Source organism: Vanessa atalanta, chromosome 21 (genome assembly GCF_905147765.1).
Source record: "Vanessa atalanta chromosome 21, ilVanAtal1.2, whole genome shotgun sequence".
Lineage (NCBI taxonomy): Eukaryota > Metazoa > Arthropoda > Insecta > Lepidoptera > Nymphalidae > Vanessa > Vanessa atalanta.
The window spans coordinates 1393364-1465452 of NC_061891.1; the positions used below are offsets into that span (position 1 = coordinate 1393364).

A 72089-nucleotide genomic window follows, 5' to 3' on the forward strand; every position below is an offset into this window, starting at 1 on the left:
GGTTTGTGAATATTTATCCATCTAAACTAATATACGAGAAGACGTTTTATTGTAATGTTTAACAGAATAATGCAACGAGATGTGGAGGTTTCAGTACGTATCTATATAATATTATTAATAGTATACAATGTTCCGAACTGAGCCGAGATGGCCAAGTAGTTAGAACGCGTGCATCTAAACCGATGAGTTCGGGTTCAAAACCAGGCAGGCACTGAGTTTTCATGTGCTTAATTTATTGTGTTTATAATTTATCTCGTGCTCGGCGGTGAAGGAAAACATCGCGTGGAAACCTGCATGTGTCTAAATTCAATGAAATTCTGCCACATGTGTATTCCACCAACCCGCATTGGAGCAGCGTGGTGGAATATGCTCCAAAACCTTCTCCTCAAAGGGAGAGGAGGCTTTAGACTAGCGGTGGGAAATTTACAGGCTGCTAATGTATATGTTAAAAGTGTTGCGACAAGCGTGAATTTCATTCACTTGTTTATAATGTCAAATACAATTTTTCAATAATACAATCGTTGATCATTAAATATTTCTAACTCAATTTTGATCTCGGTCAGTCAACGGTCGCGAACCAGCCAGCTAACCAATAAAGTGCATAAGATTAACCACAAGATACTTCCCCTATAAAATTGTGTTAAATTTAATTCAGATATGAAAGATTTAAGTCTTAATTGTGCTTGACTGATATAAATTAAAATAATGAGCCTTCTTGATTAAATAATACTTTGATTTGATTTGATAACGTAGTGAAAATTTCAACTTTAAGGTGAAAACTTACCAGTGTAATTTTTATCTTTACTCATATCTCAGTCGGGACGGGCCTTTAGTAGTAATATTTTACTTCCTGATAGTTCTCAAACATGCAGATAGATAGTGCTTTTCAATGATGTTACTTAACTATAATAGGTGTGTTCGTAACCCTTACATTTATTGGCATGTAGGAGAGAAACTTAAAGGATTTCGCTGAACTCATAAATTGTATGTAATCAAGAAATTGCACCTGAAATTGCACTTTATTACATGGACTTATGGATGAAATTTCCTTGCGTCGGCGATTTTATTAAGTGAGAAAATTGTGACCTATACTAGGTCTTGTAATGGAACGAAGACATCGTAAAAATCGTTTTCATATTTCAAGAATATTTTGCTATCTTTTTTGTGAAGTTTCACGTGTGATGCGACTTTATGTAAAGGAACAAGATGGCTCCTAATGTTATATATTCAGAAATATTCCACGTTCACTAGCTAATAACATATTATGAATACATTTATTGAATGAGCTCTAACCGAGGTTGCGGGTTCATATATCAAGCAGTTTCATAAGTTCGATTTTTGCTCGTAATTGGCGATGGCCAAAACGCCGCTAGAAAACCTGTATGTGACGGGCGAAATTTGGTCATATTTGGTCGCAGGAAACTAGCTTAATTAGTATTTTAATTAACAGTCTGACAATTTTACTAAGTGCGTTTCAGTCTAAACGATATTTCTTCAATACATTGGCTCGTAAGAAATTTTAACTATTCCTTTCATCGCTAACGCTCTCTTGAGAACTGTTATGTATAGAAGACGTGATGTCCCTTTTGCCTGTAGTTACACTGGCTCACTTACCCTTTATACCAGAACACAACGATACTAAGTATTACTGTTTGGCGGTTGAATATATGCTGACTGTAGTGATATGCTCGTTGGTCTAATGGCTAGTTATAAGGCCGTATATGCTGATGTCCTGGATTTAAATCCTAAGGCGGGTCGATAAAATTAACTGGATTTTTCACAGCCTGTAGACTGTAAGCAAAATCAAAATACACTTTATTCAAGTGGGTTTTCCAAGAACTTTTGAATCGTCATTTAACAAACTATATTAAGAAAAGCTACCACCGGTTCGGAATGTAGATTCTACCGAGAACAACCGGCAAGAAACTCAGTAGTTACTCTTTTTCAACATCTGAAAATACAGTCATGTTAGTTAAATACAATTATATATGTATGTAATATATCCTGCCTGGAATTCAAAAAGCATTAACTCCACGCTTTTTTATTATCTTGTATCGAATATTATGCCTTCTTTAATAAGCTGAAAGTGTTACGCTCTCGTGCCTTAGAAATCGAGTAAAGCTGTTGCTCCTGCGCCTGAACGCTTGCCGGTCGTGTCGGATTTGATGGCCATCGGATTATGAGAGCGAGGGGAGTGGAGAATACACCTATGTTTTGCGCACACACTTGTGCACTATATTATTAAGATTTGCCGCCGTGTTCGAAATCGGCCTGGATGACATGATCATCATGCTTTAGACTCTCCTAATTAATTATCCGTGATGTTATATTCACCAATTATTCTCTGAATTTTTTTTTACATTTCAAAATTCGTCTCCTAAACGGGTTGAATTTGTGATGAAAGTTTGTACGGAACTTAGTCATTTTTGGAAATTGGTATAAAGGAAACAGATAACAAAAACTCTAATACTTAAGAAAATTCGATTCGAAATTTGGTTTTTGCGTAATGTTTCTGTTGAGATGGCATATCCCATTAGAAACTGGCGTTTCATAAATAGGTACAGTGCGTATGACAAAATTTGATTTGTTGAGCTGAAAACTATGTCACTTTTAAAAGCAATATGTGAAACTCTTTTTAAATCCTGCCTTTATAATCCTGTCAAAACTAGTGTTTTCTTAAATTTTTAAGCCTCTAGCAGTTTCTCAGAGTCTCAAAATAGTCAATAAGTCTATGACTAGTTTGACGAGACACGGTTTTTGTAAATGCCTGAATATAAAAGCGGTCTACAGAATAGACTACTCGAATTTAAGCTTGGTATAGTGCAATCCCACCTGGTTAGGTATAACCCACTCATCACAAATTCTTACCCTTTGTATAATTCTGTTTCATTTTGAATTAAGTGGTGTTATTACAGACAGATAAGTACAATTTAGTTCTCAAGGTCAATGACACTAAGACGATGTAATGAATGTTTTATATATCTTACAGTACCTATATATATATATACAGATACAGTTACATTTGTTACTTTAGTTTTTGCTTAACTCACCTGAATGTTAGGAGCAGACAATGGTTATATTCACCTCGTAATGTTATCTTGTTATCCACTTCGATGAAAAAATAAAAAATATCATTCCAAGCTCTCCAAAACAACCATTTATAGGACCAGCAATATATCGTGAAAACGATGGAGTAAACGAACCATCTATAAACAATGCTGATGACGTAAAATGTGTACAGTTTGATAATAATAATAATGACTTTTTTATACAACAGAAGGTCGGACGTAAAACCATTGTCGGCAAATATCAAAACGGAATTGGCATTATTCCAGCCGTAAATACGACTAAAGATTTAGATTCTACGGAACGAAAATAACTTATTTTCATAGCTCAGAGCTTAATACGATATCAACTGGAGAGTATTAAAAACTATAATATACTAGTAGTGTAAAGTAGAACTCGTACGATAAAAATTAACATAATTTAATACGATTTCGTGTCCATGTCTTTCCACACTGAAGCTGTAAAGCTTCTCATTGACGTGGGAGAAGTGATCGCTAAAAAGTAATTTGAGTACACTGTTAAAAATGTTATTACCTAAAAAAAAATTCAAGGTCTTTCTGACATTTCCCAATCGTACACTGCTGCGGTGTTTCGAGTTTGTTCTTATAGAATAGTATTTGTGAATACCATGTATACAATACTACAATTTGAGGCTTGTAAGTGATATGAATGACGGCGACTGCGATAGATCAGCGGCACGCCCGTTATCGGTATGAGCTTCTGGTACAGGGTTAATGGCGTAGGTTTCAGGCAATTAACCACGACGATACAATATGACAATTCTTGTACTTTATGTAGGTAATAAGCAATAACAAATTATAAAGTCGGTATATTATAACTATCAGAGTTGTGTGAACCAACGGTCCCGTTTGGAAGGCTCGTACTGTATCGCTCTCTATAATAATAATTAGCTTCCGACTCCCATAGAATTCAAAATGTGACAGTTGTCCCTTCAAATGATTCCGATCACGTGACTCATTATGTCACGGCGTTCACACCCCACAGATACAACAAAATCATCTAAGTTAATAATTCTTCATAATCGACATGTATATTTCATAGTCTAAATTAAACTAAAATACTGCATGATGAAATAGGACGACGATGATTACATACATTGGTTTATTATCCCAGTCACATTTATTTTTTCTTTTAAAAGTAATAAAAGCAGTGCCACAAATTAATTAAGGAATTACAAATATTCCTATTTACTCCTCCTCATAAGTTTATCACTTGTTTTAGGAGTAACTACGACAATAGCCCAAGGAGTCAGGATCGCTTCTGTGACTTTTTATAACGCTAGCCGGCCCGGAAGCCATTGAGCTATTGACGCTTCATCTCACAAAATATATATAAATTATCGAAGCTATTATAGACCAAAATATAATCCAAAAAGAAACCCAGAAAGTCGAAAAATGCATTTGCAAAGCAATGATATGAATTAATCAGTTGTGTCTGATAATTTATGGGATTTGTAGAGGGTACAAAAAACACATACGCTCAGCATTGTGGATCCCCTCAGTGATAACGGATTTATCTATATGTTTTAATATATATAATAGTATATATTTATAAACGAGTTACCCTTAATATTTAAACACGTTAGAGCCTACTTGTATGCTGATGATTTAAAAATAATAAAGACTATTAAAACTCACAATGACGTGACAATAGTACAGGAAGATATTAATCGCCTTGAAAACTGGTGCAAATTACATAAAATGAAATTAAACATCAAGAAGTGCTACCATATTCAGTTTACACGAAAAAGAAATACTATAGAAAGTGCGTACAATATATCTGGTATTACTATAAACAAGGTGCAAACTATTCGAGATTTAGTTATTTTTGGACTCGAAGCTTCAATTTAATATTTACGTCGAACACATTACAACATCCGCTTTCAAGTTTTTGGGATTCATTTTGAGAAATTCTAAGGAGCTACATAAGTCAAATACAATCATAACTCTTTATAACTCCTTGGTTAGAAGTAAACTGGAATACTGTTCTGTTGTCTGGAGCCCTCAATATAAAATTCATATTAATACAATCGAGAGAGTGCAATGGAAGTTTTTAAAATTTTTACATTATAGATTTAATAATTTGCGGGGCGAACTGTACCAGGACCAACTTAATAACTACCACTTACTGTCCTTGAATTGTCGAAGAAAACTTTTAGATCTAACGTTTCTTCACAAATTATTAAATAATAAAATTGATTGCCCACAAATCCTCTCTATGATTGGTTTTAACGTGCCTTTCAGAATACCGAGATACAAGTCACCGTTATTTGTAACAACTAAACAAAAAACCAACCTAGGAAAAAAATCACCAATAAACAGACTAGCTAGGACGTATAACGAGTTATCGACTGGTATCAATGAACTAGACATCTTGCATGATAGTATCTACTCCTTTAAAAATACAATTTTTATTTTTTACATAAATTTAGAAAAATCCTGTATTTTGTAAACATGGTTTTTTTTTTTTACGCAATTGAATATCTATTATTTTTATTAATGTAACTCTGTTAGTCGATGATTACCTATAACAAATTGCATGCTGTAATTACCTGTAAGTAAAAGAACAATTGAAATGTATTATTAAAAATTACTGCTGTACACGAATTATTGTATCTTTTGTTGGTAGTTCTAAATAAATAAATAAATAAATAAATAAATATTATGAGTTACAAAAAAATAATCTTTTATTATCATATTCGTAAAGATAACAATCACATAACTATCATCCCGTAAAACGGGTTTCATGAATTAAAATAATATATCTAATACCTGCAAGAATCACCCAGATCTGCTACAAAGCTCGGTGTTACGTTACAATGCAAATAATGGTTGAATTTTGCATATCATGTGTCACGCACAAGTGCAGAACTGACACTGTATCTGTAGGTATTGGATTGTTATCCGATGTTGGAAATCCAAGCTTGCTAAATTTAGGTAAGACTGAAATATTATGAAAATTTAAATATACCTTAACACCAAGAACATTAAATTCAATTTACTTTGCAATACGAATGTGGCTATCGTTGACTATTAACTGTTTATTTTAAGTCGATTAGCTTTTCCTATTAATTCGAACACCAATATTGGAAAATACGTATTAAAGGATATCTGACAAATCTCGAAATCTCAATGTGACCTAAAAAACAAAAATTCAAAACTTCATCGTATTTTCACAAATTTAATGTAAAATAATAATAATTGATCGAATTTAATTAATCTACTAAATAATACAATGATTTATGTTATTTCAATATTATTATTTCGTGAAATGGGACGGAAGTGTGTAACACGATGCTGGGGAAGCTCGCGCTATTTGATTTGACCAATGAGCGCGAGGGTGTTAGCTTAGCCGTCAGATGGGACTAACTCATTTTCTAAGAGGACATAATATTAATGTTGCATATGACCCCTAAGGTGATATAAGAATTTACACATCATATTACGTGAATACTGAAATGTACCTTTTTTTAATACTCATTCAAAATTTATAAAATTGACTGCAAGTTATATTGTATACAATGAAATATTTTAATATGAACTAATGAACACAAAATATTCCATTTGAACTGGTTAAAACCGGTTTCACTGTCCTTTGATGTTGATTCAAATTAAAATGTAAAGGAAACACAAGACATCTGTATCACTGTTTATGTCACTGCTCACGAAATAGGTTGCACTATAATTAGACTGGCGACGTATAATTAGATTAGAAGATTATAAAAGATCTTGAAACGCGAAGATGACGTCGTATTATTACCATCGATTTCTTCCTTGTGTTGAGTTTCAGTTAATTAAATTCGACTGATTATTCTTTATCGGCTTATATTAAAAATAAATATACTACTTCATAAAATCAAGAAAACATTACAAAAAAGGAAAATATTTTTTTTAAATATCGGTAGGCAGACGAGCAAATGGGTCACCTGATGGTAAGTGGTCACTACCGCCCATAGAGAATGGCGTTGTAAGAAATATTCATCATTCCTTACATCACCAATGCGCTACCAACCTTGGATACTTAGATGTTATGTCCCTTATGCCTGTAGTGACACTGGCTCAGGAAGGTCTTGAGCATAGATGTGGATGGATGTAGAGGTAGGGGACGACAAAGAAACGATGGATGTATTGTGTGAAAGACGATATGGTTAGAAAGAATGTTACTTGTGAGATGACGTCCGACAGAGAAGTATGGACGAAGAAAACATACTCCGCCGAACTCAAGTAAAATTGGGATAAGGGCAGGAGGATGATGATGATCTCGTTTTTAATTAGGAAAAAAAAGTAAAGTAACAGACAGTAAATGTCTCACTATTACGCTAAGGGCTCCTCTATCTTTGAAACCAATGTGGGTTTGGGGATACAGATGTGGCAGTATCCTCACGATGTTTTCCGTCATCCATTAAAAAGCCGCATGTATACGATTGGCAAAACATTTTGAATAGAGTTATTATTCTGGACATCGTGAAAATCTGCGGATCAGCATGTTTCGACGAATTACTTTCGCTTCCTGTTTCTGAATATATTTTCCTTTAAATATTCGGTGATCAAACGGTCCAAGTAATTAAAACTGCTAAGCTATGCCAGGACATTCCCGGAAAGGATAACCGGTTCCCGGACAGTAGATTCAGGCCTGAAATGTTTCCAAAAGATTGTGTTTGTCAGTCCATGCACACCAGATACGGTCGCGGGGTTTGTCTTGGGTTTAAGTTGTTGAGTTCCAAAAAGTTCTAATATCTTATGAATCGACCCGAATGATTTTTTGTTACCATGTCCAATTTTATTTGATGTTCAATAACAGATATTATCGTATATATATCCTGACACAGGCTTGTTGTATAAAACCCATATTTTATAACGAAAACGAGCCTCACTGTGAGCGCCACGGAAGTGCTTTTTCCATTTATTTAGCTCTTTTTCAGTGCCTACATAAGCTCCTTTAAACAATATTAAATTTATATTAAGATGTCACACCAGATGTCACCTGCGGCTTGAATCGCGATTTAGACACTAGTCGTCAGTTATTCGGCATACAAAAGTAGTTCATGTCTTTATTCTATTATTAGCTTTATTCATAACAAATTTGGTCAAATCGGCAATTAAATTAAATCAACATTAGCAGCCTGTAAATTTCCCACTGCTGGACCAAGGCCCCTTTTGGGAGAAGGTTAGGCTCCCTTTGAGGAGAAGGCTTGGAGCATATTCTACCACGCTGCTCTAATGCGGGTTGGTGGAATGCACATGTGCCAGAATTTCGTTGAAATTAGACACATGCCGGTTTCCACACGATGTTTTCCTTCACCGCCGAGCACGAGGTGAATTATAAACACAAATTAAGCACATGAAAATTCAGTGGTGCCTGCCTGGGTTTGAACCCGAAATCATCGATTAACATGCACGAGTTCTTACCACTGGGCTATCTCTGCTCTAACCTTATGTTATCAACGTAACGTGTTATTGGCGCTACGGACAATATTTGAAACCTTGAGGGGATGACAGAGGTTTTTTAATTATAATTGGTATGATATTGGTAGTTTTATAAATTTCGTGCGGGTTGTTTAGTTAGTTCACTTTATTTCATTATAACCCTATACTTATATAATTATAATTGAAGTTTAATATAAAAAAAATATCTTATAATCATCAAAAATATAAAAATATTATTATTATAAATAAATATAAATGCGAAAGTTAGCTTGTTTATTTATTTGTTTGTTACGCTTTTTCCACTTAACTTATCGACAGATTATCATGAGTCAAGAAAATGGTCTATAGGCCCCCACAGGTGTAACAAATGACCCCCTCCACACGTGAGCAAAACCACGGAATCTAGTATCCTTTTACTTATAAGAGTGGTTATTTTAGTCATCTCTCGTTGAATAAAATAAGTTTGAGTGTGAATAATATCTTAAGAGTTTAAATCATTGAATATTCATCAATTTTAATTTAGTTCAGACAAAACATTTCAATAGTTTTACAATCGAATGGAATAAATTTACAAGCTAATTTACGTTTTTGTTAAGAAATTTTCGTCGACTAAGAACAGCTTTAAAAAATAATGTATTTGAATGAGAATATTTGTATACAACTTTGTTGTAACTATTATTTGCCGCTGCATCTCTCATCATTATCACCGTTCAACTGAGAACTATGACAATAGTATAAATTTCAAGGTCGTCAACGACCTTGAAAGCAGTCTTGAAAAAAGTCCAGATTTGCAGCTGTACCGTGTCTATGGGTGGCGGTAGTCACTTTTCATCAAATGATATGCTATAAAAAAGCATATATGTATTTATTATAAAAAGGTTTATGTATTTCTAGAAATATCGAAGATATTAACGAAAGGCGGCATTTACTTTTAATAATGTAATGGATTATTTTCAAAAGATATAGAATAGTTTGGAATAAAAATAGATTAATGAATATAACTTATAATATATAATTGAAACAAAATTCAAATATCAGGCAAAAGAAAAAAAATTGCAGCCTAATGGCACCCTTTTTGCGTCTGTGGACGACGCAGACGTTTTTTTTTTTGGGTTACGGTATAAATTTTGTCAATAATTTTAATGCACATCTAATATAAAAAAAACATCCAGTGTAAAATAAAAATAAACCGAATGAAACAAAAAAAAAACGACATTTAATAATTATTTGTCAGTTGTGAAAAAATGATATATTAATAAATAGTGTTTTGTTTTTTTTTAAATGTATGTAAAATATAATTTTACAATACAGGGCTAGTCTGCCAGAATTTGCTAGTGATAATAAAATTTTGTTTGAAAGATTGGTTGACGTGTGAAGTGTGAGGGACGTCTAGACGTTGATAATGAAATCATCTTCAGACAGGCAATTACCAGATGTATTTTATCGATAATTTACTGACGTTTTACTTATTATTTTTTATTTATCGACAAACATGGATCATATATAGTTTTGGTGATAGGTGAAACCAATATTATGCCCCATGATTTGTATATGATATATATCTCATATTTCAAATTTAATTGTTATCGTATGAAGTTTTAAGTACTGGACAAAAGAAGATATGGCTAATTAGCCGTAAGTCAGCCCCTTGTACTAAAATCAATTACGCAGTGTCAGTAATAGTTTCTAGTGGTAATAAAGTATAAATAAATAAATAAAAATACGTATGCGTCGCAGGACACCCGACAGAAGTGATAACTCAAATTAACAATGGAAATCCAGACAGACTGACGCCGTAACGCGTTACGTAACGAAGCGGTTTACCCTTCCATATGAAGTTATCACTTCGACTAAAATATTGACGGAAGTAATAGTTCATACATTTCAAAGTAAAAATAAAATTGTTGTTTAAAGGAAAATTAAGAAAATTATTTTAAAAAGAAGGCCTTAAAGAAGTCGCATAAATGGCGTGTAACATCTCACATGTCACTTTAGTAATAAGCAATATAAATATAATAATATATTCTCGGGAAATTCGTCGGTATCATCTGACAACCGAATCTAGAACTGCGCGCGTTCATTGGTTAAATCAAATAGCACACGGTTCGCTGGCTCCCTGTTACACACTTCCGTCCCTTTTCAGAAATCATTTAAATATAGCAAGAAAGATGGAGGACAGATTTTATACATTAAATAAACCAATACTTCCCAATAGTCCAAACTGGTGATTTTACCAGAACACACCACAAAAATTTCTTGTGCTTAATTTACAAAAAATCTCCTCGTGCTTGTAGTTAAAATTTAATACATATGATACTTTGAGTATTACAAACTATAATACTTGATCAGCTCTATCACGGGGTCCTGTGTTCAAACCTCAAGTCGAGCCGATAATAAGTTAGTAGGTTTTTCGGTCGAAATTCTCAGTAGTAACATGGAATCTGGAAGTTGAAACTGTGCCACCACGCCGTGCCTTGGAAAGTACGTACTCATGCGCCTGAACACATTTCGATTGTGTCAAATTTGCCGTCCAATTGGATATTTACACACACCTGTGCACTATAATATCCTGTGTAGTTGCTCAGTCTTCCTTGAGATAGGCTACCGTGGATGAAATTGGTCAGGATGATATCTTTCCAAAAGGCTTATTAATACAGATCTATTTCATCACGAACTCTCGCCCCTTCACGTTAAATTGTCGGCATTCAGTATTGAGTTGCGCTTGTTCTTACTAAATGTCGTAGTGTGCGTGAGGCGATTAACATAAGAGTAAACACAGCAAAAAAAACTACAATTTCGATTAGACGATTACTTTTGTTTTTTAAGTTTCGCGTGTGGTTTAACGCGGGGCGCCTTATAAGGTGTTCAGTCAAACACTGCTGTATTCTTCTTTCCAAAGTCAAATCAATTATGAAAGAAAGAGATAAAACACAAGAGAGAAGTAAGGCTGTGAGTTGTAGAGAAAAGTTAAAATGATTCTCACGTCTTAATAATATTCTTTTCGCTAGTATTTTAATTAGCCTTTATTAATTCGTTATAACCGTACGCGTTCTCGGTTAATTTGTACTTTTGAATTTTAAGATAGAATTAATATAGGAAGAACTTTTTTTATTTAATTCAAAAATAGGTAGGAAGACTGACCTTTGGGCTATCTGATAGTATGTAACCGCCACCCAGGCATGAAACTAGTATTCCGGACTGTATACAATATTAACTACTTCTGACATAGCCAACCGCCACCAAACTTGGGAAGTAAGATACCTTGCTCCCCACCCTTCCAACCCGAACACATCTATAAGTTATCGTATTGTTTTATTCCTTAACACTTCGATTAAAATATCATATATCATTTCTTTAATTTGGATTTATTATTTATTGATTTCTAGATATATAAAAAATATTATAAATATTTAACCTGTTCATGAATTCATTTCCTTACATCGCCAATGCACCACCAACCTTGGGATGTTAGGTCCCTTATGTCTTTAGTTACACTGGCTTACTCACCCTTCAAACCAGAACACAATAATATTGAGCAGTGTTGTTTGGCGGTAGAATATCTGATGAGTGGGTGGTACCTACCCAGACGGGCTTGCACAAAGCTTTACCACCAATTCTCGTACGTACGTAACGTACAACTCGAAAGTGCCTGGAGGAAATTTCTGGGTGGTAGGGCTGTGAAAGTTTAGATAGTCCATTATATATTCCCGCTTAAAATATATTATCCAAAGGAGCTACTACAATATTATAGGTAATCTGATTTTAATGTATTCGTATTCAATGTTTCATTCGCATTTATATACAAGTTTAAATTAAAATATTATACCTTTTTTTAGATGAATTAATAAAACCAAATTAAAGATAAAAGCAGACCTTTTTATTAGAATATTTCAGCTTTATAATTTATAGTCATTTGTATATAAGCACATTTTATTTCTAATTATTATAGACACTAGTCATTGGGTGTTTAATTAAATACAAATTGCTATCGTCTTGGATTTGTTTATCGAAAGAAAATGACACCAATTTGTCTCAATAATCACCCCTAAGCAAAATTTACAGATAAAACTGTAATTGTTCCGAAAATTAAAATCAACGTCTTAAAAAGCGTAATACGTAGGACGTTTACGTTGTATGCAGTACATACATGCATTGCGCAATAGTGAAGAGAAATATTATGGGATAGCCATGGCGCCGGGATGCGGGGTGGGGGGAGCTATCCCGGCATCCATAAGCTTTGCAGCCGCCGCGACGCCCGAGCGTGTCTCGCGCTCCGGGATTCGTCTTCCTAGTGATGTTCTGTGTAGAGTGACGTATTGGACGAATGTGATGTGTTGTGACTTTTTATAGGAATCCCCGGTTCCGCACATGGTGAGTAGACTTTTATTAATTTTATAATTAGTAAATTTGGTCACTTAAAAAAATATATTTAAGAACAACCGTTTAAAAAATATGTCGTTTAAAAAACTAAAACAATTTGAAAATATGTTGATATATTTTTTAAATATTCGTTTTATTTTAAAACCACTTTTAAACTATAAAATTAATAAAAATTAAATTAAATAATAATAATTTATTAGTAATTAAATAAAACTTTTTCCTTTATTGTATTTAATTTTTTTAAAACAGTTTGTCTTATTTTATGAAGATACTATACATAAACTATACCATTTATTTACTTCTAAATTATAAAAAAAAAAAAAAACTTTATGTATTTTATATTATATACTTTAGGACGGAGAAGACTTTATTGTCTATTGGAAAAATATTTCAATCACAAGTTTTCATGTATATATACATTTGTATACATATATACATTTCAAAATTTACATATGAAAAGCAAATGTTTTCGAAGCTCACTAATGTATTAAACTTTTATCAGTATTGTATGTCTCCCAATAAACCTTATAATACCAGGAAGGATTAGTCTTTATAAATTTTAATAAATAATTGATTTCTTAACTATATACATACTATACAAAGAGTTTATCAGTAAGATTACAAATAATTAAAAAATATAGTTTATATAAAAATAATATAATTTTGTCTTAACATTAAATAATAAAAACCATTAAATATATAAGGATAATGACTGAATTATTTTATCTTTGTAGCTTAAGCATTATAAATCTCAAGTATATTTAAAAGAAACCGAAATAAAAATGTTTATTATCACATAAACACCGAACAACGCGACTTAGGTTAAAGATTAGCTTCACTTAGGTTTAAAGCTAGCATTAAAGTCTGTGAAACTTGGAGTAAGTTACAGTCTTAATATCTCCATTACGTAAGAAATATTTGGGTGTGAAAGAGATAGAAAAATCTCTTATTGTAAGGTTTTATTTAAATTCTTATTATTGACTAATAAAATTTTTAAACCATACTTTCTTAACAAATTCGAATTCCGAATTCAAACACTTTTATTATACCTTATTGGTTACATAGAATTTTATTGATCATGTTTTATATATTTTATTACATGAACTAATGAAAACGTATTTATATATTTTAGCCATTGTTAACTCTTGATCTATACTAAGAGTTTGCTGAAAAAACTCAGTGTAAAAACGTTAACTGTAATTGTATTTAATTTGTAGACCTATTTATGTTAACACCGGTAACAGAGCTGGTTGATTTTCGGCATCAGCATTAATATTCGAAAAGGGATGCCACTTACATTCTTGCTAACATTCCGTGCGGTCACGATTTGTACTGTGCTATTTTCAACATCGATTTTGATACTTATTTAAGTCATAAATATAAATTATCATTTTCAACTGATCTTTGTTTAATTTTTAATTTTACGCTTGTTAGGAAAATATTTTATAAGCAACGTAGTATTATAGTGCATCTTATCATTGAAGAAGTATGAGTCGATGTTGAACTCTGACAATTTATTTTATTGCCATATTGGGATATCTATCTGTAGGAAAAGATAGGACGCAGTTGTTAGAACATATGAACCTTAACTGCGAGTAAGTATCATTGAATTTTCATGTGCTTAATTTGTGTTTCGTACTCAACGGAGAAGGAAAGCATGTATCTTATGAAAACTCGAAATACATTTATCTAGGCCTAAATTTTCTCTTTTTTCGAGTCCTCAAGGAGATTCTTACCGAGAAGATGCTTTCTTCTCTCTTTAATACAATTCTGTAAAATGACGATCGGCACCTAACATCAATTATAGTATACATACATAATAATTATCAAAGTTAAGGCCTTAAGTGATATTGAAAAATACTCAAGTGCGTTCTTTTGATCGATTGATTCATATGCTCCTAATATTTATCTTATAAATTTCTTTATTTTATATATTAATATAATTACAGTAATCAGTGTCGCATATCACCTTTTGTGCTGTGAAATTAATATAATAATTGTACCTAAAATATAATGAGAAAAATTAGGAATTTTTGGCAAGATTTCTCCTTCTCTATAGAGTCGGTTCACTAGTTGTGAACAAACAGAACTTACGATGTGTATCATATTACATATAAATATTAGCAGATAAAAGCGTTTAGTTTAGCGTTTTTCCCTGGATTTGGCTTGGACGATTTCATGAGATTATTCGTTTTTATAATTCATCTAACGCTGGAAACGGACACTGGACTGAAACATCGTAAGGAATCATCAAATAAAAATCTGCGACACTTTTATCCAATGAACCATGTGAAACAAAACAAAACAAACCATGTCAAACCTATTTGGAGTGAACGATTGCCCAACAATGGGATATTTTCGAGTTTTTCTTGGAATATAAAAATCTACGTGACTTGTTTTTTTTAATTTCCAAACGCAACCAATGCACCGTGAAACAGGAAGAGCCATTTGATTAGCTGTTCAATATTATATAACGTGCCTTCCTCTTCAGACATATTTTTCGTTATATTAAATCTAATTAATATCATATCTTAAAAATTATAAACATATATTTGTGCTTAAATAATTTTGTCTCAAGCTAAGGATTAAGGAAAATTTACGAAAAAGCGTACATTTCCCGAATTTCACTGATTCTGACAATCTACATGTTTATCCAATCCGAATTGAAACTTTGTGTTATAATAAGCTCCAAAAGCCTTCTCTTCGAGGGGAGAGGAAGTTTCCGCCCAGCAGTGGATCATAAATAAGCAGTTTTTTTACTTTACTTGATATATGAAGATTTAAATTCTTAACAAAAAAATATATTACGAACAAATTTGGGATTCCAATCAGATGACGAGTTCAGTGCTGATTTTCAGTACCAGTCAAATGTCATGTCGTGAATAAAGCGAACAGCAGCGCAAGATTGCTGATTAATATTGAATGGACATAAAATCTATCTTTATTAATATCGGAAATATTCGAATTTTATGAATGGACCGAAAAAATATATATCGTTCAATGATTTGTTCGAATTCCGACTATATGCTATACAGGTTTGAATAGATAGTAAACGAAGTTTGAGCCAAACAAACTATGTACTATATTTAAAATTTTTGACATAATTAAGATTGATTACCATAATTAATAAAAGTCATAAACAAAAAAAATATATAAAGCATAATAACATATATTTTCAGCATAATAATGAATCAATTTTTCAACGTTAAATTGGTAGGTGGTTACCACAGGTAAGAAATATTACTCGAAGAGTGAATGGTACCCACCCAGTCGGGCTTGCACAAAACCACCAAGAAATTCAGCTAATTTAAATTTCGAAAACAATCGAAAGCTAATTCGGAAAATAAATAAATAACTTCAAAGATATCACGACAGCACACGACAAACGCTAAAGGCTGAATTTCATGAGTACAAAATATCCCGGTATTAAAACTTTGCGTAGGGTTAATACTAATTTATTTCACTGCTAAACATAAATGTTTTGAACTAAAATACAGCAAGTATTTCAGTTTGAAGTATGAATGATCTTGTCGAATTACTATAACAAAGGTAATAATATCTTAATTTCCATGAGAAAAGGCAAGAATCTCCAAATATTAAAATTAGATAGTCTCAAGAACAGGCTCTAAGCTGAATTAAATTAATATTGGTACATCTTCTTCACTGGGCTTTCAAAGATTTTTGGGGAAGTCAAATAAAGCGGTTTGGTATGTGTTAATAATGTTAATTGTGGAACCGTACCATCAGATAACATTTTAAATATGTTATTATCAATTTGATCTTTGTTATAATCTTATAAAACCGATTTAAAATTTTTTATTCATAATAATTTTCTTATGGCCTACGCTTGTAGTGCTTAGTTCATTTTTTTCTCAAAGGATCGGATCGGAATTTCGATTCAGCGGTAAAATCCTGCTAGCACCATTACCCGCGGTCTTTATTTGCACAGTAACTATTTTTATTTGTATATATTAAATCCTTGACGTATATTATGTAAATAAATCAAAGAACATTCCAAAAGCGATCTAAATATAAATATTTTATTCCATGAATTGCCTATTTATTGTCGTCAATTTATCACCAAAATTCGAATTACGAATAAAATAATCGATTAAAAAAAATATTCCATTTAACGAAAAAAAATAAACGCTTTACGTATTCACTCTAATAGAACGAAATACACTCTCGAAAAAACACGAGGCGTATTCCAATAAATGGTTCCAACATCCAATTAACTACTAGTCTTAAAAATACCACTTTAAATTACTTTAATCATTCAACGCTTGTATTGCGATAACCGCAAAACTATTGGCGCGGAAAAACTCGAATAGTCATTGCTTATCATTGGCTATACATTTCTGTCCAACGGATTTTTAGCCCAATCAGTTTGCCGTTAAGGGCTAAAAAAATCCACTAGATATGATAAATAAAATGATTTTATCCTACAGTTTTCGTTTCAAACATATCTCGCTTTGATTTAACGTTGAGTGGTTTCGTTATGCCGCTTTGCCGCGTCTAGGATTGATTTTTTTGTGTAAAATGCTTTTGGATTCATCGCCTTTATTCGTTTGTATACATTAAATGAATGTAGCATTTTATTTTAATGGTATATGTATGGTACGTTACTTATTTATATAAAGATACTAGTTGTCACCCGAGGCTTCGCTCGCGTTTTAGGGGTTAGTTGTCATGTGTTAGGCAAAAAATTACCCTATGTCCTTCCTTAGAGTTCAAGTTTGCTTCATACCAAATTTCGTTAAAATCGGTTCATTGGTTTGGCAGTGAAAGAGCGACAGACAGACATACAGAGTTACTTTCACATTTATAATATTAGTATAGAATAGTATAGAATTGATGATGTTCTCCTGACCGATTTTGGTGATGGGATCCATTATCAGCACAGGGATCTGCACAGGAGAACACTTTGGTTAACAATACTAAAAAAATTGCGTTTTTGATCGAGTACACAAGACAGGTGCTTTCTTCACCCCCTCTTATGACCCGATTGGATGATAATCTACTACGGCCAGAGAGGGTTCTTGCCGAAGTACGTGATTGCTATTACTAGACACTTTCAAACTTCGAGCTGTTAATGAGTAATTTTTAACAGAAACCTCAATATCTTTTTACTTGCCAGACTCGGGAATGGAACCTCATTCCTCGGCCCTACATTTTCTATGTGTATAAAATGCTTTTGGTACTGGTGAGGCTGCAGATACCTAGGTCCTGGAATATGTCAAGAAATTTAATAGCTTAGAAATTATTGCACTTGATTTTTCTTGGCTGTTACGTATAATATAGGTACCATTAAGAGAAGAATAACCAGTCTATAGAAAAGTTAGTTTATACCTCATAATTTCCATTTTTTATTACGCACATCAAAAGTGCAAGGTTAATTAAAACATATAACATTGTAAATTATTTTGCGTACAATGTTAAATCTGTAATTTAAATCATAAGGTTTCTGAAGCCATTTGTATGTATGGTTGACAGAGGCATTTAATCTGATAATCTATTATAATTTCTGAGAAATCTGTAATATTTTTTATTGACATTGGATCTGTTATCGTAACAAGAGAGGCAAAAATATCAATCTTATCGTAGAACAAATTTTATATTTGAGTTAAAAAAAACACAGTTGAAATTCTATGGTCATTGTAAAAATACAATATACAGATTTATACATAGCCATAATATATTAAGCTGTACTAAAAATGTTATTATCGGTAAACGTTTAAGCGGAGGGCTATATTTTATAGAAGCAGGCCACCTTTTTGCATACCTTGCTCCATTAGCAGCGAAGTTTTCAACCCGTCACACACACTAATGGCTAAAACATATTGCACGGTTTATATCGATTTAATAGTGACGCTATTTTTAGACAGCTCTCTGATACTGTTCGAATTTTAAACGTTTTAAAATGATAATAAATAGCAGGATTATCGCTTTATGAATGCCGCCTATGAATATATTCCAATGGGAGTAGGAGTATAGAAAACAAACCTTAGACTTACGTAAGCCGATTGGTTAATAGCTCTGCTGTATTATGCTTCACAGACCGTTCTTAATTACTATATCTTTATTTATATAACAATACTTTTTCACTCAGTTATAATATACTTAAATCAGTTTAGAAGATGTTTACTAATATGAGTATTTTTTTTATTTTTTTTAAGTGTGTGTAATTTTTATTAATGTAAAAATTATTTCTAGGTAATTTATAGGTCAAAGTGGGTTATTTATTTTTTTATTAATTTAAATAGTAAAATTTATTATTATCATTACTCCTTATGCCATTGGAATGAGCCATATAATACGTACGTACGTATGTTTTGGTTAATGAGAAACTTATGTCACTTTGGTTACTTGATGCGTAATAAGATTTAATTTACACGCTAATCGTAACATTATGATCGAAATGGTGTTTAAACAAAATATTCTCTAAGCCTGAGTCTATCTATTCTATTATTCAATTGTTTTATTTATTAAATTGAAATTATTAAATTTATTTAATTTTTAAATAATCGATTAAAAAAATTACCAAATTATTTTTAAATTTACACCGTGTAATATTAACCTCATAATCGTAATCGTACGTTACAATATCGGCAAATCATATGACGATTATTTCAATAGGTCCTTTGTTATATATGTCAGCAAACAATCAGACTTACTTCCGTATTTATAATGTATATATTAGTAAATAAAGAATAATCTCTTCAAGTTTATTTTATGCATGTATCTTAGACAATACATAATGTTCATGTCATGATTGTTTTTTCTCTTTATTATACACATAGAACACAACTTAAAAAAGGTAATATAATCCGCAACAATGAACCAATTCCGATCAACATTATACTCTTTGAAATTAGAAATATAATAGCAGATCGAGAGGTTATACAAAATACCAGATCTCTAATTATTCTGCTCTAATTTAAATATGAATCCTTACCAAAACACCGTTTGTTTCTTAATGTATTAAGTAATTATATTTTAACCGAATTAATAATGTGTTGTGAAAATCGAATTAGTTGCGCGAACTTTGTTTTGAAGTAAATGACGTCATTAAACTGTAGTTGTATGCGTGTAAAGTCAACAGAAGATTATAGAGCGGGGGTCCGTAAACAGGCGTGTTATATATATCATAAACACTAACACACATACTGACATGCCTATGTGGCCTTTATAAATAATATGTATGTATATTATATAATTTAGCTAGAGAACTCTGATATCTTATACTATCTGCAAAACTACGGGTTTAAATAACGTCACAGTAATACATTAACCCAACTGCTAGTGATACACTTTCCAAGTATCTACCTGGTTGAGGTAGTGGCTAACTTATAAGGCTTCGAGAACATTTTTTTACTCGTCATAAAATAGGGACTTAGTGCTGAGTGCGCTGGAATACCTCTAAAAACCAGCCGTATCCACTCTGTTTCTTGATGGACGTCACAAGATCGCTGTAATTTGAGGATCTGGTTGAATGGGGTAGGGTCAACAAAAAAAATAACGAATCAATAATTCTCAGTACCAGCTCTTAATATTGAAAGTTGACAGTATTAATACTTCCGTACTTCAGTAATCACGTAAAGTTGTTCAATTCAGTGTTCCCACGCATGAAATCTTTCGTAGGATTGCCCAACCACGACAATGAGAGTACAATTGTCTTTGCTGAAACACTTCAACAATGTAATGCCTTCTACGCTTTTTTCAAGACTCTCAAGAAGAGCACGAAATGAAATATAAACATTTTAATATTACCACGTTTTATATATTCTAGCATCATTTCATTACGTCATCACAACCGAATTTCTAATTTAAAAATGGAACAGGTTCCATAAAACAACGTTAAATGTATGGATATTAAAATCACGAACGTCCTCGAAAGTTTCCTTTTAAAAGTATACTCGGAGGATAATCAATTAAGTTGGGCGTTATAATTTGCGGTAATAAAACACATGTTCTGAGGGATTCCGTGATTAATTACGAAAGTTTGTTTGTGCTGACGTTACTGTCGTCGACATCGCCGTAATTATCACTTGTACCATTTGCACACAAAGGGGTTTATTTTCTAATATATTATTTATTAATGGATATTTATGTTGCTATTCTACCTCTTTGGTCTAGTTAGTTGACTCTCGAGATATTACTTAGTAGTAAGTATCTATCACGAGTCACGGTAGCATCCGAAAGCGGTCCCGTGGCGGCCGCCGAAGAGACGGAGAGGGTACCGCTGGTTTTTAGTGGGTATTCTGGTGCAGCGGGGTGCACTCGGCGAGTCCTACATACCCCTCCACTTCCACGCAGGGTAAACAAAAATAAAAGGTATCATCTGTGACATATTCCGCCGAACAGTAATACTTTGTATCGTTGTGATCCGATTTGTAAAATGAGCCATTATGCCTTAGATAATGCCTTAGATCCCAAGGATGGTTCATTAACGCTTTAAAGAAAATTAATATTCCATACAGAACCAATGTCTGTGTGGTAGAGACCACTTACCATCAGATTTCCACTTCCACCAATTATGATGATAATGATAAATTGAGAAGATAATTATTTATATTTTTTGTAAAAAAAAAAAAAATACCTAAAATTGCGCAAAATAAATTTACAATGATCCAGTATCAATATCGTAAAACTAAAACGTATTTATGGGTTGGACGTTAGGTATTAAGCATTTAAAAAAAATATTCAGTGGCGTGGTCGTATAAGATCAAGAGACAGACAGAGTTACTTCCGCATTAATAATATAGCTTTATTAGCTATTAAATAATTTTTGTCCTATATGTAGCTATATTTAGCGTCATATAGCTCATTATTTACTGGATGTATAGGCTTATTACTTGTGTGTAAGTTTTCCTTGTCATATTATTATGAGTGATGTGTTTATTTCGGATTTTGTTATCACGTGATCAACTTTATTACGACAATAAAACGTGAAATAGTTGAGGTATAAGCGTTTTTAACAAAATAAGTGGTTATTGCGCGTTAAAGATTACATTTTTAGATGATAACCTAGTTGACAGCTGTTAAAGACAGAAGTTAAAGATTTTTTTTTATTTAACAGTAGATTTATCAAATGGTTTTCGGATGGTAAGTCATCTTCGTCCAATGACACTGATATGGTAAGAAACATAAATCACTTATAACTCAGTCTATGAAGCCCCCCATCCCCTCTAATAATGTGATCTAAAATGTTAATATGACCTTTGAGCCTATAACTATATGATACTACTGACAAATGTATGGTGTTTATTCGGACAAGCTCAAAACTCTGTCAATGAAATTATTCACAACTTTTTAAAATATCGTTGTGTTCCGGATTGAAAAGTTAATGAGCTAGTGTAACTACAAACCAAAGGCATCTTATTTCCCAAGGATGGTTGCCATTGCTGATGGTAAAAAAGTGGTTATTATTTCAAACAGCGCCAATGTTTATGTGGTACATTTCGTCCGTCTTCAAAAATCCAAAAAATAACAAAACTGCAAAAATGAAAATGAAATAAATAATAATAATAATAATAAATAATAAACAAAACAACAATACAATATTTCTAAACTTTTAAAAGATATGTTATAATTTACGTGACAAAACATCGCACGAAATTTCACGTATGTATCCGTTTTTTCGTCAAGCCTTTATTAAATTCCAACGTGACGATACGAAGAAAGAATTTAAACAATAAAGGAATTTTAATATTGACGTCCAACTTGGGACAAACTGAGGGTTATATTCGTGTATGCATTAAGATCTAGTCGGATACATTTTGATGAAAATTTTCTACATAGATGAATAGAACGGCGTGCAGTAGAAAAGTGTTACTCTATACTTATATGAAAAACCTGAAAGTCTGCTCGATTCGATGGTTTATTTCACACTGGATGAGCTATTAAAAATCACGGGACCGGAGGGAGTAAACCGGTTATTTCGGTATTTGGAGTAATTCAGTGAAAAAGGAAACTCCTAATAAGTTTTATTGCTGTTTTTCATTAAATGTACACTACGAACTGTTTAACTGGTCCAACAAGATGTGTTATATATATGAACACTTTATAAATACCTTTATATACATATTATCACCACGATAGTTAACAATTGTATGAAATATTCACCATCCCTTACGATATAGGCAACAAACAACAATGTGACCATATACTGAAAAGTAACTAATCATATGCTCATAAGAATATTTAATTATGATTCTGCTTTCGATTTGTATAAAAAAAATTAAAGATAATTTACATTCGTTCATTAATTCAGATGATTTTTAACTCAACAAGACTATATTATAAGCACGAAAGTAACTCTGTCTGTCTGTCTCTATCGCTGCTAAACCACTTAAACGAATTTAATGAAATGAACTTCATTGAAGGACATAATCTACTTTTATGTATAAAACTTGACAAACCTAAAACAAAAGCGAAACCAATAGCAACAGGTAGTCTTTTAAATATATTTTTTATTTAATATATATATGCCACCTGTTTCTTTGTTTGTTTATGTCACAATATTTCCTTCCAGCGCTTAGGTTGTCTGGAAGAAATTGTGTTGTAAGCAATTAGCCCGCCCATTTGTACAGCTGTTAGACTGCATATTTTTCAGTAATTATAATTTCTGTATATAATTCCCTTCATTGTGAGTAATAGTCCTGTGAATCACTGTCGATATTGTACCCAAGCCAAATCCGGCTCGAAGGACCATAGCGTATAACGTCTATTAAAACCGCTTCTTCAGTTTCGCTTGACACTTTTTTACGCGGTCATTGAATTAAAACAAAAACATTTGTAAATTGCAGTGAACGAAAGGTCAGCGTGATTCAGAACGTTGTTTTTTGATGTTGTAAGAAAATATCAAGTTACCGTTGCTTATACATATCAATCAAGAATATTTCAAACAAAACATATGGCATATCCGACCTAGTTTCGTTACTAAATCCTTTGTTAGCATAACGTATCCATAATATTATACGTCATATGTTTATACGTCCGTCTGTTACTCATATCCCGTGCACAATAAATCTCTTTTAATAGCCGCAGTAAATTATTTCATGTGTAATTATTTCTCTGGTGTTTTAATCATTGGATCTGACGTTTTATTTCTCTTATCAAATAAATAACTCAATCGTGCAAGGTTAGATGATTCATTTCTTGAAATATTATTTGTAATATTTAGGTTAAAACAATTACATAAATTTAACTTGTACTATTCGTAAATTTAAATATCATGTCAAAACAACACTGATAAATAAAGATGATGAAAAAGCGTGGAGTTATATTTCTTTACTTTTCATCAATGCAGGTTTCGTAATAAAATTAATAACATTTGTTTAACTTACCTATGCTATTAAAAGATTACTGGTAATACGGAATTTCTTACTTTGGTCTTAGTTCTGCCCTGTATTCTGGATATATATCATTCTAAGCTGGTGTAAACTTTACATTAATTTTGAAAAGTTTTTTTAGATAAGTTAAGTATTTTTTTTTAGATAAGTGGACAAGAAAATGTATAGTGGTACCCACAGTGTACCACTTACCATCAGGTGGCTATGTATTTCTAAAAGCGCCAATGTCTATGCGTACTACACATAGAAAATATGACGATTCCTAAGCAATCCAATGCCTTACCAACCTTGGAGTTTAACCTTCTAACCGGAAGACAACAATACAAAGGGTTCCTACCAAGAGGTATTTGCACAAAGCCCTAAGTACACGTAACAATGTTTAAAGTTCTTTGAACGAATAAAGAATATTTCGATTTTTGGTTTTACAGATATATGACGTAATAAATGATATTAAACTTTTTGAAAACAATTCAGTGTCCACTTCGTTTGAATTTCCTTTTTGGAAACAGAAATGCAGTGAATGAAACTGAACGTTTCGTTATTTTGATTAATCTTCATTTTAATTACATTTAATCCTACAGTTTGTTGAAGCAATTTCTTTTGTCGTTAAAGATAAAAAACGCTATTCGCCCTGTTGCAATGTATATTTAATACACCTCGTCGGTTTAGTATCCAGCTGATAACGCTGCAGGTTTTGAGGTTCTGGATTCAAACTCCTGGTGAATCCAGTAATAAGATATTGAGCTTTTTTTATCAAAGAATTCTTGATAGCAGTCCGCTGTTTACAACTTAAGTGTGTACATGTCCGAGCCTCGTAAAACACTTTCATCCGCGGGAACTGCATATGAACTGTTAATGTAAATGGTGATAATATACTATATTGTACACCACAAACATAAAATACAGAATATTTAGGACTTTTATACAATATATTTTATTGTATAAAAGTCAATATATTTTATTGTAAAAATAAAAAAATAACATCAAATATTTTATGTGTTGTACAACGGGCGGACTTATGGCTAATTAGCCATCTCTTCCAGACAACTTTTCAATATATCGATCTATTCGAACAAGAACAGACCGTGAGAGTAAAATGATAGAGAGTGCTCAATATATACACTATTAAATCTCCTGTGCAGCTAGCAAGTGATGTAGTTTGGCCACCATTCCGGAAATTCACTCAAGTGGATTATTTTTAAGGGTTTCGATTTGTTGCTAAATTGTTTCAGATATATTAATGAAATGCTTCTCGATTTTGTACTGGTTAAATTTATAAATTTTGAGTAGCATTGGTTGAATTTTATCCTCCCATTTCCCCCTTTATCAACATTATTGGGGATATGGGTGGGTTTTTCTAAAAAACGTTCATAGCGTATGCTTACGTTATAGAATAATATGTTCCAATTTACAGCTGTCTAGACTCAGTATTATCTAATAGTTAACCTCGACAAATTATTTTTATAAGTATAGATGTTTATTAATGTGGAATCATTTATAAATATTCCGGGAATAACTTTTTACCACAGATTAAAACCGAACCATAATGCGTTTAAAATAACTCGCGAAGTAGGTCACGGCTGCTTACGACGTTAAAACTTTCTGAAATATTCTTAAGACAGGTGTTTTGTTCGGGATCACGTAATTAAAAAGCTATACGGGTCTGTAATATCATTAAGGCCAATGAAACTTTAGTCACGGACTTTATTTTAACGTTTAAATTTTTTGAACGTGTTTAGGACATGGAGTAATTAACGATTTTAAATTAATTATTCGCATTATTGATGAAAAATTTGTGTGATAAAAATTGTAATCTCTATTTGATTTATTTTTTTATGAAGTAGGTAGGAGCACAAATAAATAGGCCGCCTGATGGTATGTGGTCACCACCGGAAATATTAACCATTACCTAACCTATAGAACTAAGATGTTATGTCTATTGTATATGTAATTGTACTGGCTTACACCCTTCAAACAGGAAGAAAAGGATACCAAGTATTGATACTTGGCGTTAAAATATTTGATAAACGTGCTGTTCCTACCCAGACGGGCTTACACAAGGTCCAACAACTAAATAAACTCTAGTAGAATAAAGATGACATGACCTATTATAGTATTAATAATTTATATAAATGTTACTTTTATACATAAAAAAATCTATTATCTATGTAGATAAAAAAAACCGCAAAACCGCTTTTTACGAGAAATAAAGAGTTCCAGCGAAAAATGTTTAAGTAAAAACAAGTTATTTACGGAACATGATAACTACAAAGAGCTGATGAAACACATACTTTAACTTTTTTTTTCTGAACGTTTTTTTAATGAAAGCGTAGTAGCGCTTGAATATTTAAAAAAAAATAGCTAATATTTAAACCAATTCATGAAGCTTTTGTATTAACAGATTACCACGCAGTGATTAGCCGAATTATACAGAAGTAATAATATAGATTAAATTATAATGTCCTAATAAACAAAACAAAAGAGGATTTATGTTTTTTTTATTTTTTATTTTGTTACCTTTGTAACTTATGACAAGCTTATGTTTACTCTTTGAATGTGTTCATTAACTACGCAAAGTTTAAAGCATAAAATAAAGTTACTGTAATACTTATTAGATATACTTTATTCAATTAGACTTTTTGAGCATTTTTGTATCGTAATTTTAAAGAACAAGAATTTTGGAATGTAGATTCTACCGAGAAGAACCGGTAAAAAATAAGTAGTTAATCTTTTCCATCATTATAACGTGTTAAGGACTATAAACGATTGTGGAAAAATTGTAAAGAGTTCAATCAGGGAACGAGATAAAAAATGCCTATAAACCGTTACATCCCCTCCAATATCAGATTCTACCCTAATTGAGTGGAACGTGGGTGAAGCGAACGTAACAGGCCAACCGCAGGGGTTGGTTCAAGTGATAAATGCTGACAGAGCCTTGAAAAATTTCGCCGTTACAATTATTTGGGTATTGTCGTTTTTTATCGCAATTCGATTCATTATATTTTTTCTAGAACTTTCTTGAATGTTATTCGAATTATATTTTCACATTGCTTTATAAGTCATTGCTTAGATTACTGTTTAGTTCTGTAGTTTTTTCTGATAATATGTTATTTATAAACGAATACCTTTGATTATTTATATCTTAGACAGACCGTCAAAGCTGTGTCGAGAAAATTAGTGGCCAAGAGTTGGATACTAAGAACGCGCACATTAGTAAAGTAGTATGGCGTTTGGCGAGTGTAAAGCTCTTACGCAAACCAAGATAAAAAATTGGCTTGTTTGTTTTAGTTATATTGTAGTGCGACATTATCTAGATATATTATTATATACAATATACATTTTAGATATGTGATTCACAATCTTAGAGGGGGGATTCATATATTTTTTTATGGCATTGGTTGGACGAGCATATGGGCCACCCTATGGTAAGTGGTCACCACCGCCCAAAGACAAAGGCGCTGTGAGAAATATTAACCATTCCTTACAGCACCTATGCGTCACCAACCTTGGGAACTAAGATATTATGTCCCTTGTGTCTGTAGTTACACTGGCTCACTCACCCTTCTAACCGGAACACAAAAATACAGAGTACTGTTATTTGGCGGTAGAATATCTGATGAGTGGGTGGTACCTACTCAGACGGGCTTACACAAAGCCCTACCATCAAGTAAATATGTATATATCTAAGGAAAGCACCGAGTTCTCTTGTGATTTATGTCTTAAATTTCATCTTGAACTCGGTTTTGATTCGTGATTTCCTCACGAATGAACGTTGCGGACGAAATTCTGCCGTATGACTACCAACTGCATTGGAGCATCATGATGGAATAAACTTTGAAATGAGACCTTTACTGTAGCATTTTTAATTTCCTGTACTTTTTATCACGTTAAAGGAACGTAGATAAGACGAATGAGTAAAGATTAAAGCGATGAGTCTGTAACTTGAAACGCAGCGTCAGTAGCTCAATCTAAAATAATTAAGTAAATAACGGAAATTTTATATACATATATATATATATTTTAAGAGCAATTTCGAAACCAATTTGTTAAATTAAAATTTACACGCGTGTAATTCGAACTGAAGTGTAGAGAATTTGTTTAACGTCTCCATTTTATTTATCAAATAAAAGAACAGGTTCGGAAAATCGCTTTTTTTCTGGAGTATAGATGAAGGAGGTTAAATTTACCATAAAACAGTGTGACAAAGATCCCAGGACGAACAGGAATCGGGGCTTGTATAAATGGCTTACGATTTATTTATTTTAATTATATCTGCAAAGACCTTTTTGTCCGTAGCATTTGTTTTCTTATTTTGTTTAGATCTGTAAATATAAATTTTCTAATATAGTATAAGGTGTAATAATATTTTTACATCGTTAATCCCGTAACACACACATCATCAAGTTCCTTATCCCTCTGTTTTAGTCGGCTTCTCTAAAACCATAATGTCTGTTTTTTAATTTAGTTGATTTGCGAAAATTACTTCAACAATACTAAATGACAGTTCTTAATAATTTTTATCGAAGTACAACTAACTAACTAATTTTATCGTAATCCGAATCAGACCAAATTATTGGTCAATGCCACCGATGACGTTATCAATAGCCAATGAACGTTGCGCATTGAATAAGATTAGTAAATGTGAAACTGATCAACATTTCAAAAACAGAAGTATCATTTAAAATAATGTCTTTCAAAAACTTACTAATTTATTAAGTAGAATTATATTTTAATATCAAATTTATTCCTAATTCTCTTATATATTTATTCGGTGATCTTAAAATTACAGAGCTTATTAAATTAACGCCGAGTAAGATTTATAATTCGAATTTAATATCTTAATTATCAAAAGATCCATCTTTACGATTAAATGTTTTCAAATTTTATATTATCTTACTATAAACTTCATAGTTATATAATGACTGTAAAATAAAAAAAAAGCGTAAATGCCCCACGTCTAGATAAAGGCCTCTTCTTTGCTTGAAAAGAAGGCTTTTGAGCTTATTCCAACCTGATGTTTTCCTCTACCAGCGAATATATATATATAAAATCATAAATTAAGGACATAAAAACTCTTTGATGCTTGCTCGGATTTGCCAGTTACATTATGTGACAATATTTATAGCGTTGACTAATCCTAGTTTATCAAATACTTATTATTTATACATTAGTATGTACGTTAGACGTTGACGGAATGGTCGTCTTTATTTCTATTATATTATATAGAACGTTATCATTATTTTATATACCTTTAAAACAAACTGTTACATTCCTTTCTTGAAATGTTTGATGATCATTTTCAAGCGAGAGTTTAAAAGTCTAGAAAAAGTACAAAGATAAGCATTATTAAAAAAAAAAAGTATAGAAATTTTTCAGAGCGATTACACCCTCTCAGAGGTTAAAATATTGTAAACTCTTGCTTTATTATCTACGCCATAATTTAATGTAGCCTCTATTCTAAATTTAGGCACAGGTGTTGTGACTGCCTCTAATACGTCATTTAGAAAAGAGTTTTTCAACGATGTCGGTTCTGGGCTTAAATCCTTTATTGTTCCCCATTCAAAAGTAAATCAATTAAGGTTTATCTGTTTTTTATAAGAATTTTTCACTGTGTACTATTGCTGCTCCTGTGTCTGAAATTTCTCAAATCGACCGTGTTTGCTGAGCGATGGTATTATAAAAATGGTTAGACTTTGAATGAGAAAGAAAAAAGCAAAAGGCTTTTTTCTTACCGTTTAAGGAAAAGGAATTCGATACATATAAGAAATAAAAAGAGCGATCTATTTATTATAAACATGAAAATTCAATTCTGCTTATCCGGACATGATTCGACTCGAAGTCAAAGTCAAAGTCAAAGTCAAAAATCTTTATTCAATATAGAAGTGTTTACACTTGCTTATTGATTGTCAAAAATCTACCACCGGTTCGGAATTTAGCACCTCGGACCTGAGAAGAACCGGCGAAAGAAACTCAGCGGGATATATTTTTTTTATTTTTTTTAACCATTTTCCATGTAGGTACAATGATAAGTATATTTTAGTTGTTTGAAACAGCCTGGAGGCGATCATTTCATTCCCAAGGTGTGCAGTCAACTAAAAAGTCATTAGTGTTGTAATATCCTTTAGCACACAAACGCTCTTTAACGACTCTTTTGAATTTTATAATTGAAACAATCGAAACAATCTATATCACTATAAGGAATTAGTCATAAGAACATCGTCATAATATCTTATTTTATATATTGAGATAACTGTATAGATTACTTTATTTACTATCAAGTAGCCTAGCTGCTTAACTACCTTACTGAAATAAAGTTAAAATTACAGCTGATCGCTCGAAGGAAGTCACGACTTTCTTAAACGTGACTAAACTATGTGTTTACTGGTGTACAATAAAGAGTATTTTGATTTGACTTGACTTGCAACTTATATTTAAGAAAATAAGTGAACAAAATTATCTCAATATTATCGTTGAATCCTTGTAGGAGAAAATATAAATATATTCAAACAATAATCTTCAGGAAGTTGCATTTCAAAACCGCATCTTTTGACTAAGCGTGTAACCCAATGAATCGATAATGTTAAATAATCTTAAATTTCACAAAGGTCAATCACCTAGGACCAAATGTCCGATGAATTTTTATCCAAAAACTGCCTTTAAAAGTCTGGCTCGGGACCAACCGATCGTATCAAATAAGGTCAAGATAAGAGGCCGCCAATAAAACTGCTAGCAAGGACGGCTGTAATCTTTAAACATTAGCGAAAATGTTACCTAGGATACATCTATAGTTTACGCACGTAAAATCAGAAGATACGCGTTTTTTACCCTAAAGGACGAAAAAAGAACGTTATGAAATTTATATCGGTGTATATCTAGCTGAGTTATTGTTTAACCCATGATGTTACAATAATTTTACTAGTGATGTTGTTTAAATTACTTTTAATATTAATTTAAAAATCACAAAAATATATATACAAAAATGCATTAAAAATAGTTACTGTAAAAATCTCGACCGCATGGAATGATGGCAGGAATGCAAGCTACATTTCCCCGTTGAAATGTAATTCCTATCCTCTGGGCAAAAAACGAACCAGCCCTCCTGTCACCAGTGGCATATAAGGCGAGGGGCTATACTTTTAATGAAGGGAAATTAATATTAAGTACTTTCCATATTTTTTATTAGTTCGTAGGCTGATAAGGCTAGTGACATTTAGATGAGACGCCTTTGGTCTCATTTGTTGGTAGAGCTTTGTGTAAGTCTGGGTAGGTACCAACCACATCACATATTCACGCACTCATCTCATATTCTATACCAAACAGTAATACTTAGTATTTTTATGTTCTAAGTTAACGAGTGGAGCCAGTGTAAATATAGACAGACACAAGGGACATAACATCTTAGTTTCTAAGGTTGGTAGCATTGACGATGTGAGGAATAATTAATATTGAAGCAATATATGCCAATATCACCGTTGAGGTGACCATTTAGCAATTTTTATTTAGAATAAAATAAAAAATCAGCTACATCATACATCAGCTAATTTGATTTGAATTTTTGTAGCGAAACTTCAGTGATATTTGGTTAAATTATTTTAACAATTTTCACTCGTGACGACGGCAATATAGGCGGAACAAAATTAGTGAAAAATTGACATTTAGAATAATTAAAATAGTAGTTTCTGGATATTTTCAACTGTTAGGATAATAACTGTTCTCCTCGTATATATACAGTTAGTAGATGCAAAACGGGTTATAGACATTCGTCTATCTAGAATCTACATCTGAACTAATGGTAGCTTATATTAAATAGAATCCTTTGAAAGAGAATTCGAATGCGTACTCGAAATTAGGTTTTTTTTTAGTTGAATATATGCTTTTGACGAATATTTAATTAAAAATTATTCGCCTCTTGGTTTTCCCTTTTTGCCCACAAAATAATTCGGAATCCCATAAGCCAACGAACTAATAAAAAATATTGAAAGTACTTAATCATAATGAAATTTTCATGGAAATAAAATGAGGTCAGAGGAAACAAGTGTCCGCAATGAGGAAATTCGTCGTCGTCATGATAGCGAAATGTCGTCGAAAGAACGCGAACGAAAAAATATAATTGATACATAAGAGATCCCTTAGAGATGTTCCGCAGGAATATATTGTCTCCAAACAAACAGATTACACTATTATAAGAGAGAGGAAAACAGCGATTCCCATGCGATTGAGATCGGGATAAAGTGGCTATTAGCGAAATTCGTTAACGATTTTTCCGTTCTCATTTCAATTCATTAATCTTATATCTTTGATTTTATATCAAGCGGGAAAAATCATTCATTTTATAATACCATATCGATCATTAAAATTTACTCCTTGTAATTATTAAATTCCATATTAATCGTAAAATCGACTTCTTTAAAATGACGAATTTATACTTTATAAGGGCATTGAATAAAAATCTATTCTTATTTGATATGATTCTTCTGACCGATTGCGGTCACGGTGACTATTCTAAAGGAAAACTAGTCAACTGTGCAGGACTCACTGTAGTGTACAGGTATGGGCACAATAACACAAATTTACCAAGTTAACATACTGTGTATTTATTTCCTTATTTTCATGGATATGAAAAATCCGACATGACCGCGTTTTGACCCGAAATAATTCAAGCGCCAGGACTAAGCTGTTTACATTTCCGTGACTCTCAAAGAAAAAAGAGTCACGGAAATTTAAACACTGCTAATTTCCAGACTTCGGACTGCTACTGAGAAACTCTCGGAGGAAATTCCTATAAATTATTTATTGGTGTGACCTGGAGTTGAAACCAAGGACGTCGCGTTGTGGTCTTATAATCTACTGAGACAACGAGAGGTTTAAGATGAATTATGCGTAAGTCGAATCACATATTACCACGTGTTTGTCAATATGTCGGTATAACGTATTTATGAGGTAGACTTAACCTCACTTTCCAGATGTAATACAATTTTCGACTACAAACAGTTTGCTGAACAAACTCATAATTTAATTAACAATCAACGTTAGTTGAGTCTGGCGAAATAAATTTTGTCAAACGTCTAAGAGTCAATTTATTGCTTACATAAGCGCTGCAATAAGTTAAAACAATTATCTCTTACATTAGGGCTTTTTGTATGGTGTATAAATTAAAAACAAAGTTTTGCTGTAATATTTTTTATAATTCGAAGAATAATCATTGTTATTCACTTGATGGTAGGGCTTTGTGCAAGCCCGTCTGGGTAGGTACCACCCACTCATCAGATATTCCACCGCCAAATAACAGTACTCTATATTGTTATGTTCCGGTTAGAACGGTGAGTGAGCCAGTGTAATCACAAGCACAAGGGACATTATATTTAGTTCCCAAGGTTGGTGGCGCATAGGTGATGTAAGGAATGGTTAATATTTCTTATAGCGCCTTTGACTATAGGCCGTGGTGACCGCTTACCATCAGGTGGCCCATATGCTCGTCCGTCAACCAATGCCATAAAAAAAATGTAACGATGACTCAAAATAGTTTAAATATTTTATAAATAAAACTTTTTTAAATATTTAATCAAACATTTTTAAGCACACTAATCGAACCATTAATTTATATTGTGAGGTAAATTATATTTATCGCCTTAATTCTACAAGTTATAAGTTAGACTAGATACTAGATAATGTTTTCTTGAGGAAACGTCAAATTTATATTTGGATGAATGGCAGAAGATTTTACTTTGTTTGTCAGTTGTTTTGACAGCGGGTAAATATTATCTATGCCGTTGATTTTACAGATGACTACGATACGTCACTGATTGTCATTTGAGTGAACTAATGTGGAACTATTAAGAAGCCATTCTGATACTATTATGCCTTCAAAATTAAATTAAGCCTGTAATGTCGACCGTACCGTCCAATCTCCACCGTGTCTTCTCTATCGCACGTGACATTGGCGAAATAATCTGTGCCTTCTTGGCACTAATAAAAGCCCAAACCAAAAAAAAGTTGGAAATTCGTCATTATCGATTAAGTCACGGATGAGTTCATACGTGCTTAAGCACCTGCTACGAGCATTGCGTATTTTATCAATTTGAATAGTCAACCGTTATTTTGAAATTGTATTGATTTATGATTTAATATTTGTGATAAAAAAGTTACAGAGCAGAGCAGAGCAGTCTAGAGCTACAAAAATGATGAGCCCATTTTGTTTTTTCAAATGATTTACATTTTGTAAAACTTATATTATTTATGTCTAGACAGATAGACATAGGAGAGAACGCGTCGTCTTGGACACTAGGTTAACGCACATTAGTAAAGGATAATTAAGTTTCACACTCAGAAATAAAATTGGCTCAATTGTTTTAGTAGTTAAAGAATAAAACTTTTGTTTATCTTTAAATACTATCCTGTCGCGGTATTGACCTTAACACCACGGATATAAACAATGAGCAAGCATACTTTTGGGTGCATCCTATACTTATTGTTTATGTTTAGATATATTTTCCATAAGATGCTGGCAGTGAAGAAAAACCTCACACATCAACACAAATAAGCGCAAAAGCAGCGTGGTAGTTAACTTACCAAACTTTTCCTCAACACCGACTTTTACCACAGTTTGGGATAAATACAACCTAATGCGAATATTAGTAACACTTTCACACGAAATCTAAGTCACGAAAATAAAAAGAAGAGTATAATTATTATACATTACATGAGAGGAAGACTCTTCGTCTAATATTTTTGGTTATACAGGGTGTGGCGTGGGAACTTCCTTATTTGAATTGCGCACCATACAGCAGCTGTTAGTTCCCAACGAGTGTGGATAGGCGCATTTGAAAGGGCCCCACATAACGTCTCGTAAACGGTTAGTTCAATAATCACTACGCAGTGGACAAGCGAGGAGCGCCCATTCGCCGTAGCGTATTTTTCTAGCCACATTTTAATTATTTCAACTCAGCGAGCGTTCAAAATTAAAATAAAAATCCAGTCATACCAGTCTTCATGCGATGGGTGGATACTTTTATGAATATCAATAGTATGTCTAAAAAAATAAAAACAGGATTATCCGAAACAACCTTCGGAATCGGACGTAAAATGTCAAAAGATTACGGAAGGCGGTTTTGAAATTTCCTAATCAATCTGCGCGTAATCCAAACGTACAGTGAGATTAATTCATCATGAAGATCTGCTATTTCATCCATACAAGCTGGAGGTGGTGCCAAAACTTCCTGTACACTTTCAAAATCGTCTTATCTTCTTAAAAGGGCTGCGTGCCAACGTGCTTATCAGATTTAGTACCCTGTACTTGTTTTTATGGACTATTATTAAATCCTTGGTGTATAACCATCAAGCTCAATACAGAAATACTGGACAAAGTGGACCAAAAATTCGGAATTGAACTCTCGCAATGTATTGAGCAGAATGGGCCATAAAGGATATCATTTTCGAAAGGCAATAATAAAATCTTAAACATTTAATGATAACATCAATACCTCTTGTTTCATCGTTGTTTTAAATAAAGAAGTTTCCGAGCCGTATCCTGTAAAAACTCATTGATCTTCACTTGTTTTTATCTATGTACGTGAACGAATTACGTTAGTTTTCATCACGTTAAACTCCTTAGGGATTTGTCATTTCGAAGCGTCAGTAACTCACATAGAATAACAGATGATAGGAGCGTATTGTATTAGAGTGATATTTTTTAATATTTTAGTTTTAACTGCAGCTTTTCCTTTTGTGTTCCAAATTCAAATACCTTTATTCAATATAGAAGCATTACATTGATATTTTTACTTGGTTCAAACCCGCCTGCATTCAACCGCCAAAGAGCAATAAATTAGTATTGTTGTGTTTTAGTTTGAAAGGCGTTCAAGGGACATAACATCTTGGTTCCAATGGTTGGTCGCGTATTGGCGATGTAAGGAATTTATTTTTCTTTATCCTCAATGTCTATGGGTGTGTGGCAAATAGGCCAATACCATGTGCCTGTCCATTATATTTAAAAAAAAAAAACATATATTTTAAAATAATTATATAAAATCTAAAATAACAAAAAAGGTACGACGTCATCTTCCATTCCTAATTTTGTCATATCATGAACTCACTAATTTAATAGACTTTGTATATAAAAGATATTCCACAATTATTTAATAATGCAGTGACATTGACAGTTTGTAATTCCTCAATCATACTTACTTTCTCATTTATCATTATTTTGAAGTTTATATTCTGCAAAGAAAAAATGTATTTTTGATCAAATTCTAACACATGGCGGGCTGTGCTTCAACATAAATCTCATTTATACCAAAAACGGCCTCTACCCAACAGTGAAACATTTATGAGCTGTTTCTCCTTTATTAAGATTTTATGTATCTAAGCCTACCCAGTTAAAGCCTTACAAGCTACGAGATCTCCCTTGGGCTTAGTCGTAATCAAGAAAATTTTCCCTAATATAACAGTTTTGTATACTTAAAAGATTTGCGAGGTTAAAACATATTTTTAATCGTCAAAAAATGAGGAGGTTCTCAATTCGTTGGACCTTTTTTATGTATGTATACCGATAAGTCGCGTAGAAGGATTTGGATTTTTTATAATTTATTAATATGATATTGAGAGCCGAGAGCACAGTGGTTAGAACGCGTGCATCTCAACCGATGATTTCGGGTTCAAACCCAGGCAAGCACCACTGAGTTTTCATGTGCTTAATTTGTGTTTATAATTCATTTCGTGCTCGGCGTTGAAGGAAAACATCGTGAGGAAACCTGCATGCGTCTAATTTCAACGAAATTCTGCCACATGTGTATTCCACCAACCCGCATTGGAGCAACGTGGAATATGCTCCAAACCTTCTCCTCAGAGGGAGAGGAGGTCTTAGCCCAGCAGTGAGGAATTTACTGGCTGCTTATGTTTTGTTATGTTATGATATTGAATTCGTGTTTTGACCGCGATCATACCTTTTTTATTAATTGGACGTTCGGTGATGACAAAGCACTTATCAAGTCGAACGCTCTCGATGTAAACTGCACATTTCTGCAATTTCTTCGACTTCCTCCATTATAATTTACTCACTCTTGGTGGTTATAATAGCCTACTATGAAGCTAGCAAGCACTATATAATCACAACGGAAAAACGCTCTCACGTTTGGATATTTGAGTGTGGATAAATAATAAAGAGGTACTATCGCTATCAAAACCCGAATATAATAAATTTAAAATGATATTTAAACAGTGTCATGTAAATTTATTCAAATTTTACATTTAAAAATATGATCAGCACCTCATTCTTTGTTTCTTAAATTAAAAATAAAATAGATACATATCCGATTTTATCCGACATATGAAACCTAAATGTCGTAAAAACTTATGAAAAGGCAAATTCGTTAGATCTTTTAGGGGGACCTTTTGTTGGGGGTTTTTTTTGTCACTTTGCAACGTGAATTTTGAACAGAAATTGCGAACAAAGGAACGACTCATTTAAATAAGTAGTTACTGAATTATAAATGTATTTTTCGTATAATAAAAGTTTAAAAGGTTGGAAGGAATGCAAATATTGTATGAAGGACTGAATTTATTCTGTGACTTAAAAAGTGAATTGAAATTTATGAAACATAATTGAATAGACCCTTGAATATTAAATGCGTACTGATATTAAATGTTTTTAAATAAAATTTCTTCTATTCATCATTAGCATTTTTAGCATTAGCAGCCTGTAAATTTTCCCACTGCTGGGCTAAAGGCCTCCTCTCCCTTTGAGGAGAAGGTTTTGGAGCATATTCCACCACGCTGCTCCAATGCGGGTTGGCGGAATACACATGTGGCAGAATTTCGTTGAAATTAGACACATGCAGGTTTCCTCACGATGTTTTCCTTCACCGCCGAGCACGAGATGAATTATAAACACAAATTAAGCACATGAAAATTCAGTGGTGCCTGCCTGGGTTTGAACCCGAAATCATCGGATGCACGCGTTCTAAACACTGGGCCATCTCGGCTCTCTATTACTCGCTTCGGCAGTACATATACTATTCATCAATGTGGTATTAATTTTGTATTTTTTTTTTATAAATTTAAATAGGTAGGCAGAGTTGTAAATTTGCCTGATGTTTAGTGATCACCACGACCGATAGACGTTGACACTGTCAAATATTAACCACAACTCACATTATCAAGGCTCCCCTTTAAAACCATAATATGTATTCTACTGGCAGTATTTGATTACCAAGACAGACTTGCACTAAGCCCTACCACCACGATAATCAAATAATCAAATCTCTTAAGCTCAATTCACATTAGTAAAGTATTTAGTGAATTGAATAAGGACGTTGGAGTAAACTATACGCATGATAACTTTGTTGGCCCTCTTTCCAGTGGTGGCATTTTGTTAGAACTCACTTTGTGTCTCATCGAGAAATTTCGGAAAACTTCGACGCTACGCAATTTTGATGCGTGTATATGTGTTATAATTATAGTTATGTCGCGTATGACTCTGTTATTTCATGATTGTTTTGTGTTGTTTCAAGTTATTTTACAAACGGTGTTAACAAGTTGTTTCTGTTTTGTTTTTGTGGTTCGTCGCCCCTGCTATAGTGTTGTTTCTTGAATTACGTTTGCAGCATTCAAGAGGTCGAAAAAAATCCGAATAATTTTAAATTATTTGTTAATATTATATTTTAATACAATAATTGTCTTATAACTAACGACTGCTTTACTCTTTTGTGAAAATAGAAAACAAAAAACTGACAAATCTCCTTCTAAACTGCCTTTTAGAATTAATATGAAAATAGAACAATTTTAGTATCAAACAATAAAGCCAAAACCATATTTCAATATATTTAAACCAATATACAACGCCCGATTCCACTCGTAACTAATTCCACATGGACGTTACAACGGGCCATAACTATTGTAGCAATAAAGTGGTCATAATACACTTTACAGCACGTCGTTTTGGAAATATGACATTTCCAAAATGTCTCGCGCAGGTCGTAACAATAACTCATCGTATATACTTATCATAAAGGTTTAATATACATATGAATGTTATAGACTTATGGTTGTATCGTACTAAGGTTGCTAACCCTTTGGGACATAGTTATATTATGAAGGTGAATTTGATATGGTATCATGTTTTAAGGTTAGTTTGAAGTATGTTAAATACTTATGATATCTCATGAAAGAATGGTTTTGTAGGTAATTTTACTTTCCTAAGAGAATTTACTAGCTTTGCGGTTCCGTATGTTTAAAGTGATAATTCTCTCATAAAGAGTTTTTGGATATTTGGGTTCTGGGTGTATACAGTAATTCTCAGTAAATGTAAATAAAATAACAACCTTTCCCACAACTGGGACTTCTTGCCTATTTTTTGAGGAAAATGGTGGAAAACATACATATGTAAGGTGGAAAATTTGCATACATAAATGCATAAATGCACATCCGAACATGAGCTGAAGCTCACACAGAAAGTTAAGCAGATGAGTGTACAGCAATATCTGGCTTTGAACCCGAAATCTTCAGTTAAGTTTCAGTTGTTCTTACTAATGGGCCATCTCAGCGCTTAATTTTATTAGTAGTAGAATATAATTTAAGAGTTAACAGTGCTTAAACTCACATGGTTTACTAGCTCGTGAAGCTGTTGGTCCAGCGGCTGAGCTCTCTTTATTGGATTTTGAGACAAAAGAGACAGAAAAATCACTTGAAATAATATTTTAGCCGTAAGTATTTAACATCGGACAAGCCATGATCGTCTATACTTAATATATTATCACGATTAAAGTAATTTAATTTTTACAAGAGTACGTTATAGTTATTAGAACTCTCGTAGAAAACGTGATTTATATTATAGAGGTACTTAAATATTATCTTGAAACATTTTATCTTTTTCTATGATAAAAATTATATACCTAAATAATAATCAGTAAAAATTGAAAACATTCCTACGTATCGACTACTCGGCCGGGAATCGAACCCGGGACCTCGGAGTGGCGTACCCATGAAAATGGCGTACACACTACTCGACCACGTAGGTCGTCGAAATTTTATTGTTATATATTTAAAATAGGTCTTAGTACTTGGATATATAGTATACTTATTAGTAAGTGGTACAATCGAAATTAAATTTAGACCGATACATACATTTTACGATTGTGCATGATACGAAGTGTAAAGTTTTAGAGGATGCTAGTGTTCGCTCATTGGCCGAAATTAGACATTCAAAAACAAACATTACAGGCTAACAATAATATACGTTACTTAGTATTCGAATGGTAGGAAAAAAAAGTAAAGCTCAGTTAGGCAATATCTTGTCATTATTAATATAAAAAACCTTAGTATCAAAAACGTTATTGATTTTAAATTTGACATGACGTGTGTCTGAATAAACTTGAACCTTACATGCAAATAATATGTAACGTTTAACTGTGTGTATTTGTGTGAGTCAAACGCACGTGCGTGTAAGGTTATTGATGTATTTGTAGTTCATGGTTACATAGTATTAAGCAAAGTCGCTTACCGCTGTCTGTCCCTATATATGCTTAAATTTTTAAAATTACACAACGGATTTTGATTCGGTTTTTTTTAATAGATAGATTGATTCAAGAGGAAGGTTTTTAGGTATACTACATTCACAATGTAGTAGAGAAACATTGATAATTTTAGAGGTTTCTGAAGTGATGTCGGAAATAAACACATTTTTTGCGCTTACATTGCAAACGCTGGCTGAACCATACGAGATAGATCAAAATAATGTACTACAGTATTGTACACCTTAAAAAAGTCAAATAAATCCGTAATGTTATATGTCTATCTCTTAGGGATAACCCACAATAACCATTTTTACGAAGATATTACAGATTTAAAACGCAGGGACGTAGCGGTTTGTATTGTCTGATGACTGAAAAACTGTGAACATTGTAAGACATTCTGTAGTATATTTAGTATCAGCATCGCAATCACGCGAAGCCGTGGCGGGTCGCTAGTGTTATATAAAAAATTCTGCACTCCTTTTCCGTAAAAACTTTACTCCTCTAACCATCCACCCATATGTAAAAATGGATCGAATGTGTTTGCTTTACGCGTTATTATACAGATAAACATTCTTAATAAACTGACTATCTGACGCAAAAAGATTTATCAAATCGGGTTGCGAGGTGTTTATGTTAGTTCGTTCAAACAAACAAATTCTTTATTTTTGGTTATATTATTATTAAAGATTGAAATATCGTCATCAGTTTGACGATGAATCTATAAAGTAAACTTAGTTGTTCCAAATTAGAAAAAAAATATAGTAAACTAGTTGTAGCCCGCGGTTCCGCTCGCTCTGTAAGGGTATGTCGTCAAATGTTGGGCATAAAAAGTACCATATTTCCTTCGTTGGAGTTTTGTAAAGGATAAATGCGATATTGCAACGAAATTAATCCACAAGGTTTTAGTAGTTTATGAAAAATAAACAAACCGAAAACACATTATTGTAAATTAAAAAAAAAAATACAATATGGCTACGCTGCAGCTGAAACAAAAGAAAAACAGTCTGAAGCAATATTGAGGAAATAACTCAAAGCCTGTTATTTATTAAAGACCTAACCTCGAAACAATGTGACGCGGTAGACAGAGAGATATTTATGTAATAACACTGTCGAGTGAGTGAGAAAGAAACATCTTCTGACAAAGCCATGTAATTATGTCTGGGGCGAAAAGTTTTGAAACAGTAATTACCTTTTAAATGTATTGTGAAATTCGTGGACTTTGAAAATTTATTATCACTTCAAACCGCTTTATTGTTTTTCACTCATATTTGTTAGAAATTACGTTCTATTTTTAAAATTCAAACGAATTTCAAATCTTTTATAAGGAAATAATATTTTTAATTGTGCCTTTGCATTACTGTGATTAAAGTCTTCGTCAATTTTTAAGTCTCCGCTACACTCGGAGACATTTAACGACTACTAAGAGCGCTCCTTATATTTCAATAAGTTACTTCTCAGAGTCAATTAACGATTCATTAGCGTCTCTAAATGAAAATCAAAGATAAGTATAGCAAAAAGGTCACATAACTTTTTTATTTGACATTAGCGATCCGCCCCGGCTTCGCACGTGTGCAATGCTGTTACTAAATATACTACAGAATGTCTTATAATGTTCACAATTTTTCAGTTACTAGACACGATAAACCGCTATGTTCCTGCGTTAAATTTGTAATATCTTCGAAAATATTCATTTAAATTACATGCTTTAAAGGGCCAAATTGATCTATATTGAATATACAATGTATTTAAGGTACTTAATTGGATAAGGATTAATGCTGCATTGTTTAAAATCGCTTCGAAAATTAGCCATTATTTATCAAAAAAAGGAAAGGATACAAAATATTTGTTGTGGACTATCCTTAAGAGATAGACGTATACCATCTGGGACTTTTTTGAGACATTTTTAAGGTGTACAATACTCTAGTACATTATTTTGATCTATCTCGTAGGATTTTGCCAGCAATACAATGCAAACTGTAAGCGCAAAAAATGTGTTTATTTACGACATCACTTCAAAAACCTCTAAAATTATCAGTGTTCATCTACTATATTGTGCATTTATTATGCATATAAACCTTCCTCTTGAATTAATCTATCTATTTAAAAAAAATGCATCAAAATACGTTGTGTAATTTTAAAGATCTAAGCATACACAGGGACAGACAGCGGTAAGCGACTTTGTTTTATACTATGTAATGATTTACTTCTAATGTCAGTTTTCAAAACAAACCATTCACGCTTAAATAATAGTCGAAATTTAAAGTACTTGGTACTGAAAAACTCAACATTTATAATAATATAACATACTAAAACTTATTGTTATATATTGTTATTTAGTAGTTTTCTCCGTTATGCGTTACGTATTCTGATTAGTATAAATAGAGGTGTGAATCAGAGAGTAAATGTATTTATTATCTGTAGCAAACTCTGTGTTCTGCGAATGTACAACTCAACTGTTTATACATAAATGTTGTATTTATATAACGGTAGAAAATTAGCCATGACTGTTTCTCTGGCTGGCTTCAGTCTTTCTAGGTACGACAGACTATCAAAATTATTCACAGCTGTGTAGTTTTGGTTGTGTAGTTACAATTTAACTTAAATTAGCCCGGTGAATTCGGTAGAGGTAAGAATCGTACCCTGTTCGTACTTCAGTATGCCTAGTGCGAGTTTTACAAAATTACTCGTATAAGTTCACCTTCGCGTTAACGTTTGACGTAAATTTTACTTTTTAAATTGTCAAAATAGCCGCCATCACTCGAAATATACTGGAAACGACCAATCACAAGCGTTAAAGTTCTCACTTTCGAATGAACGATAGCAGCGACGTAAGAAACCCCAAGCTTACTAATTGTGAATCCGATTTCTGTTACTAGATGGCGCTGTTTTTGTTCCATAAAATCACAGTAAACGTTTACGCTATTAAATAAGTTTAATACTAGCACTAGTTGCATTGTTCTGTATCTCTTAACTAACCACCAAGTCGATAAGCAATAGCCCCCAGAATTCTACTTATTTGGTGGATGTTTCTTTACTGACGTCAGTAATTTGTTTATTCGTCTGATTATATCTCGTCATCAACTTAAAATTTCTTTGAAAATGATATTCAACAATGATTTCCGTTTTTCTTTTGTTTAAAACGTAACAAAAGCACTTAGCATATTTTTATTATAAAATTTAAATATTTAACAGATCCATCAAAACATACAGTAATAAATTGATTAAATTTATGATAATTAAAATTATCATTAATTGACGCTATTTACATTAAAATATGTATAAAATAAATTTTTATACTTTTTTATTACTTTAAATATAATTAAAGTACTTATACTATGTTACGGTAACTGTAATTAATGTGGTAAATATTAAAAATAGCCGGGCATTGTCACAATTACTGCACAATCTGGTAAATGTGATAATGACTGCAAAATTCATCACTTTTACCGATTGTTATACTTCGGTAATATTAAAATTACATATATATCCGAAAAACCACAACAGCGCGATTTCTAAGGCATTTTCTGCTTCGCAAAACCACTCTGTAGAACTGGCTTTCGCCGGCAGCAAACTGATATGCCTTGGGATCCTTCAAAAATACAGCGGACACATTTCTCAAAGGTCAGCAACGCACTTGAAAGCTCCCCGGTGTTGTAAATGTCCATGAGCGATGGTAATCATCCTCCATCAGGTTAGCCTCCTGCCCCTTTTCCAACAATAGCATAAAAACAAATTGAACTGTATTCACATGGTAACTAAAAGAAACGAATACGCTAAATTATTAGGTATTACCAAAATCAATATATACTTCATTCGAATAGGCTTTACGAGCACTTTTGAATCGTCAACAAACTATTTAAAGCAAAGCTACCACCGGCAAGAAACTCAGTAGTTACTCTTTTTCAATATATAAAAATACAGTCATGTTAGTTAAATACAATAGGCTTGTTTCCAGTAATAATAAATCGGATGGCTTTGAGTTTCTAATGATAAATCATGATAATTAGTAAATAAAAAAAACAACTTTTCTACAAAAATAATAAAAGATTAATTATATTTTTGGAAAATAAAATCGACAAAATGAGGCATTTAATCACGTGACATTAAACACCAATCAGAGTCGCGTGACGTCACACCTCGCGAAACAAGCGCGGAACGCTACGTTGTTGCTATCAATTATCATTATGGCAGATAAACTGGGGGTACTACTTGGTTCTGGATCTTTCAAACACTCTGCGATTATTGACAAACTTTGTTTTTTCAACATATATCTTCTTGGCATTCGAACTTCGTTGGTATACAACCTGGTTTCATGCGCACTTGTGTCTTTACCCATAATATGATACTCTGTATAATTAGTCATATCATTTGGCAACTAAAAAAATAAAAAGAGATTGAATTATTACATTTTATAAAACGAAAATAATATTTTAACTCAAACAAATCATAAAATCCTATTCTAGTCCTAACATTTTATAGGTTATGTGTGATATATTATATTTGCTAAATTCATTTCTTTTACTATACATTTATAAATAGATATATCAAGTTGTATTTAATACTTACATCGAAATGATCTTCACAGAAATAAATTGTGGAATTAGTTGACAAAATAAGAGCATCTTGCTTCCATGCCATTTAACCACTTTATTCGTATTTATTTATTGTTTGGTACGTATATGAATAATTTGTCTGGCGTTTTTATCGTTGTACTTTCACATTGGGACACCATACAGTATTTATAATACGAGGAATTCATTATTTATTAAAAAACACAATTGACTGTCATACACAAACACGGCTGTTTCGCGAGGTGTGACGTCATTCAAGACGCCATGACAGTCTTGGCCTTTTTCGCGGTCAATTTCAAGTTCATTTCTAAAAACTCAAAATACTAACATAAAAAACCTATTTTTCTTAAAATAGTATATTTTTGGGGTGAAATAGATGCTAAGCTATAGTTTTAAACTAATTTCCAAATTTTGTCAACTAGCCTATTATATATGTACCTAATAATTATTGTTAACATAGAACAGGAAAAATATATATATAATCATAAAATATACATCAATTCACATTGAAATCTTTCACGAGTAATCAACACCCGCCAACTTATATTGTTCGAAACAAATTATTAGTTTTAATTACGTTATTATAATAATTCGTTACATTAACCAAAACTTAGATGTATTTGTCAATAATAACGAGTAAAAGTAATTAATTAATATTATTATTTATTAAAAAGAATAATAGCAACACCCCAAATTAACGAAGGAATTACTAATATTCCAATTTACCACTCCTTTTAAGCTTATCACTCGTGTTAGGAGTGGGTACAATAGCCCAAAGGGTCAGGATCGAACCTGCGACTTTTTACATCGCTAGGCGGCCCGTATACCTTTGCGCTATTGACGGTTCAATTATAATTTATAATTATTAATAAACTTCAATGAATCACACATGCCTGCATTTACCATTAAATTATTTAAATGAAAATTAAAGGGTCCTTAGCTTAATTCAGTTATATATATATTAATTTTTGTTTTTACGCAACAGCAAGTATTATATGACTTCATAAGAACTTCCTTATAACGATCATACCCAGCGTACAAGCTTATTATATTATCGATACCAAAGTAACTACAATAGAAAAAGTGTAGTCGTATAAATAATTACTAAATTGATTTATTTGGTACGGCTTTGTGCAAGCCCGTCTGGGTAGGTACCACCCACTCATCAATAATTCTACCACCAAGCAACAGCTGCAATACTTAATATTATTGTATTTCTGTTTTAACGATGAGTAAGCCAGTGTAACTGGCACATGTTTGTCTCAAAGATTGGCATCGCTTTGGCGATGTGAGGAATAGTTTTCTTACAGCCAATGTCTATGAGCGATGGGGACCACTTATCACCAAACTTTTTAATCTATATTTATTTATAGGTTATCTTTAATGACAAATTATTTCAAAAACCATTAATTTCGATGTTTCACATCTGCCGAGCGTCACGGGCATTTTTTACTCTTAACTGTAATAAAAACGACATAAAAAAACGTTCACAAGGAAAAAATAAAACAATGTCTAGGCACAATGCCCTTCAGCTCACGCGTTAGGAACGGTTGAAAAAATTAAACTGCATAACGAACAGCAAAATATTTCGCACGCTTAACGTGCATTGTTTTCATACAAGATGTATCAGTAAAGGGGTCATCGCCCGGAATAACTAGTGGCAGACTGCCAACAGAACTAATTCTATGCATTACAAATTACGCAACATGAACTGTGGTATGCGGAAATCATTGAATCTTGTCCATGTACAAAATATGTGTCAGGGTGTATCGGTGATTGCTGGATTTGGTGATCGTGATTCAATCAGGTCGAGTTAATGAAATGTAAACAACATTAAGATAAAATGCGGCAAGCCCTCTGTGGTAGAGATGACCTAGTGGTTTGAACGCGTGCACTTTAACCGATGATTTTGGGTCAAATCCAGGCAAGCACCACTGAATTTTTATGTGCTTAATTTGCGTTTATAATTCATCACGAGCTTAGTGGTGAAGGAAAACGTCGTGAAGAAACCTGGATGTGTTAAATTTCAATGAGATTATTTCACTTGTGTATCTCTAATCTTCTCTTCAAAGGAAGATCTCTAATCTTCTCTTCTCTTTGAGGAGAAGGTTTCCCAGCAGTGAAACATTTAAAACGCTGGAACCCGTTCCCTGGGCATTTAATAAAAAAGGGGGAAGGATCGATGGAATTCAAAAATTAATAGCATACCATCTACTGAAGATTTTTTCTCCATTGTCACAGTCATAGTCTCCTTTGAAATTTTGATTAGTTGTCAGGTAATTTTGGAACATGACCAAAAAATCTATATTTTATTTTATTTAAAAACTCTTCTTTACATTTTTTTATATTACGGAATGTCCGAGATATATGGACTACGCTGATTTTCTTCATATAGTAAATTATTTATTGATATTACGGAATGTCCCAAGTAAAGACACCAGCTCTGGTAAATACTATTGTTTTGTAATATATACTGAGCTGGCTTTCTCATCATAAAACGTTTTATATTAAATTTAAACTGACATTGTTTTAGTTCTATCGTGGTTCTATTCTTTACTTTTGGTGTATTTATTAAAGATATAGTTAGGTGGACGGTCAAATGGGGGACCTGATAAGCTGTCACCACCGTCTATAGACAATAACACTGTAAAAAAGTATTAACTATTCCTTACACCACCACCAACCTAGGCAACTAAGATGTAATGTCCCTTGTACGTGTAGTTACATTTGCTTATTCATCCTTTGAACCGAAACACAACAACACTGAGTACTGCTGTTTGGCGGTAGAATATCTGAAGAGTGGGTGGTCTCTACCCAGATGGCGTTGCACAAAGCCCTACCTCCAAGTTATGTTGGATACACGGTTTTAATATTTATACCCATTGTAAAATTATTATCATTGAATTCATATTTTGCTTTTGGAACAAAGTTATTTTACGCGGCTTACAGTAGAGTAGACTGACATAAATCTCCATGTGAGTAAAAAGCGTTATGACCCTTCCAGGCGGCCTTTGCCTCTTTTTCTGTCTCTATTATATACGATTCAATAAAGCATTTAAACTTATTTTTGTTGTTTTTAATACTCATGAGATTTTGAATATCAGTTTTATTTCTTGTAAATTTAATTATTCTCGAACATTTATTTCATTGGTTCTATTATTTAATAAAAAATATACAGCAAAAGTATCTTTGTTCTAACCATGTGTTCCCTCTCGTGGCACTTTTTGTTTTTAATTATATTTTTTAAGATACCTTAGCTGTTTAATTGGACAAGCGTAACTAATGAATTTCTTGCCGGTCATTCTTGATAGAATATTAATTACAATATAATCTTTAAGTCTTTAAAATATCTAAAAATATTTTTTATTTTTTTTTAGGACCTCTCCCCACGGGCCTTTACTCGTATATCCTCATGCTGGTGATAAATGATAATCATCTTCAAGAAACTTCAAAGACTTAACTTTTTTTTAATTTAAAGTAGGTTGTTACTACCGCATATTGTCATCATTAGATATATACATCATCAATGCACAACCAATCTTTGAAAGTAAGATATTATGTCCATACGCCTATAAACTGGCACAACTACCATTTAAACCGGAATACAACTATACTAAGTATTGTACTTTGGCAGTTGAATCTATACTAATATAATAATGCTGAAGAGTCTGTTTGTTTGTCTGTTTGTTTGCTGAACACGATTAACTCAAGAACTGCTGCTCCTATACGAAAAAATATTATCAGTGATAGATAGAATATTTATGGAGGAAAGCTATAGGCTATATACCATCTATTACGACCAATAGGAGCGAATCGAAATTATTATTTTCGAGAGATTCGGTTGCATAAGCTGAGTAAACGGTTTCGCAATCGTATATGACAGAATCTGTAATATAGCCGAGCGAAGTCGGGACGAGCAGCTAGTATGTGATAATTGGACGGTCGCCGACTGGGCTTACAAACCCATTTGCAATTCATTCACGATCATACATTTTCTTTTGTCAAAATATAATACAATAATAATTTATCATCAATTCTCTTTCCACATAGAAATGAATACAAAAGTACATCATCCACCCAATTACGATAAATCTCTCAAAAGTATCTTTTTAGACCCATCAAATTACCCTTTCCTCTCAAATTTGAATATTAAGTAATTTTTCATTTTATAAGATATCTTTGATCTTCAAAATGTAATGATAGCGAATAGGGCGGCGGATTATTTCGTACACTCTGTAATACCTCCATGAGAAATGAAAAAGAATAACGAAATAGTTTTAAAAAATATATATATTTACATTTATGTCTAAGGTTTTATTTTTATTCGATACTAGTACAAACGACAAACCGCTTCGCCTGTATGAGGGGAGGGGGGGGTGGTTAGATCAGCGTGTTAGATTTGGAGATGTTATATAAATTTTTACTATAGTCTGTCTCAGTGCCAGATTTCATTCAGATCCGTTCAGCCGTTCTGGCGTGATTGAGTTTATTCTCATTTAAGGTTTTTTGATGTACGTTGCAAAGTATTCAATGAAAAAAGGTTTCATTTTAATAGGCTACTATAATATCCATGCCAATTCCATAAAATCATTCTATATTATCTATATATCATCTGATATTACCTGCTACATCAAATCTTAAAAACATAACGACCAAAATATGGATGAGGACTAAATTGGTAAAGATATTTACTTGAACTATTTTCAATTAGTATAATTCTCTTCATAATTTAAATCTTCTCATAATTTTAAAGAGAAAACGTCAAGTTCACGTCAAATACAGTCAGTATTATTTGACACTTCGCAAATAGACACTAAAAAGCGTCTGTTTTGCAACGTGATTCTTATTATAAACATAAGAACTTACTAGCGCACAGATCGGTAAATCTTTGCGTTCCTCTCCAAAACTGTCAAGTTTAATCATTTTCCTTTCTTTAGTAATCAAATTTCTTTCTTTTGGTGAAGTATTTCTATTGTTAACGGCTTTTATGTCTGTGTGTTTTTATTTGCAAGCAGTGTCACAATCAAAACTGTAGAATTATGGTATCTCTGATAATAGTATAGTATTCCATATCGATAAAAAAATTCAACCTTATTTTGTTTTAATGTATCCTTTATTTCTGAGCTATGATGGTACAATGGCATGAACACATAAAGTTCGTTAAGACCATTCGTTAATTTGTGCTCATAATTAATTTATCCCTCTCGTCTTGGTGAAGGAAAACATCGTGAGGAAATCTGCATGTGTTGGATCAATCTGACACATCTGTATCTTTCATAGCCAAATAGTCTAATTAGCCTTTTGGTTAACTAAGGTATATTTTTAGGGAAATCTAAACCTAATTACTAATAGAGCGATGATGAACGGAAGATGTACTGCCTGAATGTCTTTAGCTGAATGGAATAGCTTTTTACAATGGCTAGCCTGTTTATTGAATGTGTAGTTAAGCAAGTTGCCGGCGAAATATCTACCGAATCGTATTGGAACAGTGTGGTGGTACATTTCAAATATTCTCCTCAAAAAAAGAGGAAACAGGAACAGTGTGGTGGTACACTTCAAATATTCTCCTCGAAAAAAGAGGAAACAGGAACAGTGTGACATTTACAGACTGTTTCCTGTGCTTTAACTTTTCTCCTTCTTCTTCAGGGTTGCATGGTTAGACATAACCTACACGTACCTCTGAGAAACAAGCGTGAGGTTCACACCATAAAGGAATCAAAGATTTACGGAATAAGGACGTACAGACAGTACGGATTATTGTTTGCCCTTGAAGCCAAGTTGGTTCTCAAAAACATTTGATATTAACCCTTACGAGCCGAATGATATGATAGGAACGGAAGATGTTAGCTTTTGTGTTAACGATCGTGGTATTGGTTCGCTAATGAAAAATTGATACAAGACATGATTTATACGTTTTTCGAACGAAGTTTTTTACACCGCTTACATTACAGTGAATTGGCAAAACGTCGCGTAAGGAAAGGCGCGTCTCTGCCTCTTTCTTTTATAGGCAGTTTGATATTATTAAAAAAAAAATGTTATTCTTTTAATTCAAACGGGATTTTAATACAAAAATGTGTTTCCTGTCTTTTATTAATTCTCAAACTTGTTAATTTATTTTATTTTGTAAATTTAAGCGAAATCAAATTCGTTCCAAATGGGTACACTTAACTACGACAACTCTCTTTTTTTAACTCCCTTCCCGTTTATAAAGCATTTATTTTTTCTACATAAGTCCTTATACCAATTTGATCTTCATAGATCATGTTAAAATCTAGAAAACTAGTAAATAATGTGTAATATATTATTAAAATATCAACCGACACTGGATTAGCCTTGATGAAAATTCTAATCTGTAATTGAATCGTTAATCATTATACAACATTGAAATTTAAAGATAAAGCAATAGAAAAATTTAATTTATATCGTAAAAGAACACTGAAAAAGACGTTTGAAGATACAATTCAAGAGTTCTAAAGGAAACGATTCGAAGCAAAATCCTTTTAAGTAAAGAAGAAAACTAAACGTTGTGTTTTAACAAGCAATCTTTGATATCACACTTTTATTCTTTTCGAATCGAATTTATAACTTACTGGAATCCAAGAAGCTTTTACATTTCAGGTAATATATTTCTTGACATGAAATAGAAAAGCGCTTTAATACGCAAAATGGAAATACGAATGTCGTTGAGATCATTAAAACATAATTAATTTCGTGCGGTGTTAAGGAAACATCTCGAGAAAACCTCCATTTGTCTAATTTTAATGTAAAAAAACTCATGTCCACCAAGTCGCACTGAGCAGCGTGGTGGGGTTGACTCCAAACCTTCCCAAAATGAAGAGGCGGCTTCAGCACACCAGTGGAACGTTTAGGCTGTTGCTTTACTTTTGTAATGTTAAATAATTTAAGGAAATATTTATATAAGTTAAAACTATGTTCAAGAAAAAATAAAAAATCGAAAACCTTCAAATGTTTACTATTTTTTTCAAGTAGTAGCTCATTTCACGATACTTACGTGGAAGATTTTTATACTATATATTCAGGTTTCCTCGCGATAATTCATTCATCACCGCGCACGATGTTAATATATTAATTATAATACATCTGTAAATTCTGTTTAGTTTGTCCATATTTGAGCGCAACCTTTCGTTAAGGTTCGCGTGAAAAAAAGCCTTTGTTCGAGTATTCTCTAATATTCTGTATTATCATGCTTTCTTTCTCTTTTTTGTGATCCTCTCCGGCTAACGAAGGTTGCCAGTCACTTTCGTATATCCCTCAACATTCCTTGCTAGGCGATGCACTGATGTTACGTCTTCGTACCTTTCTTAAATCTATGTTTTTTACCTAAGGGTTCTTAGCAGACCATCTAAGGGACGTCAAGAACTGTACCAAGAAGTACAGGAAAAAACTTGGTTATAACCATTTCTCAAATAAATTTAAGTCAACTAACATAATATATGATTTTTGGATATCTAAATATAGTTAAACTCAAATTCCTTTATTCAATATAGAAGCATTACACTTACTTATTCATAGTCAAATGAAACACTAGCACCGGTTCGGAAAAGAAAATACCCTGACCTTAGAAGAACCGCCGAAACTCAGTGGGTCTATTTTTTTGTCAATTTTATTACTTACTTAATATGAATAGAAATAGCCAGGAGGCGATCGTTACATTCCCAAACAATTGTAACATCTAAAATATATTTTTAGTTGTATTTCAGAAAAACAGTACGTGATAATGAATAAATGAGCTAAAAACATTTTGTAAATGAAGTGAAGGGTGAGGCTAGATGCGGAATTCTTTTTTTTTTCGCTCTTAGACTTTGATAAATTGAATCGTACTTTAAAAGCAACTAAAGTACATTGCGTTTTAGTATTCACTCGAAGTAATGGTTCTATCAGAAATTGTAAGAAATTGTTATACTGATCTTTTTAGAATTATTGAAGTCGAAGTCGGTTGATGTTTTTGGTCTATATTCAATCTTTGGCAACTTGATATAACTTTCATACCGTGTTTTTTATTAAAAGACCGTTCAGGCCCTGGAACTATTTAGTTTTCATGACGTTGTGTTTAAAGTCAATTTTAAAAGTATTAATATAGTCATATTTCTTCCAATAAATTTGTATTTGGAGTGGTTAAGACGTAAAGCAGTGGAGATAATGTTGTCGTGACCAATTTTGCCCAGGGTCTGTGTCACGCGTCAACTAACTGAGACTTTTCATCATCTGGGGTTTGAGCATAGAACCTTAACTAGAGACTAGACCAATGAGGCAGAAAAAAAGTAGTCATAAATAACGTGATATTGTCAATTTTGGCTTTAAATAAGCTAAAATATAGTACTCTTAAAATACAATTCATTATATACATATAATTGTACGCTAAAACAACGCTGTGATTGTACGCTTTGCGATACTATAATATATTGTTGAGACTTTTCTAAGGCATAATATTTACGGCAGGTTATATAATTCAAATACAAACTCTCATACTGCGCTGGAAGCGGTCGCTCGTGTTTATTCTGCATCACTGAGTAACTAAACGCAACGTACACTTCAAAAGGTATTCAAAGGATTGCCAACATGTCTCATGGCAGTGTCTGTTATTTCTTCATGGTTAAATTGATCTCAGATTGAACTACTTTTATCTCGTGAATGAGTTGTTTGATTGTCGTATAAATGTTTTCAAAGGAAATGAGACTAGTTTCTTGACATCAGAACTATTACGGAAGAAAGAGCTTGAAGTTGAAAGTAAATATGCGACATTTCATGTTTTTATGACATCAGTCGACGAGCAAATAGGCCAACTGATGATAATCAGCCACAACTCCATGGGCACGTATGATATTTTGGGTACTTCGATGTTAAGTTCCTTGTGAATTTATTTACACTTGCGCAGTCACCCTTCAAACCGGAAAAAAATATACTTGGCGGTAGAATATGTGGTGAGTGGTGTCTACCCAGATGGACATGCACAACCCTACCACCAAAGGAATAAAGGATACATAAAAATAGCGTATCAAAATCTAGAGACACAGTCACAGAAAATGATACAGTAATGAGCACTAATTAAAAAAAAAAAAATCCCGCTGAGTTTCTTTCGCCGGTTCTTCTCAGGTCCGAGGTGCTAAATTCCGAACCGGTGGTAGATTTTTGACAATCAATAAGCAAGTGTAAACACTTCTATATTGAATAAAGATTTTTGACTTTGACTTTGAATTAGGCAAATTTTATTTGATTTGGAACCCGCCGCCCAAGATTCAGGATATCCTAGCCTACGGTTTGTTTCAGCTTATCATTCAATATAACTAATAATTATTTATTTTAGACGTAGCTTAAACCAAAGAGGATTTTTTTGAAAAAATAGGCTTTAGTATAGTGACTCTTTGCAGTCTTGTTTATTCAATGTGGAAACTTTGCTCGATTCTCACCTACAGTGCCGCAAATTTCTAAACTTTCTGACTGCATCCAGTGAAGTGAAGTGCTCGAGAATCCAACGTGTTAAAGTGTTTTCCATTTTGTTTAACTTGTTTTCTGTTTATTTCTCAAACGAGCGCTTTTGTGTCACACGTCAATTGTATTTGTTTGTGTGGATTAACTTTTTATTTTCAAATTCGAGTGTGTTAATTAAAGTTGCAGTTTTATTCAAGTTTTGAATACGTTTGAGTTTTATCGTGTTTAGCGAAATCGAGAGAGCTCGGGGTAAATGATCTTGGTAATCTGTCTGGGGTCAGCGCACTGGCATTTGCACCAAGAATGGTGTACAAAATATTGTGTATATTTTTCTCTTTGATATTTAAAGCTGCTTGTATTAGGACTTTAAAAGATAACATTTGGTAACCAGTCATTAAATCGTCTGATACGTTTTTCCTTCGAAATTATGGATTTGCCAATGTAGCAACAGCATCATAATTTTTGACTCTATTTATTTAAATTATTTATGTTAAGATGATGCTGCACTGTACTTTATTTTTTTTGGAAAAATTTAGAGTTTTATTAGAACCGTACTGAAAATAGGCTAATTTATGAAGAGGTAAAAACGACTCAAACCTACTTATTACTTTTAGCTTTGGGTCGATGCAATATACATAATGTATTTTAAATATATAATTTTGATTACTTTTATTTTTAATACTGATTGTATTTTTTTCTGTCCATAAATTTAATTTAAATATAATGAATTGGTAATTATGTAAGAGTAATACTTTAATACTCAAACAATATACCTTCTGAAGTATTTTAGAGAATATCGCTTAAAAACGACGTCTAAAGCCAAATTAATATAGAAAAAAAGTGGAACAAACCTTCTAAATAATGCAAAGAAAAGTAAAACATCAAGATAATAATTAATCTTTTACTATACCCTAAGGGCGTAGAAGATAAGTAAAATAAATCCTCGTGAATTATATCTATCTAAAACTCGAATCTTTTGGGATTTGGTCGCCTGGAATTTGATGTTTACGAAAATTGAATAATTTTTTTTGTATAAATAATCCTAGGTCTTCTATTTAATAAATTGCCTTCAAAATAATAAATTTAAAGAGATTTACTTGTTATAATTTATTTTAGCTAGATAGGCAGAATAGAAAGTACATACTACCTGTATTCAAGTTATTATAAAAGTCTCCATCCAATTTCAATATAGAAGCGTTACACTTGCTTTTTGATTGTCAAAAACCTTCCACGAAAACACGGAAATAAAGACCTGAGTCCGGGTAAAAAGAACGATTATTTATCTCAAATATGACAATGGATATACAATATGGGTGTATATATTTATTCAAATAAGCTGGAGGTACTTCTAGCTTAAATCATTGAGCCGCCAACCATTTTGTATAATATGTCCCTTGTGCCGCTGATTACAATACTTACATTTGTCATAGCAATACAAGGTATCGATGTTAGATGGTGGAATAACTCATGAGTACTCAGACGGATTTGCACAAAACCAAGCTTATGAGAAATGTATCATGGATGACTTGACGAATGGCTATGACTGAGCGATACCTCGCACAGGACTTAGTGTTACTGGAATTGTTATAAGCACGTTACACTATGGCTTCAAAGATAAATCATATTACAAACTTTGTTAATACTGATTTTTTAGAATATTGTCTATTGTAATATGCATAAATTATAAAACAGTATTAATAATATTGAATTTAAATAAGCCACTCTTTTTTTTCAAAGAGGTGATATTTTTTTATAAGGCAATGATGTCTGAACGCGCTTTCTATTATAATTGGTGGACTTAAATAATAAAACCCAGATGGAAACATGTAATTGGCTGTTACAAATAGCTGTCAAAACAGAGATCGATTCCGCACCAATGAGAAATAACAACACGTGGGTAGTCAATCTCTAGTTCGTGGAAAATCCTAGCCAGCATTAATGAAACCTACCTAGAGCAGCATTATTGAAATTGGATTATAACAATTTCACCATAATAATTCTGTTTTAAAAATCATTATTTAGAAGATACAAACTTGACTAAGTAATGTGTTCTTATACACATTAATTTTAAACCGAAGATTGCAATCTCAGGCAGACCTCCTAATTTTATTCTCTATGTGGGACATGCCGCCGCTATGTGCGCTAGTTTACACACTAAAACATCAGCGGTACCCACTCTGTTTCTTCGGGGAGCATCACGGGATCGCTTTTGACTAGTTGCATATACTTAATTTGGTTTTATAATTAATCTATGCTCGATTGTGAAGAAATAAGAAAACCTGCTTGTGTTGGATGAAAATCCGAAGCATAATTTCCTACCTGCAGCGCGGAGAAATAAGCGCCAACCTCAAAAAAGAGAAAAGTTTTTGCCCTGAACATCTCTTCCCCATCTAACCCATTGGGGGTCATGTTTAAGCTCTTTATTGACTTTGCCAATTTATTATACGTAAGTTCTTTTGAACACCTTATTATCTATTCAAGCGCCGATAATTCTTGTGGAAAGAATGGATAAAATGTGGTTATGTCTTACAAATATTTCCCGAATCGATCTGTGAGGCCGGAACCAACTGGACAAGACAAATAACCTATCCAAACCATTAATCCTTCTAATCTTGACAGAAAACCTCCGGACCGCATGGGGGCGATGCGGACGTTTATCAAAACATGCCAAATAGATCTTGAAATGTGCAGATAGAACATAATTCTGTCATATTTTGTAAGACTTTTTGTATACGCGATATTTAACTAATATATTGAATACTGACTTTTTTTAACACATTATACTTTTTAGAATTCGAAGGTACAAATAATTAGATTTAGTTTTTCAACTTTTTAATAGTTTTGTGTATATTTTTACAATTATAATTAAAAAAATATATAATCATAGGTAACTTAATATTACGAATACGTTGGACCTATTATTTTGTTTTTCTGTAAATGCAATAGCATTTAATAACACAACTGGTCCCATGGTTGGTGTATTTAAATGATTAAAATTTTATTTGGCATAATATTTAAGGGTTGCAGTGATTATCAGGTAGCCATGTGATGCCCTGACAGTGGGCTAAACTATACCGTCCTAGCCTTTGTACCCACACATCGATAATTATTATACCACTAATTTGCCAGTCCGTCTACAAATAAAATATATATAATTCTTGGGTTTGAGAGACGGCGGGTTGGTAATTTGGAGTTGAAATAAGTTGTACGATTTTCCCAAAACATTAATTGTTTTTATATAACTTCGTGCTCATTTGTTACTGTTTCACAAAGAACATACTGAGAGAATATTACGGTCATCTTTCGGACTTATTTCAACTTTGTGAAAGTTAAATGAGTAAATATTGTTGTACTTTTTTTATAACAAAGAATATACATTTATACTTCTGAACTGTAATAAAATACTAAAAAATATCTTCAAAACATAATAAGAGCATTTTTTTTTTTAAATAAATTGTTCTCTCTTGTTACAGGCATACGGCCGATGTAAGCACAAAGGCGAAATGAGATGAGTATGCGCGTGTCGTGGGCTAGGTGGTATTGGATAGTTATCTTCACGACGTGTACCGCGAGGACCGCCAGTGATTGGCTCGACTGCGCCCACATCGCAACCTGCCGTTGTAAGTGGTCCTCCGGGAAGAAAACCGCCACGTGTGCCTCCGGTGACCTACGCCGCCCGCCATCTCTCTCATCAGACATCCAAGTATTGGACCTACACGATAACCCCTTAAGAAATCTCCCGCAGGAAGTTTTTCTAAACATTGGCCTTCTCAATTTACAACGGCTTAATTTACGAGCCACGAAACTTAGATCTATTCACGCAGACGCTTTTTTAGAATTAAGAATTTTAGTTGAAGTTGATTTGGCTGATAACGATTTGGCCGTTCTTCCGAGAGATATATTCAGAGGAAACGAAAGATTGCGACTGGTAGTACTTAGTAATAACCCATTGACAATATTAATCTCAGATCAGTTTCCAACACTTCCACATCTGCGAATGCTCCTGCTAGATGGTTGCAGACTAAGAACAATACAAACAAACGCATTACGAAATTTAAAATCACTAGAGACTATAGACTTACGAAGAAATCAACTAACATTCCTACGTTTGATTACTTTTTCACTACCGGCCTTAAAGACTATGTCATTGTCGGGCAATCCGTGGCGGTGTGATTGTCGTTTACGTGAGTTTAAGGATTGGTTTTTAGAAAGTAAATTGGGAACGGAAGAATTAGTTTGCGTAGAACCATCGACTCAGTCAGGGAATAAATGGCGCAATGTACCAAGCGAGAACATGGCTTGCCCTCCAGAAGTTAAATCAAGTACCTTGGTTGTGAGAGCAGAGATAGGTTTCGCTGCTACATTTGGTTGTTGGGTCCATGGAGTACCAAAACCTTCAGTTACATGGCTCCTAGATGGTGTAGAAATACGAAATAGTACAATTGACTGCGATATGGAAGAAACGGATACAGTAGTTGAAGACGATACTATAGATGACAAAGTTCCCGGAAGCGTTAGATGGGTGAATATAACATTATTAAATGTAACTTCAAGTGCAGCTGGAGAGTGGACCTGTGTAGCTAAAAGTATGGCTGGCGAATCTAGAGCTGTTATAAGTCTTGTTTTACCTAGATCTCAAACTGCCACTGCACGGACGGCTCCAGGAATACCACAACTGCTCGGAGTTGTTTTTGGAGCTTTAGGTGCGTTAGCATGTCTTGGGTTTATTGCCGCTGTAGCTTGTTGGCAATTAAGAAGACGTACAGTACCACCAAGTCGGAGTTTCACTGATCAAGAGAAACGTTTGATAGATGCTTCAGTAGTAGTTAGTTGTGACCGTTCGATTGCTGATATGGCTTCACCGTGTGATTTCGAATTGACAGAGAGGTCTATAGACGATCAACCGAGAGGATGTGGCTTTGATCCAGTCCACATAACTATTGAAGGTACACCAGGTGCGTTTCCACCTCCACCAGCGGAGTTTGCTGTTCCAGTTCCTTACGGAAATATATTTATATCTGTCCAAGTTTCCGGTCGAGGTGAACCCGGAAAATATCCAGATTTACTTAGTGGTGGTGCAACGTTACCTCGGAGAAGTAGAACATGCTGTAACGCTCCCGCATATGACAATATGGGTCCTAGAGTGACGGCAACTGGTAGCTCCACGTGGTCACTCCCAGGAGCTAGCTCAGAGAATATAGAAATATCAGAGACCCCTGTCCTTACCCTACCGCCACCACCACCGGAGTTTGTCTCACTTTAGCCTAGGCCAATGGTACTAGATGCCGCCAATTTAAGGTGACCTGGTACCTAAAACTTTTTGAGTCAATTAGACTATTTCCCAATTTTATTGTATTTAAGATACGATAATTTTAAACGTGATTAATTAAAATTTGTAAATAGTGTGTGCGAGCGATGTGAGACATCTTGTGAGATTTAATAACTTAAGGTTGTTTGTTATCAATATTGAGAAAAAAACTGTAAGATAAACATTTTATGTGGATCGGTTGTTCGTACGGAATGTTGGTATGTGAAAGTATTTACATAGTCTCGACCTATTAATTTACTAGATGTTCCTTTTATGACTTCGCGTATGTGTCTTCCCAACTTTTGTAAATATTGTTTAGTCATGTTTACAAACTTCCCAAATATAAGACTGACCTCTTTGTCTTATTTTCATCTCTCTTTGTGACTTACGACTGTATAAAGCTATATACTTTAAATAGGCCAACGATAGCTTCTAAAAATTTTATTTGAAAGCGAATAATGTAAAAATAAACAGATCAAATTATAATAAATTATTTTGTTTTATTTGAACCCTGTTTAACAGCTTTAACCACCAGAAAATATGGGCTGCAGTGACAGGAGCGAACTGAAATCAGAAACGAGCAATAATGTAAGTACAATTGTTTTTTCATCAGTTCTTATTTTATATTTTTACACACAAATTAATGATCATACTAGGACAAAATTTTACTATTTAGGAAAGTTTACAAAGGTGGACTAATCCCAGAGAACTTTTGAGGTACCCTAGATAAAAATTGTTGTTTGTTTAATTAAAAATTTAAGTACCATTTTCATTTTCTGAATTTTAAAAAGCATAATAAGTACGTAAATTTAAGGCGTATGACAAGATCACATGATCGCTGCAGTTTTCCTTATATTTTTTTTTTATCATCGCATTAATACGTACGCAAAAAAATTGAACTGAGTGGTTATATCCCCAACCAGATTTAAGATAAAATAAATCTATTAAAATATAATACAAAATCAGTCGCATAATATGGTATTGTTGCTCTCAATAAAATATTCTTAGTCATAAAAATATTTTTGTAAAGCATTAATCAAAGACTTGACTAAAATGAACGTAAATCTATCAGATATTCATTTTAAATAGATAGGCCCCGTAAAATAAGTAGTGCTAAGTAGTCACCACCGCCCATAATGTAAGAAATTTCTACTATTAGTTATTCCATTTAAATAGATAGGCCCCGTAAGTTAAGTAGTGGTGAGTAGTCATCACCGCTCATAATGTAAGAAATTTCAACCATCCATCTTACATCATCAATGCCAACCAAGCTTTGAAGCTAAGATGTTGTTGCTGGTTACACTGGTTGAATCACTCAAACCAGAACATAACAATATTAAGCATTTCTGTTTGGTGTTAGAATAAATGATGAGTGGGCGGTAATCACCCAATAAACAGTCCGATATTTTGTAACAACAATGACATATTTCCAAGTTTAATAGTTATAAACATAAATTCACAAAACGTTGATGCTAATTTCGTCGAAATAAACACGTTTCAATATGCCAAAAACGCAATAATGACCCATTCAAAAGCAACTTTGAACTCCAAGCGACAATTTAATGTGAATTCGTTTGTTTCGGTTAACTGCCAAAACAATTTTTGTATGTTATCTTTAACTCGTTTTATGTGTTATATTTGTATACGTAATTAATGTACATATATATTTCAACTTATAAATACTAGATGGCGTTATGTCAAATTGTAGACAATTCTAAATCGCGATGGCAAGATTCACTAATTGTTTGCATATAGCACTTGGGATTTTTTTGAATAAATATGGTTACCAATGGCACCTAATAGTTTGATTAGTAAAACATTAGTGTTGTGGAGCATCCTTAGGATCGACCGAGCTAGTTGTTCAATATTTATAAATTTTCCCTATTAATGTTCCCGTAACCCGGATTCAATTCAGTGTATATCGGTGCCTGTTCCAGTAATATTTCATTTTCTTTTGTCAGCTTAAAAGGTAAAATTAGAAGGTGGATTTACTTGAGCTTTCTATTATACTGGCTTATATAAATCTAAGTTTTGATTTATTTTATAATGTTTTTTAAGTGAGGCAATATTTTTTCAGATAATTTTATAAGATGAATAGTGAAAATTAAAAAAAATATTTTTGTAAATCCATTTCTAGTTTATAGTTTAACTATATAAAGATTATAAATACTTAATAAACCTATACATAACAACTATAGAAATCAATACATCCTCCAAAAAATTGCATGACATATGCTACTATTGAAATGTAAGATTTCCTGTATTGTTTTAACTACGGATTCCTTTCGATCGGTTTATTTCCTAAAATACGAATATTAATCTTTACATTAACGTCTAACATATCATATAGTGAGTGAGCCAACGTAACTACATATACAAATGATATAACATATTAGTTCTTAAAGCTGTTGGGGCATTGTTACCCATTTGCCAGGCGAACTCGCCTGCGAATGGTCAAAAAAAAAGTTCAAAGTAATGATAAAAACAGTTTCATGATGGTATTCATAGTCTCTATTCAAGGAAACGCATTGGGAAACTAAACACTTTTATAGCGTCAATTAAGGTTCTCATAAAGCGTACAGCTGTGACAATAAGATCTACTTGAATCTGAATGCATAGAACTTTTACGATTTCATTTATTGCTGCACTAAAATTTTCAAATTAATGGCTGCTATAAATGAAGGAATACGAGCAATTCTACCTAACGAGTTACCTGATGTTAAGTGGTCATCACCTCCCATTTCAAACTTTTATTTCTCCTCACCATAATATGGAAACAAACAAAACAAACGCTAAAAATAATATAACAAATGCAAAAGTAACTCTGTCTGTCTGTTGCTCTTTCATGGCCAAACCACCGAATCGAATTTGATGAAATTTAGTTTGAAGTAAGCTTGAACTTTAGGAAAGGAAGATTACTCATAAAGAACCTTACTGTTCACTTGTACAATGAGCAATACAAATATACGAAGTTGGTTTCAATTGTAGAATCTATGGCAGTAGATGTCCACAGGGATCCAAAAAAAGGGTATATTAACTTAATTTTTAAATATCGAATACTATTTACTAATTTTATTCATATACTACTTACTAAACTAGAACGGAAACGAAGTCGAGGTTGATATTTACTTATATATATATATCTATATACCTTATATTATATAACTAAATGTCGACATATATATAATATTAGAATATAATAACGATTTTAATATTATGACGTCAAAAATAAATAACCTGGTACTAGCACTAGAAGAAATGATATCCCTTTTATTACATCGCCAATGCGGCGCCATGTTAACTAAGATCTTGTCTCTTGTTGCTGTTATTACTGCCTCTCATCCTTCAAACTTCATTCAACTTGGAAGCTGAATGGTAAACCTATTTGGGACAAGATTGCAGTCATTGCTCCTTAAATCTCTTTTTTTCTCCTTATTCCTGTTTTTTGTTTAAATTAAGTAATGTAAACTTTGTCGATATTTTTGTCATGTGTGTATACTTTTTATCATTATATATTATTAATTTGAAGAATTGGCCGATTCCTTTTTTTAAAAAAAAAAAGAACAAAAACTTAACAAGCAATGTTAATAATTATATCGGAATATAATCACGGAAACGAATAATTGACCTCGGGAGGTTATTAACTTTTCGAATAGACTTTCAGACAAGGTCAAAGTCTAAATTGTGTTATAAAATGAATGAAAATTTTAATAAATTTAAGACACTTTTACTTCAAAATATAAATGTCAATACAGCTGTCTTAAATCTAAATGAATGAACACTCAACTTCTGAAGTTTCCAGTTAAGCTGTCACTATTGTTTCAATAAAGTTGTGAAAAGTATCAGTGAGTTTCTTAAAACGCAACAAGACATTAAATAACTACGAAACCAAACTAGCTAATAGATGAGCTATAATGAGCTAATAGAAGGGTCGTGTTAAGAATTGACGAAGAAAAAAGCTATAAGTAATATAAATAAAATCCATTATTCACGCAAATCTCGACTTTTACTCATCTTCTACACACCAACCAGTCTTGTCACCACAATTTGCTGTGTTGTCTTGGGTCTGGGTGTTTGTGGTACCGTCGTTACTTTAATGATTTTCCAAAACACAAGTGCTTTAGCTACTTACATTGGGATCCGAGTAGTGTGATGTTGTCTAATATTTATTTATAACTTAAAACTCATTTTTATACTAACGATGTATGCGATGATGTGGCATGCTATAAGATTGCGTCGTGCCGTTTATCGGACACGGCATACAGTCTCGCCCAACGATGGCGTGTAAAAAAACATTTCACAGCAAAAACAATTAGACTCATAACATATTCTTTATTACATAGTATAAAACAAAGTCGCTTACCGCTGTCTGTCCCTGTGTATGTTTAGATCTTTAAAATTACATTACTTGGTGGTAAGGCTTTGTGCAAGCCTGTCTGGGTAGGTACCCCCCACTCATCAGATATTCTACCGCCAAACAGCAGTACTCAGTATTTTTGTGTTCTGGTTTGAAGGGTGAGTGAGCCAGTGTAACTACAGGCACAAGGGACGTAACATCTTAGTTACCAAGGTTGGTGGCGCATTGGCGATGTAAGGAATGGATAATATTTCTTACAACGCCATTGTCTATGGGCGGTGGTGACCACTTACCATCAGGTGGCCCATTTACTCGTCCACCTACCGATAAAATTAAAAAATAAAAATCGGATTTCGAATCGGACAAACGCTGGCTGAACTCTACGAGATAGATCAAAATAATGTACTATAGTATTGTACACCTTATAAAGGTCTTAAAAAAAGGTCGCGGTGGTATATGTCTATCTCTTAGAGTTAATCCACAATTACCCTTTTAATCCTTTACTTTTTACGATAAATAATGGCTTACTTTTGAAGTATTTTTAAGCAATACAGCATTAATCCTTATCCAATTAAGTATCCTTAAATACATTGTGCATTTAATATAGACCGATATGTCTCTTTACGGCATATAATGTAAATGAATATTTTCGGAGATATTACAGATTTAAAACGCAGTGACATAGCTGTTTGTATTGTCTAATGACTGAAAAGCTGAACTTTGACATTCTGTAGTATATTTAGTATCAGCATTACACCCGTGAGAAGTCAGGGCGTGTCGCTAGTTATGTATAAGTGTCCATTTCATAGCACACAGTTGAATCAATGCGGATTCACACTTTTGAGGGACTGAGTAGACCGAATTTATGACTATTATTTTTGCTATCAGCCAGGGTGTGCACTTCACAGAAACACTCAAAGCCATTTGTACGTTCATTTTTTATTTTTACGGGATCGGTATTTCATTTTTAAATATAACTTATATTTTATATTATCTATGAATAATCAATGTTTTTTATTTTAATTTAAATTAAGAAAAGCTTAAATTCCGTTGTTGTATTTTAATCATTCCTTACATCATAAATGTGTTACCCACCGTGGGAATAAGATGTTATGTCCCTTTTACACTGACTCACTCACATAGCAGCAAATTTGGTTGCTTGGCTTGGTATATATGATAATTATGCGGTCTCTTAACAAACGGGCTTGCACGAAGCTCTACTACTAAGTAAAAGTATTGATATAAAATGCTAGTTTTATGTTTGTTTCGTTTCCCGATTTCACAAAGTTCTTTAACAAATATGAAATTAAATGAGCAATCAATCAACCTTCTTCGTGTCTTAAATAAGATAAATGTTACATGTTTGTGTATTACAAATTTATATAAACTACGTACATTTAGAACTTAAATAAGTACCTACAAATGAAAATTGAAAATGACTATTGAAATCTAGCATTTCGTCGTTAAATCAATTTCGATCATTTTGGAGAAAAATGAACCAGTTCTGTCACCAGTGGAGAAAAGAGGACGGCATATTTTACTTTTATACAATATTACTTTAAGATCCAAGTATTAATTATGAGCTAATTTTTACTAGCACTTGGTCCAACAAAACCAAAAACAAAAACTCTTTACCAGCACACGTGTTCTCCTCCTCTTATAACCTGGATGCCTTCAAACGAGGCGTGAAGAGGCATCTTGCATGGCATGGCGAGGGTGCCTGGTGCAGCTCATTCTAGCTGACTGTACTAGTAGTCTTCGCGTTTGAACTCCACTTTCACTTACCATCAGGTGGAGTGGAGTCATGTCCGCCCAGACATAATAAAAAAAAGTCTGAAAAATAATCAAGAAATCTTTAAAATAAAAGTGAAAAATGTAACACTTTTTTTGGAACGAAGTTCCTTATCGCGCGTTGTGACAGGGGGCTAGACGTAAAAAATTCTCACGAAAAGTTGTAACGACACTTTTTGCTATTGTACGCTGTGCGGCGTGCGTATGTCTGTCTCTCTCTCTCTCTCTCTTATAGAAAGCAAGCCAGATATTTTCATATCTATTTCGCATTGAACAGTGTGGTGTCGCAACGATTATTTTTGTTGAGTGTATACAGGTTTTTTGTACATAATAAATAATAAAAAATTATTATTATTATAACTTAAAAAAAAAAATATTACAATTCCTTCACTAAGTAGTCGAAAGGAACTTCGTTCCATCCGGGTGTCCCTTGACACCACTTAAAATTTATTTTTTATACACTAAGTCAAGATCACTTGCTACTAGATTAAGAACCGTATCGATATGATACCGAATATCATCATCATAACATCGTGCCAACCATTAAAAATAAATAATATAATTATAATTAAGGCCGATTTTTATGTCTCATGTCATCAAACCAAATTAAATATACATTATGCAAATAGGTTTACAAGCACTTTCGAACTGTCAGAATTAACATGGATTTATCGAAAATATATTTTTATTCAACTGGTTCAAGGTATAATTTTATAGGATCTTAAAAAAAAAAAACAACTATTATAGTCCGGAAGGTAATAAAAAAGTAATTAGGTCAGCCCTGTTTCAAGGCGCAGCCTTCACCGAAGACGGTATTAGCTTTTCCATGTTTTATATAAAATTGGAGATAATATTACTTCACTAGTGTTGCAAGTGGTCCGCAGTATGTTTGTTTGCTTGAAAAAATATCTTCCTGAGAATAATCATTAATACATTTATGTTACCAACCGTGGGAACTAAGATGGCATGTCCCTTGTGCCTGTGGTTACACTGGATAACTAAATATTTAATGGGGAATACAAAAATAGTATATATTTTCTGCTTGGCGATAGAATAAGGGACTCGTAAAAGATGCAAGAAATTCTACCATCAAGGCATAAGCACAAAAGCCTCAAGTCAATGTGCCAGAGTATAGCTAAGTTTATAACTTATTTTACATGAAACAAGTTGTCAAACGCTTATACTTCCGATGTTAGGCATAAAAAGTAGCCTATGTCTTTGGAGTTCAAGTTACTAAATGGCGTCAAATTCTTTACAGACAGACAGAGTTACATTTGCAGTACATTATTTGTAACTCATGGCACTGGGCTGGCCATATATCTAGAATTACTGACAATAGATGGACAAAAAGATTGACTTCCTGGTCCGGACCCATAGGTATAAGAAAAAGAGGAAGACCAGTGGCACGGTGGGCTGACAATAAAGTGCAAGTGGGTGGAAAACTCTGGATGAATGTAGCTTGCGATAGAGACCAATGGCGAACTCTAGAGGAGCCTTCACCTTCGAGACGAGGGGTTCTTCTTAGTTATATGATTAAAATTATATATATGTTTTCATTTTGTTTTTATTGTAAATTTTATAATTAAGAAAGAAATATAAGGCTTCTTATTTTATTATATTAATTTATTTATTTGTAACTCATCGATTTTCATTGAACATTTGAATTATGACATCTCATTTGCTCAGACAGCCAGCGAACATATGAATGTTTCCGAAAATTCTGAAACCAAAATTGTTCACATCCTTTCGAAATCTTAGAATATTTCATCGTGAATACTTTATTTTCATTTTAAGTCTAAACTACCCTGAAGACGCATTCATTGCAACTCATGGGAACAACTTCGAGAAAATATGTTCTTGAATTTAAAGCAAGAGAATTTTATGAAAACAGGTACACTTATTTGTAACTATTTATGAGTACTTTATTCATGAAGACGTTAGCGTTGTAGAAATGTAGGCCTTACTTACAATACAGCTGGTGTTAAGTTAATTACTGTTGACTCTTTCTACCGTCATTGATTTCATATTCGCAAGAAGAAGACACTGAATTGTCTCATTTATCACCTCCAACAAAATCAGCAGAGATAGTTTTCTTCTCTCCTGGAATTCCAAGGACGATCTTATCATTTGCCTTCACTCTCCAGTCCTTTATTTAACTTTCTGTTAGTTTGTGTGGTAACTATCCTGCAACTGAACTTTAAATCAGTTTAATACAAGTGATTGTTTTAAAAGTTAGCAATCACTTTGGTGCTAACGATACAATCTAGTATTTTAAAATATAGGTAATCTAGTAAATCAAGAATTAGTTTAAACAATTTATTAAGAATGAATTACGTCTTTAAATTTATTTCCCCCGTTCTTCATGAGATTATAAAAAAATAATTAGAATTCATTTTATCTTCTTTTTGAAATGACTTTCTTTAAATATTATTTTAATTAAAAATTCTAATAAAAGGAGTTAATGAATACTACTAATTATGAACTATATTTCTACTTTTTAATCTTACATTGAATAATCTTTGTCTACTAATTATATCTAAATATTAGATTTGAATTTAAGGGACAAAAGTAAGATTTCTTTTAAAATAGTATATTCCCGCTTAAGACATCAGAATACTTTAAGATTCCAAATTAGATATCCATAATAAATAATAACATTCCTCTGGCAAAAAGAATTTCCTCATTGATGGCATATAAGTTAACGCCGAGTTTTTGCATTAAATAAATCTAAACTAATATTATAAATGTGAAAATAACTCTGTCGGTCAGTCTGTTGCTCTTTAACGGTCAACCACTGAACCGAATTTGCAGAAATTTGGAGCAATTTATACGAAGAACGATAAAATACGAAGCAAGTTTGAACTAAAAGAAAGGAAGGCTACATTTTTATGGCAAACACCTGACGACTAATCACTAAAACGGAAGCAAAGTCGCGGGCGACGACTAGCGAACTACATTTTTTCTAATTTTGAACAACCAAAAGCTAAATATATATGGATTTATCGTCAAACTGATGACAGATGATCTTTAATAGTGAAATAATAAAGCTGAAGAATTTGTTTGTTTGAAAAAACTAGTATGAACATCTAGCAGCCCGCCAAGTTTCCGACTCCGCAAAGTCAATAAATCCTTCTTGGGACAAGGTATCCGTTTCTATAATAAAATTCCGCAGACATTTTTAACTTTGCAGATTCATAAAGTCAAATCATTTGTAAAAAATACATTGGTAATGAAGGCATATTATTCAATGCAAGATTATACAGATGATATAAAAGCGTGGCGTTAATTCTTGTTAACTTCTAGGTAGGATATATTACATACATATCATAAAATTGTATTTATCTAACATAACTGTATTTTTAAATGTTGGAAAAGAATAACTACTGACTTTCTTGCCGGTTATTCTCGGTAGAATCTATTTTCCGAACCGGGGGTAGTTTCACTTAATATAGTATGTTAAATGACGATTCACAAGTACCTGTAAAAGCCTACTCGAAAAAAGTATATTTTGTCTTTTGATTTGAAAAAATCATCAGATAGTCCGTTTATAAGGAATGTATATCAATAAATACGTGAAGTATAATCTTTTTCCCCATTTTTACATATGGGATGAATGGAGGAATATAAAATATGCGAAAGTAACGTGGACGTATATGTATAACTTTTATACGCCTAGAACCAGATGATAAGCCCTAAAAGTGAGCAAAGCCACGGGTTGCGACTAGTCTATATAAAAGAAGAAATGTCGCTTATTAACCGTTATTTTGGAAGGATTTGTGTTCCATTTCTGAATATGGTAATCGGACTTAAATTCAAATCATAAAAAAATACGATAACAGAGGACGAAATAATGGCAGTTGGACAAAGTTTTTGTTATTATAATGTTGTATTTATACAGTTTCAGACAAGATGTCTCGTTCTACTTTAGGGATGAGATATGAGAGACAAACTGATTACTCTATGTAGGCTTGCTATTTATAATATTTTATTCAAAGGAAACAAGGAAATACCTAATTTTAAGTAGTCCAAGCTTTCCAAGACATTAGCTTAGTGAGAAATAGTACCCAGAATGGTTACTACAACTATAGTCGTAGCGAATAAAATCTGTTGTATGGGTGAGTTTTTGTGGGTTTTTTAAAGTTACTTTAGATAGAGTTTAAGCTATTTGAGACGACATCACGGTACATGACCTTCGCCCTTCGCAGTATTAATATTTGGTAAAATAAATGATGAGATGGTACCTATCCTGGCACAAAAACAAACAACATCATTTGAGATAAATAAAAAAAGTAGGTGTAAAGGATTTTGAGAGTGGTACCTTTTCAAATTCATAACATTAACAATAAACATAACGCTTATATCTCTGTTACCATCTAGTACCCAGAACTAGTAAATCTTTTATGAGATACGTTTTTACAACCACGCTCTAGCTATCCTCTAAAGCTTTTCTGAAACCGCGTAGATGATAACACATCTTGAGGATAAAACAATCACTTCCAGGATATGTCTTATGAAATCGAAAATTATAAACTGGAAATTAAAACACTTTTTTTTTCTTCAGCTAAATTTGGCTCGAAGGTCGTCTTCACATAGTCATCCAATTAGATACGTTAATACGTTTATATACTCTATATAAACTATTAGTCCTCTTGATAGGACGAGTAAAAAAAATATGTCGTTATACCACTAGGGAAATATATAACGTGTAAAATCCCTTAGTTTTATCCCATTTTGTAGGGATTGTTCACAAGGATCACACGTTAAAGCGGCTAGGCGAAATAGGATAATTTTGTGCGGTTTTTGAAGCTACACTTATGCGATATTGTCTCTCTTGAAATGTATGATGCAGTTGTCTGGCTCGGTATAACAGGTGTGCACGTAGCGTAATACAGGATACGTGTAACAGTCACTTTCGCTTCGCCTAATCGATAAGGCTTGTTTGATAAGTCATAGACAATTTCACCCCAATTATACGAATGTAGTAGGATTGATACTACGAAGATACAAGAATGGGTGTCATTTTTATTGTGAAGCATTGCTTAGATAATTTTAGAATATTACGTGTAAATGACATTAGGATATATAAAGATTAAGTTGCGAAAAATATGCCATATGAGAGCTTCCTAGGCATGCCATGCTGTGTAAATTGATAAAGTATTAGGATACCATTGTATGATGGAACTGTTTTTTAGAAGCAGTTCTAGAAAACAGTCCGAGACCGAAACCTCGAACGAATTTTTATTTTTTAATATTTTATTGCTAAAAATCATAAAATTTATGTAAATTTTTTTTTTTATAATAGAGGAATTAAAATATGAACATAATATGTACCTTGATATTTTTATTCTCATTTTACAAGCAGTTTTAGAAAAAAGGCCGAGAGCTAGTTCGCGAACAATTTCTTTTTCTTTTTTTATTTTTTATTACTAAAAATTTAATAATTTTTGACATTGATTTTTGACTTTTTTATAATAGACTTATAAAGGAATTGATTCCACGGGGCTTCTTTGTATGAACATAAGGTTTATCTCCATTTTTTTCAAACCAATATACAATGATAATTTTATCATATCATAGCAAATATTCCGCACTTTCTGATATTTGACAGTTTGGTTCCTGCGGTGACTTTTGAGTTTGTACATACTACATACTTATGTAAATACTACTAAAGCTAAAAGGACAGTCATTATATAGTATACTATAAAGTTATAATGACATAACATCATGACCAAAACATCATCAAATATACATTAAAAATAATGTTTTAAAAAATGTTGAAATTGTTATTGTAGCCACAATTTCGTTAAAGTTAGGACTGTACACTACAGATGATACTTGGTGCAAATAATTTTGATAA

The 72089-nt window shown here is 32.7% G+C and overlaps 1 protein-coding gene across 1 annotated transcript; it reads left to right on the top strand.

The window, feature by feature from the left end:
- Positions 1-12759: 12759 nt before the first annotated feature.
- On the top strand, positions 12760-60545 carry LOC125072288 (leucine-rich repeat-containing protein 24-like). Its single transcript, XM_047682854.1, has 2 exons — positions 12760-12884; positions 58250-60545. The coding sequence occupies exon 2, from the start codon at positions 58285-58287 to the stop codon at positions 60037-60039; it is 1755 nt and encodes a 584-aa protein (XP_047538810.1). The 5' UTR covers positions 12760-12884; positions 58250-58284; the 3' UTR covers positions 60040-60545.
- Positions 60546-72089: the final 11544 nt, after the last annotated feature.

Coding starts and splice junctions, on each gene's coding strand:
- LOC125072288 (XM_047682854.1), top strand. CDS start 58,285: ATGAGTATGCGCGTGTCGTGGGCTAGGTGGTATTGGATAGTTATCTTC.